Below are 72,089 nucleotides of genomic sequence, written 5' to 3'. Positions count from 1 at the left end.
CCTTGTCTTCCTCTCCCCTTATCCTGTGGCACCTCTTTTTTTTTCTGTGAATGTATGCCTTCTGGTGGCTCCAAGCCCTCACCTATGCATTCCTCCCCCATGCATTCCTCCTCCTTATTCCTAAAACTCTCTAAACCTGCCTATTTAAGCCCTAATCGGTTTGGCTCAGTGGATAGAGTGTGGCCAGCAGACTGAAGGGTCCTGGATTCGATTCTGGTCAAGGGCATGTACCTCGGTTGTGGGCACATCCCCAGTAGGGAATTTGCAGGAGGCAGCTGATCGATGTTTCTCTCTCATTGATGTTTCTAACTCTCTATCCCTCTCCCTTCCTCTCTGTAAAAAATCAATAAAATATATTAAAAAATAAATAAAAATAAATTTTAAAAAAAGATATCTGAACAATTTTTTAAAAATGTTATTAAATTTATTGGGATGGCATTGGTTTATAAAATTACATAAGTTTGAAGCTTACAGTTCTGTAATATATCATCTGTATATTGAATTATGTATGACCACATAAATTCAAATCTCTTTCTGTCACCATATATTTGATCCCCTGTACTCTCCATTATCTACCCCTCCCACCCTCCTTCTCCTCTATTAACCACCATAGTATTGTCTGTAGAGTTTTTGTTTGTCTTATTTGAACAATTTTTAAGTCTTTTTTAATGTCAATGCTACCAAATTTTAAAATGCAGAACTTGAAATTATCATTTTATTTTTACACTTAATTGTATTCTTTATGTATATCTTAAGTATAAGACTTCTATAAATCACAATGCAAATTTGCCTACTCCCTAAAATTTATGTATAAACCTAAATAAATACCTGTGTCACTTTAACAGTTATTTGAAGATATGCAAAGAGGTGGGAAAATTTTTTTTTAAATATATTTTATTGATTTTTTACAGAGAGGAAGGGAGAGGGATAGAAAGTTAGAAACATTGATGAGAGAGAAACATCGATCAGCTGCCTCCTGCACATCCCCCACCGGGGATGTGCCCGCAACCCAGGTACATGCCCTTGATCGGAATCGAACCTGGGACCCTTCAGTCCGCAGGCCGACGCTCTATCCACCGAGCCAAACTGGTTTCGGCAAGGTGGGAAAAATTTTGAGTTGCCTGACAAGCACATCCCCAGCTGAGTTTGAACAAGGTGAGAGTCTAGCTTCTGATTTTTAGCTGTAAACAAGTGTCATTTTTGTATTCTATTCAGCGCCATGTTTTTTAATGTTTTTTTGACAACTCTACTGTTTAAAATGGCCTCAAGGACAGCTCTGAAGTGTAATGGACTAAATATTTTATTTATTTATTTATTTATTTATGAAATGCACTGGAATAAAATAATACTTTTCTAGTGTTCTTAAGTGCAAGAAGGTTGTAATGTACTTTATGGAGAAAATACCTGTGTTATATAGGCTTCTTTCAAGTATGAGTTATAACACTGTAGGTTGTGAGTTCAAAGTCAATGAATGAAAAATATGGTACACCCAGGCAAAGGGAGAGGGAATTGGTCTATCTGTATATGAAGCCATGCTGGAATGTACTAAAGAAAATTCTGTTGTGTGTGGTAAAGGGATGAAAAAGAGGGTAAATTTGTGGGTTCATGAGATAACAACTTATTTTAAAAAAAGGTGAAGTGGACGGTACTGTTACAAGGTCAAAGATATCACCATCATCCAGAATCAGAAAAACGTCACGTTCTTATTGACTGTGCTGGCTAGCTAGCACATTTCAAAAGGCATCAAGGCATGAAAAGCAGTCAACCTACTGCTGAGGCAGCTTCTGCTTATCAGGAGGCCAGAGAAAAAATTTAAAATGTCTGCTAAGTGTACAGGAGAAGGATTCTGTGAAAGAGCAGGTTTTCAACACTGATGAGACTGGCTTGTTGTGTAAGATGTTGTGAATGAAAGTATATAATACAAGTGGATGCCTAAGCTCCTGGCTTTTAACCATTTAAAGACTATGCAATTAATAATTTGTAAGAACTATGTATTAAATGAGGTGTCTTTAAGGAGAAACACACTTAAAACAAGATTGCATATTTATTGATTGACAAAATGTGACAAGAGGCTACAGGAAGCTAATTCTGCATTTCCCTTAGGAGCAATAGTTCTATTTTTTAAATTTAGTGTTCAGAATGACTTTATAGAACACTAATGGAAATAATGAGAATTGACTATGTGTTCCTGTGAATACATATATATGTGTGTACACACATATCCGCACAAACACACTGTCCGGGGGGTGGGCTTGCTCTCTTTCCCCCCATGGGAGAACTCATGGGCTGAGGGAATCTCTCCTGAGCAGAGCAGTGCTAGGTGGGAGGAGGGGTGATGTTGGTAAAGTAAAACTTTACTTCATATTTTTTCAATCTGTCTTTTCTCCTTCTATGCTCCACCGGGGTCATATAACCTCTTTTCTGGATTCTGGAACTCTCACAAAGGTTGTTATCTTGGTGTTTCCATGCGGGGGTGGGAGGGGGGGCGGGGGGAGGTGGAGGGGAGGGGGGATACTACCTCTTATTCTGTCATCATATTACCCTGAATTTCACTTTTCTGCCTTCATTTCCTTAGAAGCCAGAGTTCCTTATTTCTCTCTCTTATTGAGTTAGAGCCAGATTAGACACTCCTCAGAGACCTGTGTCCTTTACAAAATGCCTCTAGGGGATTTTTCCATTGGAAGTTCCTCCCAGGCAAAGAGTAGTGCCCTCATAAAAACTGAGCAGGTTGAGACAAGATAGAGACAGGATTCCTGGTGCTCAGCCGGGTGAGTCTTCCCCATGTTGCAGCTCTCAGAGCATCCTTACTTCACAGTGATGGATGAAGGAAGAATGAAGCCTAGGAGAGGAAGAGAAGAGACACAGGATACGCTTTGGGGAAAGAAGACTAAGGCTGAAACTTAGGAAACGAATAGGATCACATTTTAAAGGGGCCACATAACACTAGACTTCAGCCTGAATCCTTTTGTTGTGCATTTTAGAAAAACCAATTTCTTGATATCTAAAGAATGACAGATAACATATTTTTTGGAATAGGTTCAAAAATATTTTAAATGAATTACTTGTTTAAAACTATGAACACATTTATCTTATCTGTATTTTATAGGTAAAAATGCTTGTTGTTTGCTTTCTTTTCATTACAGAGTGAATAAGTGTTTAAGTTAGTTTCAACGCAATTAGTCTGATGGTGGAGCTCATGCTTTTAAGCATTGCAAAGTTCTGTGCTATAATAAACCCACGGAATGAAGAGGATTTAAACTGGTTCTTTCAGAATACAACAAATGTACTGATTTTAAAGATATTGAAGAAGTAGAATCAGTTGTGTTTTTAAATGCTTGGGAAGGGAGGAAGATGCTTTTCAGATTTTTTTATCTAGTCAGTTCACAGAATAATAATGATGCAAGACAAACAAGTACAAAAGTTCATTTTTCAGTATGTCTTCAAATTATTGCTACACTGTCTTTTTACTTAACCAGCTTATAAGGCTCTATTGCAGAATACAATTATCTGAGTTGAGAGATATATTTTCCTCATTATTTTATTTTTGACCACAGAATATAATACCATCCTTCCCTCTAAAAACAACAACTAAAAAAACCTCATAAAACCCAAAAAGGCAGCTTATTCTCTTCTTTAATGTTGAGCTCTGCCCCTACTAGCTAAAGTAATTCTTATTTCTTGAGAATCTAGTGCACATAGGAATGATGAAAAAAGGAAAACATTGTTTTCTTACTTTTCTGAGACTATTTGCCTACATTTCTGATCTTCTGAGATGTTATTTATGAATACAAGAGCTTTATTTAATACAAGAACTTGCCATTGGAACTTACACTGATAAATCACAGAAAATTTTGCTTTCATAATTGGATCCTACTTTCATTCCGTATGGTGTCCATGTCACACCTTTTTGCTGTTCCATGGCCAGGCCAGAACGTCATAGTAGGAAGACTTTATTCCTTTGGACATTTCACGGAGTGTCTCACTCAAATGACATCTAATGCTCTTAGATCCCTTTCCAATATTTGACATTTACTCCTAGGAGTTTCTTCTTTCCTCACCCATATTGTAGTTTCCTTTTATTATGTATTTATCATGAACCGAAAGGACACTCTTCTTGGCTTTGCTTCCTAGGTATCAGTGTCTTCATAATATCACAATTGTCTTAATGAAACTGTGATCATAATTAGTATTGTTCTTTGGAATCCTCCAGTGATGCCAAATCATGAAAAGGCACTTTTTACTATAAAACAGTTACACATAATGAATGGTCAAATGCTTTGAAAATGCATACTCGCCCTAACCGGTTTGGCTCAGTGGATAGAGCGTCGGCCTGTGGACTGAAAGGTCTCAGGTTCGATTCCGGTCAAGGGTATGTACCTTGGTTGCGGGCACATCCCTAGTGGGGAGTGTGCAGGAGGCAGCTGGTCGATGTTTCTCTCTCATCAATGTTTCTAACTCTCTATCCCTCTCCCTTCCTCTCTGTAAAAAAATCAATAAAATATTTTTAAAAAAAAGAAAATGCATACTCTAAGGTACATGAAATTACATGAGAGCAGTGTAAGTATCATTGAAAATGATTCAGTTTGTTCAGAATATGCTTTCTGTCTAGTTTCTTCTTCAAAATATTTGCCATATATCTTAAACACTTAAAGTACAATTGCTTCAGATTTATAGTGAGGATACTGATATCTCTTTTTTAGATATATGTGAGCTTAAAAGAGACTGTGTTTGAGTAACTGTGTGTGAAAGAGGGGGCTGTGTATATATGACATGAGTGTGAGGCATGGATTATATTTTTCTTATGTCCATTATCTTTCCATTTCAACTGAATTATATTCTCTCCACTTTCTACTTACTTTTTATACACTTTTATTAATTATAAGCATTTTAAGCATTTGGCAAGTCATTTAAGCTATTTCAGGTTCAGATCCATATGTAAAAATTCAAGTTAAGAGTGTTTATAAAGATTTGCCGAAACCGGTTTGGCTCAGTGGATGGAGCGTCGGCCTGCGGACTGAAAGGTCCCAGGTTCGATTCCGGTCAAGGGCATGTACCTGGGTTGCGGACACATCTCCAGTGGGAGATGTGCAGGAGGCAGCTGATCGATGTTTCTCTCTCATCAATGTTTCTAACTCTCTATCCCTCTCCCTTCCTCTCTGTAAGAAATCAATAAAATATATTTAAAAAAAAAAAAAAGAGTGTTTATAAAGATTAGGGATGATATTTGCAAAGGTTCTGACAGCATTGAAAGTGGTAGGCAGTACCTCAATAAATGGTAGTTGATAATGTTGTGTTCACTACATTTACTTCATATTTTGTAATAATAAGAAATAAATATTAACAAATGGGTTTATTTTAATCTTTTAGATTTATTTTTAGTATTTGAGAACACATCTTAATGAATCTGGGTGTTCATCAGCACTTATTGCCCATCTTGTATGTTAACTTGAGTGTTACTATTCAACCAACCAAATGGAATTAATAGAAATAACCATTTATAGAGGCTGATAGAGCCTTTTGAATGTTAAAATTGAAAGTAAATTATGTTGGTGATGATAAGAGAAGGTAATTAATGAAGCAGGTATTAACACAAAATCTTAGCATATTACCAATGAGGTAACCATTGCAAAGGAGACCATTCTTCTAACAGAGAGAAAACGGTGCCAAGAAGGATGAATATATTATGTAGAATTTTTTATTACAATCTACGTGTAACTTCTTTCAAAGCCTTCTTATTGATAATTCACATCTTCACTTTGCTTTTTACATAGTACATTTCTAATTGTGAACTGTCATTTTTCTTTAGGTTTAAAACATTGCAGAGTTTTACCTGGTAACCTACATACAGGTTTGCAGAAGCACATTTGGAAGGAACATGGACTTATGCATTACCTATCATGATGTTCCTTCTCAATGACACTCAGTATCATCCTGCCTCCTTCCTGTTGCTGGGAGTTCCAGGACTGGAAATGCTCCACATTTGGATTGGCTTTCCCTTTTGTGCTGTGTACATGATTGCACTCATAGGGAACCTCACTATTCTGTTTGTGATCCAGGCTGAGAGCAGCCTCCACCAGCCGATGTTCTACTTCCTGGCCATGTTGGCCACCATTGACTTGGGTCTCTCCACAGCTACCATCCCTAAGATGCTTGGGATCTTCTGGTTCAATCTCAGGGAGATCATCTTTGATGCCTGCCTCACCCAGATGTTTTTCATTCACAACTTCACTGGCATGGAATCTGCAGTCCTCTTGGCAATGGCTTATGACCGTTATGTGGCCATATGCAACCCACTCAGATATAGCACCATCCTCACCAATAAGATCGTTTCAATGATTGGTCTTGGTGTGGTGGTGCGTTCATTTATTTCTGTGATTCCATTTGTATTTCTCATTTTGCGATTGCCCTTCTGTGGGAATCATGTCATTCCTCATACCTACTGTGAGCACATGGGTCTTGCTCGTCTCTCTTGTGCCAGCATCAAGATCAATATCATCTATGGCTTGGGTGCTATTTCAATCCTAGTGTTTGACATTGTAGCCATTGCCCTTTCTTACGTTCAGATACTCCGTGCTGTTTTCCGCCTTCCTTCCCGTGAAGCCCGGCTCAAGTCCCTCAGCACATGTGGTTCTCATGTTTGTGTAATTCTTGCCTTCTATACACCCGCCCTCTTTTCCTTCATGACACATCGCTTTGGCCGAAATGTCCCTCGCTATATCCACATACTTCTAGCGAATCTTTACGTTATAGTACCACCAATGCTCAACCCTGTCATATATGGAGTCAGAACCAAGCAGATATATAACCATGTGAAAAAAATATTATTTAAAAATAAGTAATTGAAAAGAAATAGTGCCTAATATATATGAGATGAAATGCCTTGTTATATTAAATTCAGTAAATTTAAATGTGCTTGACATAAATGTTTCTTTATTTTGGCTCTTTTCTTTAAGCATTTTAATGAGTTCAGACAGTCAAAAGTCTAAGCTTTGTTGTCCAATTCATATGGCAGAATATGGCTCATCAGTCTTTATATGTAATTTTTTTAATCAATGGTATCAGTAGATATTAAGTAGGATTTAAAGAATGTGCCATATTTCTATGCAATAGCTACTCTATATCATTCTTATGGATTAAAAAATATATAAACGTATTGATTTCAGAGAGGAAAGGAGAGGAAGAGAAAGGTAGAAACATCGATGATGAGAGAGAATCATTGATCAACTGCCTCTTGCACGCCCCTATTGGTATTAAACCCGCAATCTGGGCATGTGCCCTGACTGGTAATTGAACCCCTGACCTCTTGGTTCATAGGTTGAGGTTCAACCACTGCGCCACACTAGCCAGGTACAGTATTCTAGTTTTATTCCAGCTGTGAATTAAAAAATTTCAATGTATTAATCTGTTAATGTTTTCTTTTAAAATTTTAAAGGCTACCTTATATGCCTTTTTTTTTTTTCAAACAGTCTTTTATATGTCTCTAAGCATTAACTTTTCTTTATATTTTCATGGCCTAAAAGGTAAGTTGAAATCAGTGGCAAAAGCACTGAAACTATCTTTAAGTCCAGTTTCTCCTCAGATATATTTATAATATAATGCCCCCAAATATAGAAATATGTAAATTTCCATAGAAGTAAATTTATAGTTCCAAATACCTAAATGTCTCTATGTTAATTAATGAATTACATCACTAATTAGTTACCTTTTCACCAAAATCAGGTTTTGATGGCTTTACCAGTGAATTCTACCAAATATTAAAGGAAAAGAAAATTGCAGCAATTACCTAAAATCACTTCCAGAAAAAAATCACTTAATTTTATGAAGTTGGAAATACCCCAACACCAAATCCAGCTAAAGATATTATCCAAAAAATAAACAATTTTTAAAACGCTGAATATGCCTCAAAAATATTTCTCATGAACAGATGCAAAAATACTTAATAATATATTAGAAAATTGAAGCTAATAATTTATAAAAATAACTATATAGCATGACCAAGTGGTGTTTATTCCTGACATGCAAAGCTGGTTCAACATTCAAAAAACAATCAACAAAAACAACTTAGAACATCAACTTAAGGGAGAAAAATTCTATTCATTGTATGAATGATTAAAAAAATATATTTTTAAATAGGTTTTTATTGATTTCAAGAGAGGGGTTGAGAGAGGGATAGAGAGATAGAAACAGTGATGAGAGAGAAACATTCATCAGCTATCTCCTACATGCCTACCACTGGGGATCAAACCTGAAACCTGGGCATATGCCCTGACTGGAAATCAAACCAGTGATCTCTTGGTTCATGGGTGTATGTTCAACCACTGACCTATCCTGGCTGGGCAAGAAACATCTTTAAGGAAAACATGGCACATATTTATAACAACACTTGCAAAAACGGAATAGAGAAGTTTCTCAAGTTGATTTAAAAATAATCAAAATCTACAACTAAATATCTAATCTAATAAAAGAGACACATGCAAATTGAAAGCACCTCCGCTACACCCTAAGCCATGCCCACCAGCCAATCAGAGCAACTATATGCAAATTAACCCAACCAAGATGGCAGCCAGGAGCCACGAAGCTGGAGCAAGCAGGAGGCTTGGTTGCCCTGGTGATGGAGGAAGCCAAGCTTTCTGCCTGCCCTGGCTGGCAGTGGCCTCTGCTCAAGGCAACAAAATTTCAATTATAGAAGAAAAATAAATCCCAGATACCTGCTTCTAGTCAGCCTCCACTGGGAGTTTGGGAGGCTAGAGGCTGTGGCCAGCCTGCAAACAGCCGTCAGCCCCTCACCTGGGCTGGCCAGGCACCTCAGCAGGACCCCCTACCCTTCAGTCGCCAGCCGGCCTGAAAACGGCCCTCAGCTCCTCACCCAGGCTGGCCAGTTACCCCAGCAGGGACCCCCACCCTGAACGGGCTGTGGCCAGCCTGCAAGCAGCCATCAGCCACTCACCCAGGCTGGTCAGGCACCCCAGCAGGACCCCCCTCCCTGAAGGGGGTGTGGCCAGCCTGAAAACGACCCTCAGCCCCTCACCCAGGCTGGCTAGGCATCCCACCAGGACCCCCACCATAATCCGAGACATCCTTCAGGGCAAAGCAGCTGGCTCCCACCCATGCACCAGGCCTCTATCCTATATAGTAAAAGGGTAATATGCAAATTGACCCTAACAGCAGAACGACTGGGAACGACTGGTCACTAGACACACACTGACCACCAGGGGGAAGACCCTCAGTGCAGGAGCTGCCCCATGGTGGTCAGTGCACTCCCACAGGGGGAGCTCTGCTCAGCCAGGCTGATGGCTGCCAGCACAGCGGTGGTGGTGTGAGCCTCTCCCGCCTCCTCAACAGTGCTAAGGAAGTCCGACTGCAGCTTAGGCCTGCTCCCTGCTGGCAAGTGGATATCCTTGGAGGGCTGCCGGGCTGCCAGAGGGATGTCTGACTGCCAGCTTAGGCCCAATCCCCTGGGGAGCGGGCCTAATCCAGCAGGTGGTCATCCCCCAAGGGATCCCAGACTTCGAGAGGGCACAGGCTGGGCTGAGTGACTGCCCCCCCGAGTGCACAAATTTTTGTGCACCGGGCCTCTACTCTATAGGGTGTCCCAAAATTCATGCAAGATTTGCAATAGAATTGAGTGGAAAATCTTGCTTGAATTTTGGGACACCCTATATAAAATCCTAAGCAACCGTTTGACCATTCGACCAGTAGCTATGACGTGCACTGACCACCAGGGGGAAGGCGCTCAACTCACAGGCATGAAAGCATGGAACAGACTGATGAATCTCAAAAGGAATGGGGGAGGGGGAGGGCAGGAAGAGATTAACCCAAGATTTTATATGCATACTAGAGGCCTAGTGCATGGATTGGGCTGAAACTGGCTCTCCAACATTCCCTGAGAGGTCCTGGATTGCGAGAGAGAGTAGGCCAGGCCAAGGGACCCCACTGGTGCATGAATCTGTGCACTGAGCTTCTAGGATGCTAATAAAAAATAACCCAATTAAAATCTGAGCAAAATATTTGTCTAAACACCTCATAAATATACATATAGAAAATAAACAGATAAAAAGATACTCAACATATATTTCCATAAGGAATTGCAAATTTTAAAAGTACAGTAGGATTTCACTACCTACCACTAAAAATGGTGAAAATTAAAAAGAAGTAAAGCAATACCAAGAATAAGTGAGTATGCAAAGCAATAGAAACTTTTATCAGTTTTGGTGGGAATGTATAATGGCACAGCAACTCTGGAATAAAGTTTGGAAGTCTCCTACAAAGCGAAAGATAGTCTTGCCATAAAATCCAGCAATCACACTCCAAGGAATTTACCCAACTAGTTTGAAAAGTACATTCACACAAAAACTTGCACATATACATTAATAGTATTTTTTTCATTATTGCCAAGAATTAGATGCAATGAAGATGCCCTTCAACAGATAAATGATAAAAGACTATTCAAATTTTGCTATACCCATTGTATATAACACAATGGTTACTATTCTGCATCAATAATAAATGAAATATGAAGCGATATAAAGATGTAAATAAATTTCAAATGCACATTGCTGAGTGATTTCACTTAGAAAAAGCTAATCTGAAGAAGATTCATATTATATTATTCTAGTCATATTATATTCTGAAAAGAGCAAAATTAAAGAGACAGTAAACATATTCATGTTTACCAGAGGAAAAAGAGTGAGGGTTAATAAATAGGGGGGAACATGGGAATTTTTAAGTTGGTGAAATATTCTGTATGATACTATAAGGGTGGATACATGATACTATACATTTGACAAAACCCATAGAATTATACAACTTAATGTAATTTTAAAAACACCATTTACTAATAGGAAGATCCCAAAATGAAATGCAGATTTTGACAAGTACAGTGCATTATAAATATAGGGAAAAAGAACAACCTTAATAAGTGAATGGGGGAAAATGTGTTAACCTAAGTAACTTTGGGAATGAGTGGAATCTGAGAGACGAAAGGCAAAAAATAACCAAGCATAAGCACTGTACTCCAGTGAATAAGTTTTTCCCATGGGGATTATAGGTTAACACTGCTAATACATATGCATACTGTTATTAAACAGTTATGCAAATGGATGGCATATGGTGGTGGCCGGATTTATTTATTTTTTTTGGGGGGGGGGGAGCAAGATTAAATCTTTATACAATTAAAAAATTCTTAAAGAGATTTATTTTTACAATCTATTGGAGGTTTTCAGATCAGTACCAACCAGAAATTAGGAAAAATCTCCATATATGTCAAAAAAGACCAACTACAAATTTTAAAAAAATATTTTTTTATTGAATTCAGAGAGGAAGGGAGAGAGAGATAGAAACAACAATGATGAGAGAGAATCATGGATTGGCTGCCTTCTGCATGCCCACTACTAAGGACTGAGCCCAAAACCCAGGCATGTGCCCTGACCGGGAATCGAACTGTGGCCTCCAGGTTCATAAGTTAATGCTCAATTACGAGCCATGCTGGCTGGGCCAAGTATAAATTTTAGTAGTTAATTTGAAATGCAATGAAACTGCATTTCATAGATTCTGTGCAAGATGTGGTTAAGCTTAATTTATGCTGAAATGCTTCTCTTCTATAATTATGAAACGTTCTCTAATTTTAACTAAATCTGAAGCCAAAAGGTAGAAATACTTGGTTTCCATCCTGGAATCATTTGTAAGTTAGAAATATTTGAAGCATGCCCTTAGGATGATCATCATTGATTCCGGGTATCTACATTGTTATAAAACAACTCGGAGATTTAGTTCTGTTCCAATCAAGGAAGCCTCCAAAGGTTATTTCAAATTTAGACTCCACAAAGGTAAATGAGCAATTGACCCGGAACTTATGTTCAATTATACCCATTATCATTGTTAGAAATGGCTTTTCTATCTTCATTGAATTGCTACATTGGTCACTTTATGCAATTGAATTTATGACATGAAATGTGCCTAGTTCTTTCTTTTTTTCTATTATGTTCTACTTATCTATCATTGTGCAATTACCACACTATCTTAATTACTATAGTTTTATAAATTTGAAGTCCTTTGTTGTAAGTCCCACAGTTTTGATATACTTTTTCCAATGATTTTAGGATATTTCTATAGTTATTTTAGAATAAGCTTACTTTTTTTGGTATTGATTGAAGCTGTTTTAAATTTATTGATAAATTTAGGAAGAATTGACATCTTAACATATTTGTCAACCAAACCATGAATGTTATATAATTTTTAAAAATTGTCTCCTTAAATTCTTTCATGTTTTATAATTTAAATGTTTATTACTAAGTACTCCATGTTTTCATGCCATTGTAAGTGGTATTTCAAAATTTTACAAAATTATAATTTAAAATTTTAATTTGTAATTGTTTGCTAATAATATTGATGCTTATACCTGAGCAATTAATAACTGAAATGATTGCTTCTAAATTTTTTTATTTTTCTGTAACTGTTCAGGTAATTTCTAAATAGGAACGTTTACTTTTTCATTTCAGTATTACTTTTTTTTTCTTGACATATTTAGCTTGTTAGACCCTCTAGCAAAATTGATGCTAGTTGATGTTTTTGCCTTTTTTAAACCCAAAGGACAAACCTTCCAGTATTTCACCATTCAAAATGATATTAGCTATAGGTTTTTCATGGATTCCTTCCACCAAATGAGTAACTTTTATTTTTTTGCCTAGTTGGTTAAAAGGGTTTTGTTTTTTACTCTCATATATGAATGCTGAATTTAATAACTACTTTTTCTAATTCTATTATGATCATCTTTTTTACATTATTTGTTTATATAATGAATTAAACTTTTTGACTAAAAATTCTAATAATCGCTTCATCAATTACAGCATGGAAGCACCCATTTCATCAAAAGATGGCTATAACCACAGTCTTATTAAAGTGAAAAAGGGGAAAAGTTACACCTACAGAATGGGACTATGCTGCACAGATGAGCTTCATTAGTGGATATCTTCTTGACCATCGTATCCAAAGTTTTTTACATTTCAATTTCTTGCCCTTTATTAAAATAACATTTTGAGGGTTTCTCTTATGTACCTGATCAACTCAGGTACCAAGGTAACTTGAAAATGTTACACAAGTTATGTTACTGGGAGGGTAACCAGATGAGCATTTCACAAAAGAGTGAGCTAAAGATGACCATGAACCACTCTACCAGCAGAAAAAATTCTTTCTAACTTCCACAATTTCCATGGAATATTAAATGAGATAGGCAATAATTTTAATATCTCTGGTAGTTAACTAGCCTCACATTTCTTTCATTATGTTGTTAAGAGTTTTACTGGTATGCTATTATACATAATGATATTCAGCCATCCTTTATGTTTCCCCAGAAATACCAAAGAAGACAGTAGAGCATTTTCCAAGAGTTCTCAGGAAGATGTCCTGTCAATGACACTGCCTCACATCCCTCTGCCTTCCTTCTGCTGGGTATACCAGGTCTAGAAGATTTTCATATTTGGATTGCCTTCCCTTTCTTTGTTGTTTATTTGATGGCACTTGCGGGAAATATTAAGACTGAGCATGATATTCATCAACCCATTTCTACCTCTTGGCTCTTATTTCCTTTGATCTAGGCCATCCTCAGGCAAACTACGGCCCATGGGCCGGATCCAGCCCGTTTGAAATGAATAAAACTAAAAAAAAAAAAAAAAAAAGATCGTACCCTTTTATCTAATGATGTTTACTTTGAATTTATATTAGTTCACACAAGCACTCCATCCATGATTTGTTCCGGCCCTCCGGTCCAGTTTAAGAACCCATTGTGGCCCTCGAGTCAAAAAGTTTGCCCACCCCTGATCTAGGCCTTTCCACTTCAACCATCCCCAAGATGCTGGCCATCTTCTGGTTTAAGGAGATAGGCTTTAAAGGCTACCTCATCCAAATGTTCTTTATCCATACCTGCACTGTTATGGAATCTGTTGTACTCTTGGCGATGGCAATTAACCACTTTGTCACCATCTGTGATCCACTGAGATATACTACTATTCTCACCAACAAAATGATAGTCACCATGGCCTCATTTGTAGTGAGGAGGTCAGTACTGTACTCCTTTTCATGCCCCTCTACCCTCCTCTTAAATGATTATCCTTCTGTAGGCACTACATTATCCCTCATACCTACTGTGAACATGTGGGAATTGCCCGTCTTGCCTGTGTTAATGTAAGAGTCTACATCATCTATGGCTCATTTTCTATTGCTGCCCTCATCTTTGACTTAATCCTTTTTGTCCTCTCCTATGTTCAGATCCTATGAGCTGTTTTCTGTTTTCCTTCCAGAGATGCCTGACACTTAGTAAATGTGGTTCACATGTATGTATCATTTTAGCCTAGTGTACTCTAGCATTTTTCTCCTTTATGACTCATGGTTTGGTAGAAATGTCCCTAGCTACATTCACATATTCCTGGCCAGTCTATATGTGGTGTTCCTCCTTGTTTCAATCCAGTCATTTATGGAGTCAAAACAAAGCAAATTTAGAACAGAGTTGTAAGAATATATGTAAAGAATGTGTGACCCAAATGTATTTGGAAATTGATATTCTTTCCAGGTAATATTTAGCTTATATATCTCTCAGGGTACCCCAAAATGAGACTATGTAAAAGACACTCAGGAATTACATCAGCCTTTATTAGAATCTCTTAAACTCAGACTCAATGATTCCTTTATATAATTTGACTTTCAATCAATTATACTGCTTTTTCTCACTGAGAGTGATTGAGGACAGTAAGGCTAAGTAAAATATGTAATGAAATTCTTGAATGTGTGTGGGTTAATGATGTTCTCCATGTCACTAATATTTGTCTATTCTTTTGCCACTACCATACTCTCTTAATTATTGTGGTTTTTTAGTAAGTCTTGAAGTCCAGTTATGTCAGTTCTCCAACTTTATTCTTTTCCTTCAATATTGTGTTTGCCAAGTTGTTTTTTTTTAATTTTCACATAAATTAAAAATCAGTTTTTCAATATTCAAAAATAATTTGCTAGGATTTTTATTGGGATTATGTTGAATCTACAGACTGATTTAAGAAGAATTGACGTATTGACAATATTGTCTTCCTAACTATGAACATGTGATATTTCTCTATTTGCTTATTTCTTTGATATATTTCCTCAGATTTGTATAACTTTCCACATATTGATACTGTACATATTTTTAAAGATTTATACCTAAATATTTTTTTAGATGCTAATATAAATTGTATTATATTTGTAATTTCAAATTCCACTTCTTTATTGTTGTTGTATAGGTAAAAGTTTATTAAAAGTGTAAAAACTATATTAACTTTGTATCCTGAAACCTTGATAACATTGCTCACTACTTCTAGGTAATTTTACTTATGATAAATTGATAAATGTAGGCCCATGTTCACACCAAGTCTTGTACACAGATATTTATAGTTGATTTACTCATAATATCCCAAAATGGAAACCAACACAAATACATAGCATGATGACTTGATGGACAAATTCAGATACATCCACATAATATAATACTATTCAGCATTATAAAGGAATAAACTAAGAATACACAACATATATGAATGAATCTTAAAATAATTATGCTTAGTCACAGAAGTATATACCAGAAGAAAAGAGACATATTATTTTATTACATCTACATAAAATTGTAAAAAAAAAAACCTAGCAGATATAAGCAGTAGTTGCTAAGAAAAGTAGGATGGGCTTAGGGAATGATAATAGGTATGCATTTCATAGGTACATGAGGAAATTTGAGAGGATAAAAGATATGTTTATTACATTTATTATGGCAATTGTTTCATAGTTGAAAACATATGGCAAAATACATTAAACTATTCAAATTAAATGTGTTCACTTTGTTGTATGTCAGATATTAATAAAGCTATAAAAACATATTTTTTAAAAATCCTCAATGACTGCCATACTTATTCACAATATAAGCCAAAGGTATTAGTGTTTCCTAGCTATTCTGTATGTTGGGTACCTGAAAATTCCTTGAACTTTTTGTCCTCTTATTCTCTTTGTATATTATTCACAAACTATATTGCCTTCGTCATTTCTTTCAGATTTTATGAACAGTGAAAACAGTGTTTTTGCCTTTCTATTTCCTCACCCTAAAATACTCTTATCAGAGATTGCCTTGTTAAAACCCTTCATTGCCTTTAAATACTCTCTCACATATCATCTGCCAAGTGATGCTTTTCCTGACAACTCTAAATATAAAGATATCCTTGTTAGCCTAGGTAGCTAGATATTAATAAAGGAAGAGAGCAAAGAGAATCAGACATTATTAAGTTAATAAACTAGGGAGCTGAATTGGACAGCAAGCCTGCTTCACTAGAAAGTAGCAGTATTCATATAGGGTCCAAACTTATTTCCTGAATGGGGCAGGAAAGATCATTACTGGTCATTAGCCAGGATTATTGAGGGAGAGATAAAACAATAAAGGGGGAATTCTCTGCTGGGCACATGCTAGTAGAAGCCAAGAGGTACTTCTACTATGAGGCATGCATAATAGGAGCCAAGATCAGACCTGTTTAGCCTGGGAAAAGGATCAGAATAGATAAGGGACAGAGAATCCCAGAAGATCTAGAAAATGGATTGGATAGGGGGAGGGCCCAACACCAGCCTTCAAAGGATTAGGAAGTTGATTGGTTAGTTTGAAAGTGCACATGGTCTGCCCAAACCCCAGATAATATAATACAAGCTTAACAAAGGCAATCTCTCTCTCTCTCTCTCTCACTCTCTCTCTCTCTCTCTCTCCCTCTCTCTCTCTCTCTCTCTCATTCTGTCTCCCTGTAACATGTGTTCATTCATGCACTCATGTGCTCCCATATTCTCTTTCTATAACAGCCATACAGGCCTAACAGCCAAGTGCCAGCTCCAAGCAGGAGCCTGGGTACTGAAATGTAGTGTCAGATGGAGTGCAAAGACAAAGCTAGCTGGACAGGGACAGAGGCTGAATTGGACTAAGCTTTGGCATGGCAAAGAATCTCTGAACACTGGCTCTATTTCTGGGCTTGATAAAGACAATGTTGGACTTTTTCCAAAGTGGAACTGACAGAGATGAGACACCAGGAACCCGGGGGCAGCCTTCTATTTCTATTCCAATATATCTTGCAACTCTGTGAAAGGACCCCATTTTCATCGGCCACACCTTCCACCACGTACACAGCACTCCCCTCATTCCCTTTCCTTTGTTTTTTAACCATAGCACTTATTTTTAACTGTTACACTATATTTATGCTTAAAACTTTGTGTATTAAGGTAGTCCAGTGTGGTTAAAATGCAATGAGTCTACTACAACTAATCTCTTCCACAGATTAAGACTAAAATCTGGACAAAATACAAAGAAGTTATCTATAAAATTAGAAAATCAGGCAAGTTGAAACAGGGAGTCAAAATTTGAAGAACTGATTGGTATCATGTATAGTCTAAAAAAAAAAAAATGTTCCCCTATATTCTTTCCTTCCACTGGTTAAAGAACAAGCACCCAGCAGGGAAATAGCAGGTTACACAAGCAACAAAGGGAAGGAAGGGAGGGAGGGAGGAAGAAAGAGAGGAAGAAGGAAAAAAGATTTGGATTTAGAGATTAAGTGTAAAATCCCTATTTTTTCCCTTTTCCTTCCATTTCACTAACTATATCAAGTAGATATAGTCTAAACACATTGATTTATGATGGAGCTAGTGAGATCAGATAAAAGAGCAAAATCCAGCTATATGTTGTGTACAAAACCCCACTTTATATATAAATATGTAGTTAAGTTAATTTGTCAGGCAAACAGTATTTAAAAGAAACCAAAGTGGCTACATTAATATCAAACAGAATTCAGAATAAGACATATTGTAAAAAATAAAGATGGATGTTATATAATGATAAAAGAATCACTTCTTCAGGAAGACGTAACAATACTAAATGCACATGTACCTAACTGCAGAGCTCCAATTACATGAAGGTAAACAGATGGAATTAAAAGGAAATACAACCAAATCCACAGATATATTTGGAGAATTCAAGATTCCTTTTTCAGTATCCAATAGAATAAGTAGAGAGAAAATGAAAAATCAAAAGGTATAGGATGTAACTGAAAAATGAATTAGACTAAAATTTATAGCATTAAATACTGTTTAAAAGGCTATATATATATATGCCCAGCAACCAGAATGGCAGAACGACCAGAACGACCGGTGACTATGACATGCACTGAGGCAGCCAACCAGCCTGATCTGGGGCCCAATCAGCCTCTTTCCTCCCTCCCCTCCAGCCAGCCTGGCCCTTGATTGGCCCCCAACACCCCTATCAGGGGTGGGACTGGGCTGTCAACCACCCATGGACCCTCCCACACACCAACCCGGTCTGATGGGCCCTCATCGGGGCAGACAGGCCAGACCCCAACTTTGCACAAATTCGTGCACTGGGCCTCTAGTATGATAATAAGTATACATTACTTTTACTTATCATCCTTTAAGAAATTTTTTAAAAATCAGTTATAAACTCCACTAGAGGAAGTAATCTTTTATTTATTATCATATCCTTTAAGACTAGGTAAGTGCCTGGTACATAACGATGATTGCCAAAATCAATGCCATCATTTTATTTTACTTATTGCAGGAACAACAGTTCTGCTTCTTCAAATTTCCACAAGTTTAAATGATGCCCAATGTTCACACCAATAGTGTGAATAAGTCATGTTACAATCAGTATTCATTCTCAAGGGGTTCCCTAAAATGCACCCTTCTCATCAGTTGCTAGGTGAAAAGGATATGGCTTACCACACATTCTTCTCTTTTGCTCACTTCTCTTTAGCTTTCCCTTATGGTTATAATGAGAGTACAAATTAACCAAATCTTGATTGTCATCTGAATTATCTATTTTTAATTTTTTTGGTTAATTCCCACCTGATAATATATTTTCCATTGATTTTAGAGGTAGGGAGGGAGGGAGGGGGAAAGAGGAAAAAAAATCATTGATGTGAGATATATCCATTAGTTGCCTCTGCACACACCCCAACTGGGGCTGGGTATTGAACCTGAAACCTAGGTAGATACCCTTGTCTGGGAATCAAACTCTCAACCCTTTAGTGTGCAGGCAGATGCTCTAACCACTGAGCAACATTGGCCAAGGTGAATTATGTACTTGTAGATTCTTCCAATTTACAAAGCAAACAAAAAATACCAGCCACTGTCAGAAGGATGCTTTTATTTGATTAACCTTATAAGATAAACTAATGTGCATGCTTTGAAAAGACATTGAACAAATACATATTCAGGGAAGGAATGATATTGAAATAATCTTACCTTTATTAAGTGTTGAAATATGCTAGAAACAGTGCTAAACACTTTGCAATCATTAACATTACACAGTTATTACTTTTCTCTCTTTTATAGATGTTTAGATAGATTAAATTATATTTGACTGTAACATACAGAGGTAGTAAGTGGAAGAATTAAGATTATAATTCCTGATCTTGCTGATCCTATAATCCAAAAAATTTATATCAAAGAAATTATTGGAGGAGGGAAATAAGTAGAAAAGTAGGGCCCATAAGTCTCAGTTGGTTTTAGTCATGAATAATTGTAGGACGGATTTTCGGATCTGTTTGGTCCTTACTCCATAGATAACAGGGTTCAACATAGGGGGTACCAACAAGTACATGTTGGCCAGCAAGATGTGGGTGTGGCGTGGTACATGCTTGCTAAATCGGTGGGTGAGGAAAGAGAAAAGAGCAGGGATATAGAAAGTAAGGATGACACAAACATGAGACCCACAAGTACTGAGAGTCTTCAACCTGGCATCTTTAGAAGGGAGCTTGAAAACAGTACGGAGGATCTGTATATAAGACAGAGAGATGCATGCCACATCAGTCCCGACAATTAAGATAATGACTGCCAAACTATAAAGACTATTGATGGAAATGTCAGCACAAGCCAACTTCACCACAGCCATATGCTCACAGTATGTATGGGGGACGATATTGGTCCTGCAATATGGCCACCTCTTTACCAGAAAGGGATGTGGTGTCATTAGCACTAACCCACGCAGAAGTGCCACTATGCCAACCTGAACCACCACAGAATTTGTCAGAATGGATGAATGTCTCAGAGGATTACAGATTGCCACATACCGGTCAAGTGCCATGGCCACGAGAAGCCCTGACTCCACCCCAGAGAAAGCATGGATGAAAAACATCTGAGTGAGGCAGGCATGGAAGTTGATTTCATGGTAATTGAACCAGAACACAACCAACATCTTGGGAAGAGTGGAGGTTGACAAGATGAGGTCTGTGATGGCCAACATGGAAAGAAAGTAAAACATGGGTTCGTGAAGAGCAATCTCAGTTTTGATGATAAAAAGGATGAGTATGTTTCCCATGAGGGCAATGACATACATTGAGCAGAAAGGGATAGATATCCACATATGCATGTCTTCTAGACCAGGTATGCCCATCAGGATGAAGACACTGGGATTGGTGAAGGCCGTGGAGTTAAAGTCAGGCATAATGATTCTGACTAAATGAAGACATCTCTTTCCCTCTTTTGTCCCTGGAGTAATCAAAGGCACATGTATTCTGGTAAATACACAATATAGAATTACTCAGTGTAAAAATACAACCAAACAAATTTTAATTGCTCCTTGGTAAGCGTCTCTGAAATTAGAATTATTTCATCCCTCATTCCCAGATATTAAGAACCAGTTGGAGTAGAAACTATCTTCTCTAACTGCTTTGCCTTTGGCGCAGCACCTGATACGAGGTGTTCCCCTTCTGTCTATGAAAGCCAGGCTAAGTGAACACCCTGAAAAATAACACCAGGCAATGGGGAAAAACTTCCATATCACCTTCATTGAAAAGTACTCCTCCAAAATAATTATGGACTTTGAGACTTTTGCATGAGTTATACTCTAAATCAATGATTTTCAACTGGTGTGCCACAAGAATTTTTAAAGCATGCAATACATGACTATGTAGTTAGGGGTACTGACAGCTTTTTCCTTACATTGTCAAATAAAAGAATGATAACAGCCAAAATGATGATAGCTTTCCATGTGAATGAATCAAAATTATATTTATATATATTTTGTCAGACAGGCAATAGATACATTTTTTGATGTTTCACAGATTTTTTATAATTAATTTGTGTGCCATGAGATGAAAGAGGTATAAACTCACTATTCTAAGTAGATATTTATGAAAGCAACATATAAAGGAATAATAAGTTTTCCACATTTACAATATTTTTAATGACAAAATTTTTTGAATTGTTCCTCTCTAATGAATTTTGGCCATAAAACAAACAGCATCTACTCACCTAAATAGCTCTAAAACAAGAGAAAAGCCATTAGCACACCCAAAATGTATGCTGCCTGGATTTTCTGGTATCCCTAGAAAAATGTGACTTGAAAAAATATCCATATTTTATAGTAATTAGATATATAATGTAATATATATATATATATATCTTCTGGAAGAGTGTCTCAGAAGATTGCAATATATCTATATCTATATATATCTATATATCTATATATATATATCCTAAATATATATGTCCTAAATATATATATCCTCAAAAGAGTAATCATTAAATATTTCTTTTTACCAAATTTATATTGAGATACTAACTACAGTACAGGAGCTTCTCATAATACCTAAGAATTTGGAATACACTATACACTTTGGGGAAGAAAGACTGGTGAGCTCTAAATCAATCAAGTAATCAAAAATGGGGTTTTTCCCACACCAACACGTGATTACAGGACACCAGCTGGCTCAGTCATTTGCTACTTTTTGTGTTATAATATGTACCACAAAAATGTTAAGTGTCCAGTTGCTGATTTATATAAAATATTATCAGGTCACCTTTATCATTTTTAATTTATAAAATAAGAAACATACACTTTATATAAGCTAAATTTCTCCTAAGTCACATAATCAGCATGTGCTAGAAGGATATAATACATCCTGATTCATTCTAAAACTTCACCATTGTTCCTCTGCCATATGTAATCAAAATAAAGGGACAACTGATGGTAATGTTTTTCCCAGGTCTTATCCTGAATGATTCTCATAGGCCACTGGGAAGCAATAAGGACATATGTTCTTACTTATTGTTTTATAAATGTGGTGTTATTGATTAAGATGGTTTATAGAAAATCCATAAAATAATCCTAAAACCTTTCTATTCCAACATCTCAGTTGATTTCATTGTGATGGTCATTGTGAAACTAGTGGTAAGCATTTAATTTCTGAATGAATTATTCTTAACCCCAGAGGACACATTTACACCACTTCCTTTTCCAAAGTTGGTACCAGTTGACTGGTGCAATGACACATCCTAGAGGATGGTTAAGGAAAAACTCAAGAGCATCCTGATCTAACCTTACAAGTGGCTTGTTCCAAGTGGCAGGACTACACTGATTTACCTGTCAACACGAGACAGTCCAGAGAAGTCTCTAACTTTTCTTCAGAGGCACCACACCGTCAGCCTCTGCTGTATGTTCTCAGTCTATTTTCAGCACAGCTGAGTCTCAAGAATCCACAGTAACTTTAAATATTTATTCCTCGTCTCTATGAAGCTTTTCCTCATACCAGGATGCTGCAGTCTCCTCATTATTGCCTCTCATTTCTTTGGCTAGTTGCTAATACATGAGTTGTTAATGCCTCCAGATTAATTGTGTTGTGTTGAATCAAAGCCAGGAACTAGTTTTTGAACCATTCCCTGTATGGAAGGCTCATGTAGGTTTTATAGTCCCACTTGGGGGGAAGCCCCAAGGGCTCAAACTCTGAAACATATGCTTCTTCACCTTCTGGGAAGTGTGATACCTGCGGGAGAACATATTTTCTCTATCCCATGACATCAGTTGGTAATGAAATTTGATGTGAGTGAGATTAAAGGAGATTTTTAAAGAAACAGGTTATTTACACAAGTGGCTCTGACCCCACTAGTTCAGTTAAAATTAGTTCAATTAAACCTAGTTCAGTTAAAATGAAGGTTGTAGTCATATAGGGGACTTAGCAAAGAAGGTAACTAAGAAAGAAAGTAGTAAACTAGATTCCTGTGATACTGTCAGACTTAACATGCATGGTTCTCTCTCTCTTTCTGTGTATAAAATAATCATGTATATTCAGATATATGTAGTTCTATACACATATGTAAACACATTCATTCACACATATATGCATATAAATATACACACATACATACTCATGAAAATTATTGCACCTATACAAAGCATGGTGATATAATATATTATACACAAAATAGATATACACACCTATATGTATTTGTGTATGTGTGTGATTATAAAAATTTGATGTTCAGTAAATATTTATTTAATGCCTAATATGTACCTGAGTGTATGTTAAATACTTTGGAAAACAGATCCCAATTTGGTTACTGTTATAATCCATTTTAGTTAAGGGTTTTTGAGAAACTAATGATAAAGGTCCATGAAAGGAGATAATTCTTTCATATCATAACCCTTGATTTCTGTAGTTTCTTGGTTTTACTCTCCTCCTGCGTCTCTTACCCTCTGGTGACCAGAGGTCTTACAGGTGCTTTCTGCTGCCCATGCATAATTGTCCCCTTTGGTGGCTTTGAAGCCAGTGGCCTAAGCTCAGATTTACACAAGTTAATTTTGGTTTAGTATCAAGGCCCAACCCAGAACTTTCTTTTACTTCACAAAAATTCAGTCAAACTGGATCATGCACTTACATGTAAAATTCAAAACTAAAAAACAAAAATACAACATAGGAGAAAAAGTAGATGAACTTGGGATTAGCAATGATTTTTATTTATTTATTTATTTGAGAGAGAGAGAGAGAGAGAGAGAGAGAGAGAGAGAGAGAGAGGAATGGAGATAATGAGAGAGGGAGAGAGAAACAGTAATTTATTGTTCCACTTATTTTATGCACGCATGGGTTGTTTCCTTTATGTGCCCTGACTGGGGATCGAACCTGAAACCTTGGCTTATCCAGAGGATACTCTAACCAACTGAGCCACTCAGTCAGGGTGGCAATGATTTTTTTAATACAACACCAAACACATTACATGAGAAAAAAATAATGATAAGTGGGACTTCATTAACATCTGCTTTGTGCAAGAAACTATTGAAAGGATACGACAATTAGTCACACTCTAGGAGAAAATATTTACAAGGACATATCTGATAAACAACTCATGAAAATATAAAAATCTTTTAAATACAACAAAATAAAGAACCCAATTTAACAAGCAAACAATCTAAACAAGCAACTCACCAAAGAAGACATACAGATGGCAAATAACATGTGAAAATATGCTCAGTACCATATTTTATTAGAGAATTGCAAATTAAAACAACAGTGAGATACCACAACACCTCTATCAGGATTATCCAAGACAATGTCAACACCAAATATGGATGAGGATGTGGAACAACAGGAAATCTCATTCATTGCTTGTGGGAATGCAGAATCATACAGCCACTTTGAAGGACAGTTTGGCAGTTTCTTACAAAACTAAACAAACTCTTACTATACAACCCAGCAATCACACTCCTTGATACCCAAAGGTGTTAAAAACTAGTGCCCACACGAAAATCTGCACATGAATATGTATAGCAGCTTTATTCCTAATTACCAAAACTTGAAAGCAACCAAGGTGTCCTTGGATATACTGCAGTATAGCCAGATAATAAAATATTATTCAGCCCTAAAAATAAATGTGCTATCAAGTAATGAAAAGATATAAAGGAATCTTAAATGCATGTTATTAAATAAAAGAAGTTAATCTGAAAAGACTACATACTGTTTGTTTTCCAACTTAGTGACATTCGGAAAAGCCAAAACTATGGAGACAGAAAAAGAAATCAGTGGTTTCAGGGACTAGGGGGAAGAAATAATGAATAGATGTAGCACAGAAGATTTTTACTGCAATGAACCTCTTCTGTATGACACTACAATATGTTATGATATATTTGTCAAAACCCACAGAATGTACAATACCAAGAATTAACCCTAAGTAAACTATGAACTTTGAGTGATATTGATGTACCAACATAGATTAATTGATTGTAACAAATGTGTCATCTTCCATTTTCATGTGGGATGTTGATAGCAGGGGAGGCTGTGTATGTGGGGTCAGAGAGTATACAGGAACTCTGTATCTTCTTCTCAACTTTACTATGAGCCTAAAACTGTTCAAAAAAATAAAGTTTATGTAAGTAAATGCATACATAGATATACACATACTTACATAGATAATTAAAAATTTTACAGAATGAATGGAATGTTTAGTAAAAGAGAATATGTTGAATAAGTTTTAATATATCTATATCATGTAATAGTTTTTGAAAGTGAATAAAGATTGGATGTTGGAGTTATCCTTAACATTTTCAAAATTATAAAGTAAAATTGAAGTGTAGAATACATAAGTTCATTTAAATATATATTTCAGTTTCTAAAAATTTCAAAACCACTTACATTTGCCTGATCCTAAGATTTTCTTTCAAATACAACTAAAGGAAGGATGAAAGGTATAAAAAGATAGACAACTTGGTCACACTGGTAAACCTGAGAGAGATCTTTGATAGTATATAGGGAATGGAAGAAGCAAATAAAAGTTAGGTAAGTATCTAGTGTCAAAAAGTAAATATGAACTGTCCACATTATGGAAAATTATATAATTCATATGTACTCAAACCATAGTTTCATGAAAAGAAGACTACAAAATTCCCACTGTGATTTTGGTAAGTATATTCAATTTACATTAAAAAATTTTTTCCTTTACCTTTTCAGTGCTGTTCAAATTTTACAAAAATAAAATAAAAATTCAACAGCATAATCAGAGAAAATTTATAGTCACTGTCATTATGAATAAATTGAGATGCTCTATATCATATAAAGCCAAGTTAATAACAGATGCTGCAGGAGGTGGGGAGCGAATTGGAGGAGGCGGTTATAAGATAAATAAGTTCTCGGGATATAGTGTACAACATGAAGACTATAGTTAACATTGCTGCATGGTATATTTGAAAGCTGTCACAAGAGTAGATCATAAAAATAAATTATTTCTCATCACAAAGAGAAATTACTTTTATTTTTTATTATTATCTATAGAGACTAACTAAACCTTTTGTGGTGATCGTTTCACAATTATGTAAATCAAACTATCATGCTGTACACCTTAACTTACACAGTGATGTATGTGGATTATTTCTTAATATAACTGAAAAAAAAATAACATGCTGCATTTATCCGCAAAAGTAATCCTAGTTGTTCTTACAAAGTTTGGGAAAGAAAACTTATAATAGGTTTGTGTTCTGGTGAAGGATGTAGTTCTCCTATTTTACAAAAGAATCTACTCCCCTGGAGGTCTAGGAGAGCTTTGACAATCCCCAAGGGGCAATTTGTCACTCTACTGCTTCTCAGAAGGGAGAATAAAGCTTTTCATATATTGTTCCTATATATTGTTTCATATATTGTTCCTTATGAGCATTCTGAATTGGGAACTTTGTCTTACAGTTATTTCAGTAGTAATTTTAGACTTGGAGAACAAAAACATGTTTGTGGTTTTATGTTTACTTTTATGTAAATATTTGGCATGTGAATTACACAATTTTAATAAAACCACAGCATTCATTATATCTAATTTGAGCTTTCAATTTCATGTTACAGAATGCTTCTTTAAAGATATTTCAATGAAAAGCATTATAAAAATATACAGATTTGTATGTCAATTTATACTTCAGAAAACCATGTATTTGTCATATTTATTTTTAAAAAACTTGTCTGAATGACTAAATGGTATTTAAAATGTCTGGTACTTTGTCCAAAATTTTATCTATGGGAAACTGTCAGCCATCCATGTTAAGAGTTCATAAGAAAGTAATTTAAAATTTTATATTACCATGGTGTCTGTGTGTACCATATTTCTAAATATTCAGTATTAAGTTGATACTTTTTTTAAAAAGTATCTTTAAAAAAAGTGACTTTATTGCAGAATATTCTTGTTGGATGGGAAAGTTTATGCAGATTTCCATCTGACCACTATAACTTTCCATTTCTTTTTCTTTTGTTTTGTTTTATATTTTTTTCTAAACTAAGATTTATTAAGGTATATGCTATTATTAAGACAAAACATCTCCTAAAGTCTAGATGTGGCACATACTAAGTCAGTGATGGCGAACCTTTTGAGCTCGGCGTGTCAGACTTTTGAAAAACCCTAACTTAACTCTGGTGCCGTGTCACACATAGAAATTTTTTGATATTTGCAACCATAGTAAAGCAAAGATTTATATTTTTGATATTTATTTTATATATTTAAATGTCATTTAACAAAGAAAAATCAACCAAAAAAATGAGTTCACGTGTCACCTCTGACACGCGTGTCATAGGTTCGCCATCACTGTACTAAGTTATATAAAACCTCTACATTACTTAGAAAACTCAAAGACTTTGTTACAAGCTAAAGTATTTTTAAATACCAAAGAATATTTGATAATCTAAGTCTCAATCATAGTCCCAATTTCTTTAAAATGAAAAGAGATTTAAAATTTTCAGATACATACTTTGTCCATGATTATTATTCTACTTTTAGTTCCTAGATCATTAACTGTTACAAGCAAGAAAAAAATGCTGTCTCTCTATAAATTTGTACTGACACCTATATACCAGTTATTCAAGGTCAATGTACATATCTTAGCTAATAAATAATAGAATGAGCAAGCACTTGCCATTAATATATACTCTAGGTTTGATTCTAGGTTTCTAGGTACTGGGCAGACATGAATTAAGAAATGACCCTATACTGAATATAGACATGTCTCTCACAAAATAGCACACAATTGCCAGGACTACTTTATTTCATATGTTAACCATAGTCTTTAAAATAAATATGACACAATTTTTACCTGGAAAGTTTCTGTCTTCTCAGATAATATAGATCTACTTGAATATAAACAAGACCATAGTTCCATGGTAACACCTGTCTTGCTGATTAATTTTTTTAAAACCTTACAAACTCAAACACATATTTGTGAGTACTTTAAGAATACTTTCCCGGATAATTTTGGTTTTAACACCATAGATGATAGGGTTCATCATAGGAGGAATCAGAAGATAAATGTTGGCTATAAGGATGTGGATGTGTGGAGCTATGTTATGACCAAATCTGTGGGTGATAAAGGAGAAAAAGGCAGGTATATAAAACACTAAGATGACCCAAACATGTGAGCCACATGTGCTCAAGGTCTTGAGTCTGGCCTCCTTTGATGGGAGACGAAACACAGCATGAAAAATGAGAATGTAAGAGCAGATTATCATTATGAAGTCCAGCCCACCAGTAAGGAAGGCAAGAATTAAGCCATATAATCTGTGGACCCTGGTATTAGCACAGGCCAGTTTGATCAGGGCCATAAATTCACAGTAGGTGTGGGCAATGGTGTTGGTTTTGCAATAGGGAAGCCTCATCAGTAAGAAAGGATGTGGAGTCAGCAGGATAACGCCACGTAGGACAATGGCCAGACTCAAAGCCATGATCACTCCATGTGTCAGGATGGTGGAATGCCTCAGAGGGTTGCAGATGGCCACATATCGGTCAAAGGCCATAGCCAACAGGAATCCCGACTCCATGGTGGACAAAGAGTGGATGAAAAATATCTGGATGAGGCAGGCTTTAAAGTTGATTTCTCTGTCATCGAACCAGAAGATACTGAGAATCTTGGGAACCACAGTGGTGCAAAGCATCAGGTCATTCACAGAGAGCATGCAGAGGAAGAGATACATGGGTTCATGAAGACTGGGCTGTGTCTTGATGATGAATACAAGGACACAATTTCCCATCACAGCCAGGAGATAGACCAGGCAAAAAGGGATGGAGATCCAGACATGAGCAGCCTCCAGCCCTGGGATTCCAAGGAGGAGGAAAGTAGCTGGGTGGACATTGGTTCTATTTGGAAATAACATTTCAGAGTCGCTAAACCTGCTCTAGCCTTAGTGTTGTGAAATTATTTTCAGTAGATTGAGCAAAACATATATTCTCGGTTTATACCTAAAATATGTGATACCTATTCTGACAATCAGTGGTAGGAAATTTTGCACCTGTTTCAAGTATGTGGTGAAGAGATGTGGAATTAGCCAGTAATATTTGCTTTAAACTCAAAATCCAAAAGATAAAAGAAAGAGTAGACTCTGTCTTAGGGAAAAGAAAGAACAGGTCATATATCTCATTTCTGCCCCACTATATAAATACCACCTAATAAGTGCTGCAAATATAACATGTGCTTACTTAAATGGCTTATAATTTTATTAAACATATAAATTAATAAGAACAAATGAGGCTGATTTTCAAATGAGAATTAGAAAGTTATTGCTCTGATTATGTCTCCAAAGCATATTTTCACCTATGAGGCCCATTTATTTAACTTCATTAGAAAATTATTTATATATAAGCCCATCATAATATAAAGCACATTGCTATTTTAGGTTAAAAACACTTATTAAACCTAGTATAAGTCAATTTATGTGAATATGATCAGATTGATAAGCAAAGACAAATTTGAATATATGGACCATTTAAAGAGAGCATGATTTTTAGTTTTACTTGATCTCTATGTTACTATCACGTCATAAAGTGTAAACTAAACATCCAGCCATATTTCCCAGACACATCTCCATAGTGGTGTCCTAATGTGCACTATCTCAGTATGACTAATTTCATTCATCATTATTCTATGTCTTAAATATCTTTACATCTCCAAAATATTTTGTTCAGCTGTTTCTACTAGTAAGTCCATAAAAAGTTACTGAATGGCTGCCTTTCTTTTACCCACCCTGTGTTGGATACCCTGTAAATGGCCTTACAATGTAGCCACTAAAATATTCAAGGCTGGCACTGCAAGAGAAGTGTCTGAGCCTGCTTCAGCCCTATGGCTGGAGTCCATTTGTTACTCATTACCTATGCTGCATAGAGTGTTAAATATTTTTAATTCCTCTCCTGTTTTTCTTTCCACTAGCAATGCTGCTGTCTCATGTAGTCCTGCTACCTCTTCATCTGGCTGGTCTTTTTGCCTGGGTTGCACTCTTCTCTCAGAAGGCTATAAGGCAAATCAGTTGCCTCCCACTGCTTCCTCCGGTGCCTACAGGTCTTTCAGAGGGTTATACAAAATGAATGCCTCATGTGAATGCCTGTCAATGGTCATACATGAGAGTAGCTTTCTTTGTTGAGGATTCTCGCTGATTGGGCAGATGACATCCTTTGAGGGTTTTGCAGCCACCAGAGGACTAGCCTCAGGAACTAATAATTAAAAAGTCCCTGGGAAGGCATTAGAGTCATAATGGTGATTATTTACTTGTATTTTGGTGAGAGTAAACAAATACTGATTATATAGGCAAAAAGTTCTCTTTGCAGCATGAAACTGATTTAGCTTTCCATAGTCCCACATTTTTCAACAGTAGAATTATGAGTCAGTATGGTTTAGAGCAGTGATTTTTTAACATTTTTCATCTCATGACACACATAAACAAATGACAAAAACATATTTTTTGCTAACCTGACAAAAATGGGTATGATTGCGATTGATTTGCAAAAAATAAAGATAAAAATAATTACCTACCCTTTTTGATCCAAAGTGATTTTAAAAAAAAATCAGGTGTCTCTACTTATACATTGGGATATCAGGTACCAAATATCAACAAATCAGACACAACCTTCTTCTGCGATGTGACCAATAAGAGACATCTCTATTTTATGACCTATGTTTTTATGGTTCAAGACAGGGTATTCACACCAGAAGGCTATTGTTGTGTTGGCTCTTGTCATTTTTTATTTGACATTCTTAAGGAAAAGAGGTCAGTTCCCTGACTAAATAGTCAGGTATTGCATATTTTAAAAATTCTTGCAGCACACTGGTTGAAAATTACTGGTTTAGAGCAATGCTAATAAAATATTATCCATGCAATACCTGCCTCAAAATCACCTGATGGATCGTATTTCCCTCCAGATATTTTCTAAAATTTCATATTTCTAGATATTGTCTATTATATCAATTATCTGATATTATTTTCTTTAAAAGGCGGATAATAATATCTACTTTTCAGGAGTAGATTATTGTGTAACTGCCTACTTGTACTTCTTAATCCCTTTGAAATAAGTGGGAAATTATCTACACAGACAGAGCTCACTGTGCCGAGTGTCCTGACAGAGTTAGTCTGACCACACAAAAGGAGCAGAGACTCAATCACTGTTGCAGGTCTTAAGCCTGCTACCTGCTACCTACTTTTCTTCCTCCCCGAGGAACAAATTGAGACTTGCATTTGATACTTCAAAGTATATAATGGGAAATTTTGGAATTTTATTTGCGAGTTAAATTTCTTTTTCTTTATCTTTTCTAAAAAATGAAAACTGTGCCCTGTCTGTGTGGCTCAGTAGTTGAGCACTGACCCATGAACCAAGAGGTCACTGGTTCCATTCCTGCTCAGGGCACATGCCCAGGTTGTGGGTTTGATCCTCAGTAGGGGGTGTGCAGGAGGCAGCCAATTGATGTTGCTTCTCTCTCACAGAGGTTTCTATCTCCCTATCCATCTCCCTTACTCTCTCTCTAAAAATCAATAAAAACATTCTAAAAAACTGAAACCTGCCCTTTTAACATCTACTTAAAGATATAATGAACAACATAAACTGATGAACAAAAGATGAATCTAGAGACATAGGATCATAGAACAGACTTGTGAAACCTCAGAGGGAAGGCAGGGGAGGGTGGGTGGGGGGTAGGGGGTCATTGAGGGGGTAAGACATCAACTTGTATGCATATAAGCATAACCAATGGACACAGACAATAGGGTGGGGGGTGGGATGAAGGCTGGGGCTGGGAGGCAGAGGCAGGCTGGGAGAGAACAGTGGAGGAAAGGGGGACATATGTAATACTTTCAACAATCTATATATATAAAGAGCCAGGCTCTGTAACACCCAAAACGACCAAAGGCTCAACTGAACACTGGAAGTTAGTTCTGCAATAAGTGCTGTGGGCGCCCCAGTGACCCAGCACTGACTGCCGAGGGGGCTGTGGATCAGGCCCGGAGAAAGGCCCAGAGAGAGAAGCAGTGTCTGATCTGCAGCCCCCATGGCAGTCAGTGATGGGTCGCTCCGGTGGAAGTCAGCACTGATTGCTGCTGCTGTGGGCGCGGCTACCCAGCACTGACTGCTGAGGGGGCTGTGGGTCAGGCCCGGAAAGAGGCCTGGAGAGAGAAGCAGGGTCTAATCTGCAGCCTCCATGGCAGCTGTTGATCAGCTCTTGCTTCTCTTTCTCTCTGGGCCACACCAGCAGCCTTGCTGATAAGCCCTGCCTCTCTGATCAGCCCGGAAATAGGCCCAGAGACTCTGACTGGCATAGAAATTGACCAATCAGAACCTAATCTGGGTGAACTGCAAAGGCAGAACCTAAGGTGGGGGCTGAGGAGGGGTTTTAAGGGCAACAGCTGTTTGGTGTAAGGTATAAGAAAGCGGTTCAATATTTAATGACTGGTTTGGCAGTATAGTGCATATGGCTGGCTATTAGTCCAGATATAGGATATGTGTTTTTGTCTGCCAAGAGCATGTCCTCCTGCTGAAAAGGCTTTCCCCCCCTTTTAAGCAATTCTATCCTATATAATCTATCTATACTAATAAAAGGGTAATATGCTAATTAGACCAGGTCGACTGGCCATCTTCTGGACATCCAACTTCCTTCTAGACAAAGCCATGGTGGTGAGGACCGAGGCAGAGGCAGTTAGGGGCGATCAGGCTGGCAGGGGAGGGTGGTTGGGGGCAAGATTAAGCCGGTAGGGGAGGGCATTTGGGGGCGAGATCAGGCCTGCAGGGGAGGGCAGTTAGGTGCGATCAGGCAGGTAGAGGCAATTAGGGCCGATCAGGTCAGAAGGGGAGAGCAGTTAGGGGCGAGATCAGGCAGAGGGGTTAGGGGCAATCAGGCAGGCAAGCAGAGGCACTTAGGTGCGATCAGGCAGGCAGGCAGGTGAGCAGTTAGGAGCCAGTGGTCCCAGATTGAGAGAGGAATGTTGGGCTACTGGTTTAGGACATCCCACAAGGGGTCCCCAATTGGAGAGGGTGCAGGCTGGCCTGAGGGACACCCCCCTTCCCCCTCATGAATTTCTTGCACTCTAGTAAAGAATAATAATTTTTTAAATAAAGATACGCTGATTCCTTTTGGAGCCATACAGAAAAAAGTATATCTACTTCTTATCATGGTCCTTTAAATATGTGAAGACATCTATAAATGTCCTTAGGCTATGCTGTGTTTTTATTTTAAAGAGATGATGTGTATATCCCTAATCATCTCCTTTTCCTTGATATTTTCCAATTTTTTCATGTTCTTAAAAGAAGGGTGCTTTAGCAGAATGTGCTGGATCACAGACAGGGAAGCAATTTACATTCCTGTGATCCTGACTTGAGATATGTTGCTTCACAAAAATTGTAGAGACTTTCTCCAACATTTATTATCATATCGGAAGTCTTTGTGATATACCTATGGCAAATATTTCCAACTGTCTTATCCTAGAACATAGTTGCTGAATGATTTCACCTTAATTATGAGAGGTAGGTATAAAACTGGTAAATATTAAACTGCTTTATGAGGGTGATTCTAAAAAGCCCTAATGCTTTTAATAGGAAATACAGGTTATAATAATAGAGGAAAACATTGTCATTTACACCTAAGAGCTAATTTTTAATTGCATCTTGAATTTCATGGCCTATATACAGAGAAAATAAAATCAAAACAAGAATTTATCAGTAAACTGCAACTCAAAATAGGCATTGTTGTGTGCCTAGAAGATTCGTGGTGTAATTATTTGTAATCCATGTTAGACTTAGACTAAAAGAGACCTTACAGTTAACGCATACATGCAATTGCAGTTAAATTTCTTAACAGTATCATTCCTCAATCTAATCAGAAATCAGGTATTAAGGTCAGAACTAATTCTAGAATTATTTTTCTTAATCCCAGAAGCTATCCAATGTAGTCTTAATCCAAATACACATAGAAAAGTCAAATGTCTAGTCACCCAGAGAACATGGCATTTCAACTACTTCAGCTAACTCCATGGGTTTTTTGTTTGTTTTTTTGGTTTGTTATTGAATGATTCAGACTCAGATTTGTAATTTAATGTTTTCATTGTATTATCATAAATTCCCACATGAACACACTTTTTTTAAAAAAAAGCTTAATTTCACAACATATTTGGCATTCTCTTACTAACTTTACTCTCTATTTTTCAATCATAATAAAACAATAAGAGTAGACAATATTTATGATATGTTTACTATGAATCAGATACTATGATTAGTGCTGAAATTGTATCAGTGGTTCCTAACAGAGTTGATGAACTTAAGGAGCATTTTAGAAATTTCTTGGTGTGGTTTTGTCATTGACACAATTTGAGAAGCACTATTAAATTTAATAAATGTAAACCAGAGAGAATCCTCATGCAATACATAATTCCTCCATACTTACAACCCTCCACAAATGTTCTGTATCTGAGAGAAATTTCAGATATGCAACTGAACATCGTGTAGTTAAAAAATACTTTGTATTATGTTAAGGGAAATAAGCCAGTCAGGGAAAGACAAAAACCATGTGATTTCACTCATATGTGGAATCTAATGAACAAACTGAACTAACAAGCAAAATAGAGACAGATTCATAGATAGAGAGTGGGCTGACAGCTCTGAGAGATGGGCAGGCAGAGAGAATGGGGGGATTGAGCAACAAAAGGGGGAAAAAAAGAATAAAACCAGAGTGTAGAGATTGTGGTGGGGAGGGGAGTGGGTGAGGTGGAAGAGGGACTAAGGGACTAAAAGGTGGTAGGAAGAATAAAATAAATACTATAATGTTCTGAATGTATAATTTTACCGTGCTTTGTATTTATTGTTCTGAATGTAGTTTTTTAAAAAACTTTGCTATACTAGTTATCATAAATTATCTTTTCATGGTTTTAAAATGAAAACATGAACTTGATATTCTAGAACAGTGGTCGGCAAACTGGCTCGGCAAACCGCGGCTCGTGAGCCACATGCGGCTCTTTGGCCTCTTGAGTGTGGCTCTTCCACAGAATACAGGCTCTTCCACAAAATACTGACCTCTGTGCATGGGCCACGAAGTTTCAATCGCACTGTACGTGCATGCCCGCACGTGGTATTTTGTGGAAGAGCCACACTCAAGGGGGCAAAGAGCCGCATGTGGCTCACAAGCTGCAGTTTGCCAACCACGATTCTAGAAAATTAACTATCATGTATATAAAGTGAATATTGTATATTGTTGTGTTAAGACTATGAATAACAAGTTTTTCAACATTTTTAAATAGAAAAAAATTCATTTTTTTAAAAAAAAGATATCACCAAATGCAATATTTCTCATGGTATTTGAGTAATCGATAAAATATGCCAGGATTTACCAGAATTTATAACTTTTGCATTCACATTTTTCTATGCATAAGTACAAGGACCTGACTACTTTATTATCTCATCTAGTGAGGTTATATATACTTTTACTTTTATATTATTACTAGAGGCCCAGTGCATGAGATTTATGCACTTGGGGGTCCCTCAGACTGGCCTGCACCCTCTAGCAGTCCAGGAGCCCTTGGGGGATATCCAACTGATGGCTTAGGCCCGTTTCCTGTGGGGAGCTGGCCTGCTGTCAGTTGGACATCCTTAAAGCTGCTGCGGAGGCGGGAGAGGCTCCCTCCACTGCCGCAGGGCTTGCCAGGCCACCATGAGCCCAGTTCGGGGCTTCTGGCTAAGCTGCGTTTCCCCTGTGGGAACACACTGACCACCAGGAGGCAGGTCCTACGTTGAGTGTCTGCCCCTTGGTGGTCAGTGCGTGTCATAGTGACTGGTTGTTCCGCTGTTCGGTTGATTTGCATATTAGCTTTTTATTATACAGGATTTGGGTACTTACCTTTTTAAAAAACTTACTATTTTTTATTTAGGAGGGTAAAATATACATTAGAAAACTTTGTTGCATAAAGGGGTAATTATATTTTATTATGTTCAGAATTATTAATGTACATTATTTTATTAAGACTCAAGTTCACAACCATGGATTATGAATTATTATCTTTGTATTATATATGAACCTTAATCTAAATCTCACATCTCAAACTACATGAAGTTTTCAAAGAATTTTTTAACAGAAAAATTTCATAACCCCAAGTTAGGCAATGTCTTAGATATGACACATAAAGCATGATCCATAAAAGAAAATTAGATAAATTAAACTTCATTAAAATTAAAATTATTTCAATATAAAGTTATTCATGGCTTAATAAGTCCCAAAGACTATACTAAATACAAGGTTAGGGAAGATAAATAATACTAATAATTAAAAGTTTTGCTCTAATTTTTTCTACTTCTTCTGTATCTGCTACAATTGCTAATGATCACTGAACTCAATATACCTACCAATCTTTACTATCCAATATTAATCCAAAATTTAGATGAAAACTTTTCTACTTCAAGGCAATGCTGATTCATTTTCAACATTTCTTGTTTAATAAAACTCTCATCTTTGTTGGTGATTTGAGGATTCAAAAACCTTGCAAAGTCAAACACTTTTGACTGCTAACAATTTAAAGAATCCCTCCCTGATTCGTTTGGTTTTAACACCATAAATAATAGGATTCATCATAGGTGGAATGAGAAGATATATATTGGCTATAAAAATATGGATATGTGGAGCAATGTGTTGACCAAATCTATGAGTGAGAAAAGAGAAAAAGGCTGGTGTGTAAAACACCAAGATGACCCATACATGGGAGACACAGGTACTTAAGGTCTTCAGGCGGGCAGCTTTGGATGGAAGATTAAAGACAGTGAAGAGAATAAGGACATAGGAACAGATGATCAATATGAAATCCAATCCCCCTGTCAGGAATGCCACAATTAGGCTGTAGGCTCTCCGAATCTTGGTCTCAGTGCAAACCAGCTTTATCAGGGCCATGAACTCACAATAAGTATGGGAGATGACATTAGTTTTGCAGTAGGAAAGCCACCTCAGCAGGAAGGGGTGTGGACTGAGGAGGACAGCGCCTCTGAAGACAATGAACATACCCAAGCCTACAATCACTGTAGGTGTTAAGATAGTGGAATGGTTTAGTGGGTGGCAGATGGCTACATATCGGTCAAAGGCCATGGCCAAGATAAATCCAGATTCCATAGTAGACAGAGAATGGATAAGATACATTTGTGTGAGGCAGGCTTCAAAGTAGATCTCTCTGTCATTGAACCAGAAGAGACTGAGTATCTTGGGAAGTGTAGAAGAAGTAAGCATCAGATCAGCCACTGAGAGCATGCATAGAAAGAAGTACATAGGTTCATGCAGTTTGTGGTCTGTCTTGACAATTAATAAAAGGGCAACATTTCCCGTCAGTGACAGTAGGTAGACCAGGCAGAAAGGAATGGAAATCCATTTGTGGGCAGCCTCCAATCCTGGAATTCCAAGCAGTAGGAAGATGGTTGGTTGAAGACTGGTCCTGTTATAACCTGCCATTATCCAAACAATGGATATTCCATGATCCTGTCCAAATTAAACATCACAAAGATTTTAAATATATAAAGACCATCATTTTACTGTTATGGCTGGGATAAGATCTTAACATGCAACTGGCTATAGAATAATTTCTTCAGTATTAAATTGTCTCAATGCATCAATACATAAGGCTCTGATTTTTGGGTAAGAAAAGTAGTAGAAAGGAATTCTCTATACCTTTTTTCTCCTCCTTCTCTCTCTCTCCTCTGCTTTTTCTTTTTTTTTTCAGAAAGTATTATCCAGTTGGCTAAATAAATTTTAGCAATATTATGTAGTTTTTAGAGGAAGTGTCGATATATTTCTGAATACCAAAATAGAATTTCCTACCATTTTAAACAGTCAAAAAAATAAAAGCCCAATCACCATGAATGAAATCAACAATTTTATTATTAACTCCTGCTACTACCTCCCAAAGATTGCGCTAATTGTTATAAGGAGAAAGCATATGTTGGGAATACTAAAGAAAAATTGGTTCAATAAAGAAGTGAGGAGAAAACTGATCTTATATTGAAAGACGAGTAATTGAGTTAATAAAGGAAGGAGCCTTATCTTCATAAAATCAGCCAAACAGAATGGTATTGAAGATAATCCAATATAGAAAATGGCTAAGTCTAGAAAGTGCTGGTGTTCAAGTTACTAGATATTTGTCCTCTTTTTAAAATGATCAATTAAATTCTTCCAGAAGGTACATAATATATTCTTCAGTCATACAATGCACGCGGTGCTGATTTTTGCTTCCCAAGTCAATTTAAATGCAACTCATGGCTCAAGATAGCAGGTTATCAGAAGTGTGTATTGGGATATACTGTTTTGGAAAGGTCTCCTAACAATCCTAAATTTTAAATTGATAAATCGTTACTTTGGTTCAATTATTTGTATATAATAAGCTTATATAATATTTGGCATCCTTTGAGTCTGAATAGAACAAAATTTAATAAAAACAAATAAGGTTTTGAGCAAATGTAGTTCACGACTAAATTCTAAGGCTAGTTTAACAAAAATTATGAACAACACATACATCTCAGCTTAAATATTAAATTAATCTTCTTCCACCTTATTATTTTGTCAATTCAAGAAGTTGTGCCATCTTTCAGACGACCACCAAGGCAAAATCTTCACTGCTGTGACTGGACCTAGGAACTCCAGCCTAGGCTCCACCATTCCCTTATCAGTGAATTGTCCCTTCTTACCTTATTCACAGCTCCTCTGCCTATAATCTGATTATCTTACTTCCACAAATAGATGGTCTCACTACTCAGCCTGAGGCTCAACATAATATTGGATATAATTACAACAGGGCCCATTACACTTCTTATCCTGGGGGAACAGAGGCCTGCAAGGAATATCCTATGTATAGACTCTTATGAGAATGCTATTTGATTGTAGGCAGTTTCACTAATCTCAATCTCAAAAGGCACAATTTGGTCTCTTGGACTCAGTCTTATGGTGTCCATGCCACTTGAATTCTGAGCTTAGACATCAATAGGAGGTAGTATCTGGATTCCAGGTCTTGTGAGATCATTGGTTTATTGTACCCATGGGTTTAAGCACTAAATGGTTTCTTACAACACATGTAGTGAGAGCTAGGAGTGAGGATATTTTGGAGCAATGAATTTATGAATAAACACGGTGATTATATTAATCTTACATGCTTCTAGATATTCTTAAATAATTCACCTGAATCAGTTTTAGTTCTGAAAATCAACTAAAGCTCCAGGATATTTTATAGTATGTTTCTATTCTTGAATTCCCCGGAAATTTGTTTGATTGAATACAGTGTATGCATTATCCCCATGTATAAAAGCATTATTATTTGTGTTTTAGTTGGCATGCTTATACAATGATTGTATATATTTTGCTACACACATGTTCCTTCTCATTCTATTCTGCTCTGTATTTCAGGAAAAGTGAACGTTACAGGCTATGTTTCTCAGGATCATAGATCATTTTTCTTTAGACAGGGTTTGTTCAATGTGCTATGACAATTCTCTCTATTTCTCTATTTCTTCTACTGCATCTATTCCATGGCTCCAGATTTTGCCAGAGGGTACTTCCAGGGTTTCAGCTTCTAGTGAGAGACTCGTATTTCTGAGATGTGATTTAACTAGTGGTGCCTCTGTGTGTTGCTGGCTAGAGTTGTTGTGGATTTTTGTGGTTTCTAATTTCTGGAAGTCCTCACTGTCAAATGTTAGGTTTATCTGAAGTTCTATAATTTGTGTAGATAATGAACTGTATTAAAGATGCTCTGTAATAAATAATATTTCCTGGTTTGATTCTGACTAACACAGATGCCACTCATAATAATATAGGGCTAGTTACCTCAGAAACTCATTGAGTTGAAGAAATGATAGAGTGTTGTCCTCCTAGTTATCTCTTTAAAAATAGTAGAAAGGGAATGAATAATCAAAAGATACCAACAACCTCAACAGAAAAAAAATGTCATACATGAAAAACTCACAACTACTTTGTGATAAACGATGAAATACTGAAAGCTTTTCCTCTACGGTCAGGAGCATTAAAAGAATGCCCACTTTTACTATTTGTATTCAACATAACACTGAAAATCATAGCCAGAGAAATTAGACAAGAAAAAGAAATAAAAGGCATCCATATTGGAAAAGTAAAATTATCTGTTTATAACTAAAATCACCTTATAAATATAAAACTATAAAGATCTCTTTCTCCCTTTCTCTCTCAGACACACACACACACACACACACACACACACACACACACACACTGTAGACCTAATAAAGAATTAAATTACAGAATACAAAATTATCATGTACAAAAACAGTTGTATTTCTCTACACTATAAATGAGCCATCTGAAAAAGAAATTATAAAATTTCATGGACAATAATATTAAAAAATAAATGAGGCATAAACTGAAGTTAAGATTAAAATTTGTACACTGAAAACTGCAAAAAATGCTGAAAGAAAGTAAACACAAATAAATGGAAATACATCTTGTGTTCATGGATTAGAACACTTAATATTGTTAATATGCCAATACTACCTAGACTGATCTTCAGATTCAGTGCAATTTCTATCAATGTTGCAATGGCATTTTTTGTATAAATATAAAAATCAATATGAATTCTCAAGTGGTCCTGAATACAAAAAAACCCAAAAAACAAATCTTGAAAAAAATGGAACTTACTAGAAAGCTATAGTAATCAAACTGGGATAAAAACAAATATATAGACTATGAATAGAATAAAAGGCCCAAAATTAAGCTCTTACAAAGATGTTTAAGTAATTTCTGCAAAGGTGCCAAGACCATTCAATGAAGGAAAGGTAGTTTTTCAACAAATGGGTTGAAACACCCAGTCTACATACAAAAGAATGAAGTTGGACTTTTATCTAATCTAATAAAAGAGAAACATGCAAATTGAGCATAACTTTGCTACTCCCTTAGCCACACCCACCAGCCAATCAGAGCGACTATATACAAATTAACCCAACCAAGATGGTGGCCAGCAGCCACGGAACTGGAGCAAACAGGAGGTTTGGTTGTCCCAGCGATGGAGGAAGCCAAGCTTCCTGTGTGCCCTGGCCCACTGTGGCCACTGCTAAAGGCAACAAAGTTTCAATTATAGAAGATAAATAAATCCCAGATACTTGCTTCTAGCCAGCCTCCATTGGGAGCTTGGGTGGCTGGAGGCCGTGGCCAGCCTGCAAACAGCCATCAGCCCCTCACCCAGGCTTGCCAGACACCCCATGGGACCCCCACCCTGAATGGGCTGTGGCCAGTCTGCAAACAACCATCAGCCCCTCACCCAGGCTGGCCAGGCACCCCAGCGGGGACTCCCACCTTGAAGGGGTTGTGGACAGCCTGCAAACAGCCATCAGCCTCTTACCCAGACTGGCCACACCCACATGGGCTGAAGTTCCCTGCTGGGGGTCTTGGCTAGCCTGCAAACAGCCACTAGCCCCTCACCCAGGCTGGCCAGGCACCCAAGCAGGACCCCCCTACCTGAAGGGGGTGTGGCCAGTCTAAAAATGTCCCTCAGCCCCTCATCCAGGCTGGCCAGGCACTCCAGCGAGACCCCCACCCTGATCCGAGGCACCCTTCAGGGCAAACCAGCCAGCCCCCACCCATGCACCAGGCATATAATAAAAGGGTAATATGCAAATTGACCCTAACAGCAGAACGACTGGGAATGACTGGTCACTATGACACACACTAACCACGAGGGTGCAGAAGCTTAATGCAGGAGCTGCCCCCTGGTGGTGAGTGCGCTCCCACAAGGAGAGCTCAGCCACAAGCCAGGCTGATGGCTGCCAGCACAGCAGTGGTGGCGGGAGCCACTCCCGCCTCCTCAGCAGCGCTAAGGATATCTGACTGCAGCTTAGGCCTGGTGCCCGCTGGCAAGTGGACATCCCCTGAGGGCTCCTGGGCTGCCAGAGGGATGTCTGATTGCCAGCTTTGGCCAGATCCCCCGGGGAGCGGGCCTAAGCCAGCAGGTGGACATCCCCCGAGGTGTACCAGGTTGTGAGAGGGCACAGGCCGAGCTGATGGACCCCTCCGAGGGCACAAATTTTTGTGCACTGGGCCTCTAGTTTATATATATAAAGAGCCAGGGTCTGTAACATCCAAAAGGACCAAAGGCTCGACCGAACACCTGAAGTTAGTTCTGCAGTCAGTGCTGTGGGCACCACAGTGACCCAGTACTGACTGCCGAGGGGGATGTGGGTCAGGCCCGGAGAGAGGCCCAGAGAGAGAAGCAGTGTCTGATCCGCAGCCCCCATGGCAGTCAGTGCTGGGTCAGTGTCATGGAAGTCAGTCCTGTAGTCAGTGCTGGGTTGCTGCAGTGACCAGCACTGACTGCTGAGGGGGCAGTGGATCAGACCGGGAGAGAGGACCGAAGAAAGAAGCAGGGTCTGATCTGCAGCCTCCATGGCAGCTGTTGATCAGCCCTTGCCTCATTTTCTCTCTGGGCCTCACTAGCAGCCTTGCTGATCAGCCCCGCCTCTCTGATCAGGTCCAGAGATAGGCCCAGAGACGCTGACTGGCATAGAAACTGACCAATCAGAACCTAATCTGGGTGAACTGCAAAGGCAGAACCTAAGGTGGGGGCTGAGGAGGGGTTTTAAGGGCAACAGCTGTTTGGTGTAAGGTGTAAGAAAGCGGTTCAATATTTAATGACTGGTTTGGCAGTATAGTGCATATGGCTGGCTATTAGTCCAGATATAGGATATGTGTTTTTGTCTGCCAAGAGCATCTCCTCCTGCTTAAAGGCTTTTCCTTTCCTTTTAAGCAATCCTATCCTATATAATCTATCTATACTAATAAAAGGGTAATATGCTAATTAGACCGGGTCAACCGGCCCTCTTCCGGACATCCGACTTCCTTCTGGACAAAGCCATGGTGGTGGGGGCCAAGGCAGAGGCAGTTTGGGGCAATCAGGCTGGCAGGAGAGGGCACTTGGGGGCGAGATCAGGCCTGCAGGGGAGGGCAGTTAGGTGCAATCAGGCAGGTAGAGGCAATTAGGGCCGATCAGGTCAACAGGGGAGAGCAGTTAGGGGCGATCAGGCAGAGGGGTTAGGAGCAATCAGGCAGGCAGGCAGGTGAGCAGTTAGGAGCCAGTGGTCCCAGATTGAGAGAGGGGTGTTCGGCTACTGGTTTAGGACATCCCACAGGGGGTCCCCGATTGGAGAGGGTGCAGGCTGGCCTGAGGGACACCCCCACCGCCCCCGCACGAATTTCATGCACTGGGCCTCTACTAAAGAATAATAATTAAAAAAAAAAAAAAAAGATATGCTGCTTCCTTTTGGAGCCATACAGAAAAAGGTATATCTACTTCTTATCATGGTCCTTTAAATATGTGAAGACATCTATAAATGTCCTTAGGCTATGCTGTGTTTTTATTTTAAAGAGATGATGTGTATATCCCTAATCATCTCCTTTTCCTTGATATTTTCCAATTTTTTCATGTTCTTAAAAGAAGGGTGCTTTAGCAGAATGTGCTGGATCACGGACAGGGAAGCTATTTACATTCCTGTGATCCTGACTTGAGATATGTTGCTTCACAAAAATTGTAGAGACTTTCTCCAACATTTATTATCATATCGGAAGTCTTTGTGATATACCTATGGTAAATATTTCCAACTGTCTTATCCTACAACATAGTTGCTGAATGATTTCACCCTAATTATGAGAGGTAGGTATAAAACTGGTAAATATTAAACTGCTTTATGAGGGTGATTCTAAAAAGCCCTAATGCTTTCAATAGGAAATACAGGTTATAATAGTAGAGAAAAACATTGTCATTTACACCTGAGAGCTAATTTTTTATTGCATCTTGAATTTTATGGCTTATATACAGAGAAAATAAAATCAAAACAAGAATTTGTCAGTAAACTGCAACTCAAAATAGGCATTGTTGTGTGCCTAGAAGATTCGTGGTGTAATTATTTGTAACCCATGTTAGACTTAGACTAAAAGGGACATTACACTTAACACATACATGCAATTTCAGTTAAATTTCTTAACAGTATCATTCCTGAGTCTAATCAGAAATCAGGTACTAAGGTCAGAACTATTTCTAGAATTATTTTTCTTAATCCCAGAAGCTATCCAATGTAGTCTTAATCCAAATACACATAGAAAAGTCAAATGTCTAGTTGCCCAGAGAACATGGCATTTCAACGACTTCAGCTAACTCTATGCGTGTTTTTTTGGGTTTTGTTTTTTTGGGTTTTTTGCTATTGAATTATTCAGACTCAGATTTGTAATTTAATGTTTTCATTGTATTATCATAAATTCTCACATGAACACACTTTTTAAAAAAAAGCTTAATTTCACAACATATTTGGCATTCTCTTATTAACTTTACTCTCTCTATTCTCAATAATAATAAAAATAATAAGAGTAGACAATATTTATGATATGTTTACTATGAATCAGTTATTATGATTAGTGCTGTAATTTTATCAGTGATTCCTAACAGAGTTGATGAACTTAAGGAGCATTTTAGAAATTTCTTGGTGTGGTTTTGTCATTGTCACAATTTGGGAAGCACTATTAAATTTAGTAAATATAAACTAGAGAGAATCCTCCTGCAATACATAAGATAATTCCTTCATACTTCCAACTCTCCACAAATGTTCCGTATCTGAGAGTAATGTCAGATATGCAACTGAACATTTGTAGTTGAAAAATACTTTATATATTATGCTAAGGGAAATAAGCCAGTCAGAGAAAGACAAGAAACATATGATTTCATTCATATGTGGAATCTAATGAACAAACTGAACTAACAAGCAAAATAGAGATAGATTCATAGGTAGAGTGTGGGCTGACAGCTCTGAGGGATGGGCAATCAGAGGGATTGGAAGGACTGAGCAACAAAAGGGAAAAAGAGAGAGAGAACTAGTGAATACAAACCATAGTGTGGAGATTGTGGTGGCGAGGGGAGGGGGTGTAGGAGGGAGAGGGTATAGGGGGGATAAATAGTGGTAGAAAAAATAAAATAAATACTATAATGTTCTGAATGTATAATTTTACCTTGCTTTGTATTTATTGTTCTGAATTAGCTTTTGCTTTAGGAGTTATTATAAATTATCTTTTCATGGTTTTAAAATGGAAACATGAACTTGATATTCTAGAAAATTAACTATCATGTATGTAAAGTGAATATTGTGTTAAGACTATAAATAACAAGTTTTTAAACATTTTTAAATGGAAAAAGAAAATTCATTTTTTAAAAAAATGACATCACCAAATGCAATATTTCTCATGGCATTTGAGCAATAGATAAAATATACCAGGATTAACTGGCATTTATAACTTTCACATTCACATTTATTCTATGCAAAAGTACAAGGACCTGACTGCTTTATTATGTCATCTAGTGTTGTCATGCACAAGTATATATATATATATATATATATATATATATAGAAACTTTTACTTTTATATTATTATTTGGGTACTTATATATTTTCTTAAACTTACTGTTTTTTATTTAGGAGAGTAAAATAGACATTAGAAAACTGTTGTATAAAGGGGGAATTATATTTTATTACGTTTGGAATTATTAATATGTATTATGTTATTTAAGACTCAACTTCACAACCATGGATTATGGATTATTACCTTTGTATTATATATGAACCTTAATCTAAATCTCACATCTCAAACTACATGAAGTTTTCAAAGAATTTTTTAACAGGAAAATTTCATAACCTCAAGTTAGGCAATTAATTTCTTAGATATGACACAAAAAGGATGATCCATAAAAAAAAATTAGATAAATTAGACTTCATTAAAATTAAAATGATTTCAATATAAAGTTATTTATGGCTTAATAAGTCCCAAAGACTATACTAAATACAAGGTTAAGGAAGATAAATAATACTAATAATTAAAAGTTTTGCTCTAATTTTTTCTACTTCTTCTGTATCTGCTATAATTGCTACTGCTCACTGAAGTCAATATACTTACCAATCTTAACTATCCAATATTAATCCAAAATTTAGATGAAAACTTTTCTACTTCAAGGCAATGCTGATTCATTTTCAACATTTCTTGTTTTATAAAACTCTCATCTTTGATGGTGATTTGAGGATTCACAAACCTTGCAAAGTCAAACACTTTTGACTGCTAACAATTTAAAGAATCCCTCCCTGATTCGTTTGGTTTTAACACCATAAATAATAGGATTCATCATAGGTGGAACGAGAAGGTATATATTGGCTATAAAAATGTGGATATGTGGAGTAATGTGTTGACCAAATCTATGAGTGAGAAAAGAGAAAAAGGCTGGTGTGTAAGACACCAAGATGACCCATACATGGGAGACACAGGTACTTAAGGTCTTCAGGCGGGCAGCTTTGGATGGAAGATTAAAGACAGTGAAGAGAATAAGGACATAGGAACAGATGATCAATATGAAATCCAATCCCCCTGTCAGGAATGCCACAATTAGGCTGTAGGCTCTCCGAATCTTGGTCTCAGTGCAAACCAGCTTTATCAGGGCCATGAACTCACAATAAGTATGGGAGATGACATTAGTTTTGCAGTAGGAAAGCCACCTCAGCAGGAAGGGGTGTGGACTGAGGAGGACAGCGCCTCTGAAGACAATGAACATACCCAAGCCTACAATCACTGTAGGTGTTAAGATAGTGGAATGGTTTAGTGGGTGGCAGATGGCTACATATCGGTCAAAGGCCATGGCCAAGATAAATCCAGATTCCATAGTAGACAGAGAATGGATAAGATACATTTGTGTGAGGCAGGCTTCAAAGTAGATCTCTCTGTCATTGAACCAGAAGAGACTGAGTATCTTGGGAAGTGTAGAAGAAGTAAGCATCAGATCAGCCACTGAGAGCATGCATAGAAAGAAGTACATAGGTTCATGCAGTTTGTGGTCTGTCTTGACAATTAATAAAAGGGCAACATTTCCCGTCAGTGACAGTAGGTAGACCAGGCAGAAAGGAATGGAAATCCATTTGTGGGCAGCCTCCAATCCTGGAATTCCAAGCAGTAGGAAGATGGTTGGTTGAAGACTGGTCCTGTTATAACCTGCCATTATCCAAATAATGGATATTCCATGATCCTGTCCAAATTAAACATCACAAAGATTTTAAATATATAAAGACCAACATTTTACTGTTATGGCTGGGGAGAGATGTTAACATCCAATAACATGCAACTAGCTATAGAATAATTTCTTCACTATTAAATTGTCTCAATGCATCAATACATAAGGCTCTGATTTTTGGGTAAGAAAAGTAGTAGAAAGAAATTCTCTACCCATCTTTTCTCTTTCTTCTCTCTTTCTCTCTCCTCTACTTTTTCTTTTTTCCCCAGAAAGTATTATCCAGTTGGCTAAATACATTTTAGCAATATTATGTAGTTTTTAGATGTAGTGTCGATATATTTCTGAATACCAAAATATAATTTCCTACCATCTTAAACAGTCAAAAAAATAAAAGCCCAATCATCATGAATGAGATCAACAATTTGTATATTTAACTCCTGCTACCACTTCCCAAAGATTCACTTACAGATATAAGGAGAAAGGATATGTTGGGAATACTAAAGAAAAATTGGTTCAATAAAGAAGTGAGGAGAAAACTGATCTTATATTGGAAGATGAGTAATTGAGTTAATAAAGGAAGGAGCCTTATCTTCATAAAAGCAGCCAAACAGAATGGTAAGAAATCACTTTGCGAAGATAATCCAATATAGAAAATGACTAAGTCTGGAAAGAGTTGGTGTTCAGGTTACTAGATATTTGTCCTCTTTTTAAAATGATCAATTAAATTCTTCCAGAAGGTACATTAAAAATTCTTCAGTCATACAATTCACTTGGTGCTGATTTTTGCTTCCCAAGTAAACTTAAACACAACTCTTGGCTCAAGATAGCAGGTTATCAGAAGTGTGTATTGGGATATATTGTTTTGGAAAGGTCTCTTAACAATCCTAAATTCTAAATTGATAAATCATTACTTTGGTTTAAATATTTGTATGTAATAAGCTTATATAATATTAGGCATCCTTTGAGTCTGAATAGAACAAAATTTAATAAAAACAAATAAGGTTTTGAGTAAATATAGTTCAAGACTAAATTCTAAGGCTAGTTTAACAAAAATTATGAACAACACATACATCTCAGCTTAAATATTAAATTAATCTTCTTCTACCTTATTTTTTGTCAAGTCAAGAAATTGTGCCATCTTTCAGACAACCACAAAGGTTAAATTTTCACTGCTGTGACCGGACCTAGGAACTCCAGCCTAGGCTCCACCATTCCCTTATCAGTGAATTGTCCCTTCTCATCTTATCCACAGCTCCTCTGTCTATAATCTGGTTAACTAGATGGTCTCACTACTCAGCTTGAGGCTCTACATAATATTGGATATAATTACAACAGGGCCCATTACACTTCTTATCCTGGGGGAACAGAGGCCTGCAAGGAATATCCTATGTATAGACTCTTATGAGAATGCTATTGTAGGCAGTTTCACTAATCTCAGTCTCAAAAGGCACAATTTGGTCTCTTGGACTCAGTCTTATGGTGTCCATGCCACTTGAATTCTGAGCTTAGACATCAATAGGAGGTAGTATCTGGATTCCAGGTCTTGTGAGATCATTGGTTTATTGTACCCATGGGTTTAAGCACTAAATGGTTTCTTACAACACATGTAGTGAGAGCTAGGAGTGAGGATATTTTGGAGCAATGAATTTATGAATAAACACGGTGATTATATTAATCTTACATGCCTCTAGATATTCTTAAATAATTCACCTGAATCAGTTTTAGTTCTGAAAATCAACTGAAGCTCCAGGATATTTTATAGTATGTTTTTACTCTTGAATTCCCCTGAAATTTATTTGTTTGAATGAATACAGTGTATGCATTATCCCCATGTATAAAAGCATTATTATTTGTGTTTTGGTTGGCATGCTTATACAATGATTGTGTATATATTTTGCTACACACATGTTCCTTCTCATTCTATTCTGCTCTGTATTTCAGGAAAAGTGAACATTACAGGCTATGTTTCTCAGGATCATAGATCATTTTTCTTTAGACAGGGTTTGTTCAATGTGCTATGACAATTCTCTCTATTTCTCTATTTCTTCTACTGCATCTATTCCATGGCTCCAGATTTTGCCAGAGGGTACTTCCAGGGTTTCAGCTTCTAGTGAGAGACTCGTATTTCTGAGATGTGATTTAACTAGTGGTGCCTCTGTGCGTTGCTGGCTAGAGTTGTTGTGGATTTTTGTGGTTTCTAATTTCTGGAAGTCCTCACTGTCAAATGTTAGGTTTATCTGAAGTTCTATAATTTGTGTAGATAATGAACTGTATTAAAGATGCTCTGTAATAAATAATATTTCCTGGTTTGATTCTGACTAACACAGATGCCACTCATAATAATATAGGGCTAGTTACCTCAGAAACTCATTGAGTTGAAGAAATGATAGAGTGTTGTCCTCCTAGTTATCTCTTTAAAAATAGTAGAAAGGGAATAATCCAAAGATACCAACAACCTCAACAGAAAAAAATGTCATACATGAAAAACTCACAACTACTTTGTGATAAGCGATGAAATACTGAAAGTTTTTCCTCTATGGTCAGGAGCAAGAAAAGAATGCCCACTTTTACTATTTGTATTCAACATAACACTGAAAATCATAGCCAGAGAAATTAGACAAGAAAAAGAAATAAAAGGCATCCATATTGGAAAAGATAAATTATTTGTTTGCCACTAAAATAACCTTACAAATAGAAAACCTTAAAGATCTCTCCCTCTCTCAGACACACACACACACACACACACACACACACACTCACACACACACTCTAGACCTAATAAATTATCAAATTACAAGTTACAAAATTATCATGTACAAAAACAGTTGCATATCTCTACACTTTAAATGAGCCACCTGAAAAAGAAATTATACAATTTAATTGACAATAATATTTAAAAATAAGAGGCATAATCTGAAGTTAAGATTAAAATTTGTACACCGAAAACTACAAAAAATGCTGAAAGAAATTAAACACAAATAAATGGAAATACATCTTGTGTTCATGGATTAGAACACTTAATATTGTTAATATGCCAATACTACCTAGACTGATCTTCAGATTCATTGCAATTTCTTTTAATGTTGCAATGACATTTTTTGTAGAAATATAAAAATCCATATGAATTTTCAAGTGATCCTAAATATCCAAAAAAAATCTTGAAATACATAGAACTTACTAGAAAGCTATAGTAATCTAACTGGGATAAAAACAGATATGTAGACTATTGAATAGAATAAAAGGCCCAAAAATAAACCCTTACAAAGATGTTTGAATAATTTCTGCAAAGGTGCCAAGACCATTCAATAAGGGAAAAGTAGTTTTTCAACAAATGGGTTGAAACACTCAGATGTCTACATACAAAAGAATGAAGTTGGACTTTTATCTTACATAAAAAACAACACACAAAACAAAGAAAGAAACAAAACTACCTCAAAATGGATCAATATCTAAACAGAAGAATTAAAACTCTTAGAAAAAAAAGAAAACTTTTGTGATATTAAATTTCATAAAGGTTTTTTTGGATATGACAAAGGCAACAAAAGTAAAAATTAATATACTGGATTTCACCAAAATTAAAAAGTTTTTGCATCAAAGAACACTATCAACACAGTGAAAAGGTAAGCCAGAGAATCAGAGAAAATATTATATTTGATAAGCAATTAATATCCAGAATATATATTTTAAAAATCTTAAAACTCAACAATTTAAAAAATCACTGGATTAAAAAATGGGCAAATAATTTGAATAGGTGTTTATTCAGAAAATATGTTCAAATGACCAATAAACACACAAAAGTATGCTTAACATCACTAATTACTAAGGAAGTGCAAATTAGAACCACAATGAGATACCATTTCAGAATGGTATTATTAAAAGAATAGCTATTATTAAAAATAAGAAAGAAAAATTATTGGTACAGATGTGAAAAAAATTGGAAAGAACATTTGTGCATTTCTAGGAGGAATGTAAAGTGATATAGTTGCTATAGAAAAAAGCATGACAGTTACTAAAAAAAATAAACATAGAAATATGTGATCCATCAATTCCACTTTTGTGTATATACCCCAGAGAAGTAAAAACAAGGATTCAGACAGATTGTTGTATGTTCATAGCAGCATTATTCACAATAGTAAAAGGTGGAAACATCACAAGTCCCATCCACAGATGGATGAGTGAATAAAAAAAAAATTCACATAACATTAAAAAGGAAGGAATTTCTAACACATGTTAAAACATGGGTGAACCTTGAAGATATAATGCTAGGTGAGCTTGCCAGTCACAGGAGGACAAATCTTTTGTGATTCTATTTATGTGAGGTACCTAGAATAACTAAATTCATGGAGATAGTAGTCGAATGGCAGTTGTCACAGTATGTAAAGAAGTGGGAATGGGAAATTACTGTTTTATGAATATGAAGTTTCAATTGGGGAAGATAAAAAAAAGCTCTGAAAGTGATTGGTGGGGCTGGTTGCACAACAGTATACATGTACTAATTCCACTGAACTATATACAATTAAAAACAGTTAAAGTGATACATTTTATATTATGTATATTTCACCACAATAAAAAACCACACCAGTGAAGTGCTCTTTAGTTACATTCTATACTAATGCTAATAACATGAGTGAAGATATTAGTTAGATAGGTGAATAGAACTTTATGGACTTTTCTTTGTTATTAACATAAAAATACGTATTAGCAATGATAAATATCAGTAGAGGCTTTTTTTTTAGTTATACACTAACCTGCTCTATAAATAGGAATGTGAAGGGTATTACAGTGACATTTGGCAGTAAAAGATATTTGAGGAAGAAAGAATAGCATATATGAGCATGTGCAAATGCCATCAAACACAATATAGCCTGTTTTCTTAACAATTTAGTCTAGAGCAGTGGTTGGCAAACTCATTAGTCAACAGAGCCAAATATCAACAGTACTTCTTCAAAATAGACTCTCCCAGGCTGAAAACCGACTTCTGCGCATGGGCCACGAAGTTTCAATCGCACTGTACGTGCGAGCCCGCACGTGGTATTTTGTGGAAGAGCCACACTCAAGGGGCCAAAGAGCCGCATGTGGCTTGAGAGCCGTAGTTTGCCAACCACGGGTCTAGAGCACCCTAATGTGACTCCATCTCCTTAGTTCATATGATAAAAGAGTAGAAATGTGTCCCTGAACAAGCAGAGAAAGCTGCAGAAAACTTGCCCTAACAGAAGATGAGTCAGTTTATGTTTGCCAGATACACCTGCTATCAAAGGATTCTAAGTAGCTTAATTACAGTCTCTTCATACTTATTTTGTCTCAGGGGAAAAGAAGAAACATGATTGAATTAATAGTAATGGAGGGATACATTTCAGCGTTACAAAAATTAGTCCAAATAAATCTAAACTTATTTAAAATACATTTTTGAACACATTATAAACAAATGAATGGTGAGTGAGGACAGAGAAATGACAACGTGAGAGATCCCCTTGATCTCTCCCCTTTAAGTTTCAACACCTTGAACAGCTATAACTCAACAAAAGATTCCCTGCTCAATGCAGAAATATGCCCAAAAGGTCCGCATATTGAAACATCTGAAGGTGGACAAGTGGGAATGGAAGGGGGAGGGGAGAGGGGAGAAGGGCTAAGATGAGCCATAGAAGCAGCCCTGCTGCCTGGAGCTCACAGCAGAGCTCAGCCGGGAGAGGGAACAAATGCAGTTATGGCTAATGTTCCCTTCAGCTGGAGGGAGCAGAGAGATTCCCTGGGCATTCCCGCAGAGATGAGTAGTGCGAGCTGCAGCTGACCCCAGAGACCTGGGCAAGGCCAGAACATGGGGGTGCCGCTGTGGCTGTTGGGCTCTCAGCAATCAGGCAGAGAAACGAAGTCACAGAACTCTGCCGACCCATAGCCCAGAACTCACTTAGGTCACCCTTGGTGTCAGGTTGAGGAGCACATTGGGCACCTGACTACTGGTGCTACAGAATCGCTTTTTTCTCCCCGAGCAAAGGGTACACTCTGTGAACAGTCCCAGGGTCAGCACCCAGGGATGTCCTGGCAGACACACAGATCAATGGAACAGAATTGAGAGCCCAAAAATAAAACCACATGTATTTGGGCAACTAATTTTTGACAAAGGAGTCAAAAATACACAATGGAGAAAAGAAAGTCTCCTTGATAAATGGTGCTGGGAAAATTGGAAAGCCACATGCAAAAGAATGAAACTAGACCACAGTTTGTGCTCATGTACAAAAATTAATTCAAAATGGATTAAAGACCTAAGATATAAGATCTGAAACAATAAATTACATAGAAGAAAACATAGGTACTAAACGTGTGGAGCTTGGTCTTAGAATTTGATCCCCAAAGCAAGGGAAGTAAAGGCAAAAATAAATGAATGGGACTATATCAAACTAAAAAGCTTCTGTACAACAAAAGACAAAACAAAAGGCACCTAACCAAATGGGAGGTGATATTTGGAAACAACAGTTTAGTTTGAAAACAAGGCATTAATAACTAAAAGTATAAAGAACTCATACAACTCAATATCAAACAAACAAATAATCCAATTTAAAAATGGGCAAAGGATCTGAACAGACACCTCTCCCAGGAAGACTTAAAAATGACCAACAGACATATGAAAAGATGTTCAACTTCATGAGCTATTAAGGAAGTACAAAACTGCAATGAGATACCAACCACCTCACACCTGTTAGAATGGCTATTATCAACAATATAGATAATAACAAGTGTTGGAGAGGTTGTGGAGGAAAAGAAACCCTCCTTCACACTGGTGGGAATGGAAAACAGTATGTGGTTCTTCAAAAAATTAAAAATGGAGTTACCATATGACCTAGCAATCTCTCTTCTGGGTATCTCCCTGAAAAACTCAGAAAACATTTATGCATAAAGATGTATGCTTCCCTTTGTTCATTGTATAATTAATCATGGTTGCCAAGACATGGAGACAACCAAAGTATTATTGATAGACAATTGGATGAAGAAGATGTGGCACATAAATACAATGGAATAATACTCAGCCATAAGAAAAGATGAAATACTGCTATTTGTGACAACATGAATGGACCTTGAGAATATTATGCTAAGTGGAATAAGTCAGTTAGAAAAAAACTAAGAACCATATGATTTCACTCATATGTGGGACATGAAACTGAAACTCATAGATCATATGGTTACCAGAAAGAAGGGAGTGGGGGGGGCAGTGAAATGTAAAGGGAGCCAAATCGATGGTGATGGAAGATGATTTGAGTTTTGATGGTGGGCACACAAAGCAATATGCAGGTCATGTATCATAGAAATGCACACTTGAAATACATATGATCCTATTAACCAATGTCACCAATAAACTTAGTAAAATAAATAATTGAATGAATGATTAAATGATTTTATCAACAAAAGACATTAAAGGTAATTACTATATTCTTAACACTATTCTATTGCACTGCATTAAAACTATCCTATTCTCCAGAAGAGCTTAAAGTTATCAATATATGGCATACTATGAAAAAACACAATATACTGCAAAGGAACTAAAACACAAGTTGTGGTGTTGTTTTGGGGTTTTGTTTTTTGTTTTGTTTTTGAGGTGTTGGTAGATTTACCAAATAAGTTGCTAAAAGGGAATGAAATCAAATATATTCATTATATAAATAACAAAAATACAAATAATACACAGTTGCAAAGATGGTAATATTAAGTAAGATATGGTATTTCTTAAAGCAGTTTAAAAAAAGGGTACAGAACATAGAAAATTATAATCATAGTGGAAGAATTAAAAAAATATGGTTTATTATGTTTCCTCTATGCCATAGCACCGATCTTCTTTATATGTTTCATTTAATTGCTATACAACTATATGAGGTAGATGCTTATTTTATCTCTGTTTTTAAATATTATAAAGTTGAGGGGAAGGGGAATCAAATAGCAATAAAGCTAGCCAAGCAATGAATACTGGACTTGACCTGAAGCAGTCTAACTATAAAGCCTGGATACTTAAATATTAAGTGAATAGACTACCTGGAAAAAATGTCATGAAGTCTAAATTCTACCACAGTAAGAATGTTAGTTTGCACATCTATTAGGAAGTCAAAGAAAGATTACCAAATATTTCTGGTACTCCAAAATAGAAAGCTTCACACTCTCCCCATATTTGAATTATGAAGCGAGAATGGTGAATTCAGAGATGTTAGTCTGCATGTTTAACAATGGGTGTGAACTTCTAATGATAATAAGCAAGGGAGATAAAAAGTTTCAAAGCATAAATATCAAAACACAATTTTTACATATCCAAATTATAAAACAGGTCCACAGATTTTAGGTTACATTTTAAAAAAAAAATAATAAGAAATAGATAACTGGGTTGGGAATCTAGTGTCAATGAACTTGTAAATCCCTGGTACTGGGACAATAAACTATTTCAACATTGTTGCTAATAAGAAATTTCAGATATTGTTTCTTGATACTGGGTTCCAAGTCATCTAATTAATAAATGAGGCGCAGAATCAATGCACATGGTAGCCTGGTAATTTGGTAATATTGACTAGTATTTATCAAAATGGGAATTCATGACCTCAATTTTAACAGACAGCAGACTTCATAATACTAACTTATTTTAAGAAATACACTCTTCCTCTATCAAAATTTCTCCAGAAAATGGGTCAGCCTTAATACTAAAATTAGAGCCTTCTCAACAATTCAAGTTCGTTTGTTGAGACATTTGCTCAATATTGTTTAATATTTAAATATTATTTCTACTCCTTTATCTAAATGAACAATATAATTTGATTGCGTTATAGAGGAGATACAACATTGATCAACTATTCTATGAACTCACAGCTACCCACATAATCAAATGGCTTCAAATTGCCTGGTATATGCTGGACATCATTAGGTTCTCTAGAAATTTTTTCTATATTATTTACTTTTCTTTCTTTTTTTTTTTTTTTTTAATATATTTTATTGATTTTTTACAGAGAGGAAGGGAGAGAGATAGAGAGTTAGAAACATCGATGAGAAAGAAACATCGATCAGTTGCCTCCTGCACATCTCCCACTGGGGATGTGCCCGCAACCCAGGTACATGCCCTTGACCGGAATCGAACCTGGGACCTTTCAGTCCACAGGCCAACGCTCTATCCACTGAGCCAAACCGGTTTCGGCTATTTACTTTTCTTTTTCCTCTTCCTTTACTGTTTACTCTGTATTTGTAATTAGTCTCTAAAAAACACATACCTAGGAGGAAATTAATTTGTTCTCGAACATTTAATAAATAAAAAAAGCTGAAATAACTTCTCAAATTAGAATTTTTGGGATTTATAGACATCTAATAAATAAAATACCTTTCTGGTGGTAAATGCAATTCAGTTTGTGAGAGTGACAGCAGTTAATTATTGTCCTTACATTATCTCCATTTATTCTTGAACCAATTCTTTTATCGATTGATCCAACTAAAATTAAGCAACTTTGACCATTAGTATCCTAAGAACATGTTCACGTATTTTCTTGGTCCTTACTCCATACACAATGGGGTTGAGAAAAGGGGGCACCAAAAGGTACATATTTGCAATAAAAATATGGACATGTGCAGGCACATGTTTCCCAAAACGGTGAGTAAAAATGGAAAAACCTGCTGTGGAGTAGAAGACAAGAATAACACAGACGTGGGATCCACACGTGCCCAAAGCCTTAAAGCTGGCGTCTCGCGATGGCAGGCGGAATACAGAGCGCAGAATAAAGGCGTAGGACACAGCAATGAGAACCGCATCACACGAGCCGATGATTGTAGCCAGGCTATAACGTTTGGTGGCTCCTGTGTCCATACACGCCAGCTTCACCACAGCCATGAACTCACAGTAGGTGTGGGCAATTCTTTGAGTCCTGCAGTAGGGCAGCTGTTTGAGCAGGATGGGATGTGGAGAAAAGAAGGCTACGCCCCGAATCACCACAATGATACCCATTATAGTGATGTGAACGTGGGTGAGAATGGTGCTATGGCGCAGTGGATGACAAATGGCCACATAACGGTCAATGGCCATGGCCAAAAAGAAGCCTGATTCCATGGCAGTAAAGCTGTGGATGAAGAACATTTGGGCCAGGCAGGCATCAAAGGCAATGTCATGGGCTCCAAGCCAGAAGAGACAGAGCATGCGGGGCAGCGTAGACGTGGAGAGGACCAGGTCAGTGACCGACAGCATGCACAGGAAGAGGAACATGGGCTCATGGAGGCTTCGCTCTGCCCTCACCACAGCCAGGATGGTCACATTTCCCACCACAGCCACTATGTACATGGAGCAGAAGGGAATCCCAATCCAGACATGCAGGTGCTCTAGTCCTGGGATGCCCATCAGCAAGAAGGTGACAGGGGAGGGAAGAGAAGTATTGAGAGGAAGCATGATGATTTTTTCTTTTGCTTTTATCAGTGCTTCTGAAGATAAAGTTGCGATGTCAAGATGATCACAACCAGATGCTTAAAACATATGGAGATTTTGTTCAGAGAGGCCATTAATGATGTGTTGTTAAAAACAATTCAAATTCATAATCTGGAGTAGTTAAAGTCACTAGAATAAGATTAATAAAATTAGCAATAATATACCAAATAATTGTTTTTAGAAATATAGAAAGATAATGCTTATATCATTTCAGAACCTATTAGTCACTTTGTCCTTTCATTTCCAGTAAAATATTCCATTTGCAGTCATACTTGTCCTTAATTCAACAAATATTTATTGAGAAGTTATTATGCTTCTCCTTTAAGCTCTCATACAGTAATTCTCTCATAGGAGTGAATTTTCCATAACTGGCAGTGATCAAATCAGAGGCTTTGTGAAAATTGTAGAGCATTCTTTAAAAGACCCTTAAGTGGGAATAGAAATAAGTGGTCTCTATCCCTCTCTGTCTGAACATGATATTGAAGTATTTGGCATAGCTTTTGAAATAGGATTAACTCAGAATGCATCTTCAGCCTTTCATTTTCTGCTCTGCATCTGTGATTAATCTGACAAATAAAATATTCTGGTTTATTTTTTTCTATTATTTTCTTTTATCATGTTCCCTTGAAGTAGGCATATATTAAGTTCTTTTTATATCACTTTATCTTGTTAAGGATAATTTATTTCTTAACATTAACCCCACTCACTACCTTCTCATCTTCATTGTCTTAGACAAAGACAATTTCACTGTGCAGATAAATTCTACCTATGCCTTTTCAGTTGTTGATCCAGAAACCCACATTCTAAACCATGCACAGAAGTCTACTCATTGGATTGGTAAGTTGACCCAATGATGTCAAATCTCCATGGCAGAGATTCCCTGGAATAAAGTAGTTGAGCATGAAGCAGAAAGTGGAAGAGTTAAAAAAAAAGGGGGAGGGGGGGACTCTTCAGTTGCCACAAATGCTTAGTTGTAGAGAAAATCTTGGTTACTAATTTCCTGTTTTTCCCATCTACGCTCAAGGCAGTACTTGGTACTTGAATATACTGCCATTAACACTTAAGGAAAATCTACTTTCTCTATCTCAAACCAATTGTTATACAGTAAATATAATAGGCATCAATAAGAACTTGCATAGACATACCTATGCTTTCCAGAATCATGCCAACACACTTACCTTCTCCAAATACCATTAACTGGAAGAATATTATCTAGGTTTTTATATTTACATTTCTGGGCTTTATTAAGTGAAAAACACTTGGACAATGCAAAGATGGCTTTTTGAAACAAACTATTTAGATTTAAATAAATAATTACACTTTAACTTTCAGCAAGTAATTTATAAGGCAAAAACTTACCTCAAATGGGAAGATAGAATGAATTATGTAGAAGTGAAATTAAGAAATCAAATTTAATTTAGTCAAGGAAAGCATTCTTCAATAGACAGCACTTGTGTTGGAATGTAAAGAATATATGACTTCACCCCATGGGATTTTATATAGATGAATAGCTATTGATATATCTATTTTTCTATCTATCATCAATCTATCCACATACGCACACATAAAGAAAGGAATATAAATAGAGTTCTATCAGGAAGGACAATCATGTTGTAATGAATTAAAATCTAATGTAATTGGGATGCTAAGATCACAAGAAGATAGATTCAAGTGAGATGAGAAGGGCCCCACATATTCATGTAGAATCACATAAACAATAGAAAATTTTATAATCCAATCTCTAGATTAAAGGCTGTCATGCAGGTATTCAATAAGCATATGTCAGAGCAAATATAATACGGAGCACTACAAGAACATATTTGTAAAGTGATCACACATACATATACTAGTTCCAAAAACACTTTTTTTTTGTACAAACATACATGATATAATCTATGTGATAACTTCTTCCTAAAAATACCAACCTGTAGTTAAGTCCAAACATTATAAGGTATTCATATTTTTGTTCCTTAATAGATTCATACAAAATGAAATATGGTCAAAATGAGAGATCATTTTTACTCCTATTATATCTTTAAATAAACTTTTGCTTCCTAGAATCTAATTTTGTATTCATTTCATCCATAGAGAATGAGAAATGATCATTTCCTCTGTTTCAAAGGATTATATCTCTTCCTTTGAATCTAAGTCAGTTGTAAAATTAAAAAGATGCTATTTGAGGGAGTCCCACATACTCTAAAAAATTATTTAGGTCACTCAGACTATCTCTTTCTCTACATCCCTCTCCAGTTTCTTAACAGCCTTAGTTAGCTCAGAGAGAAACTGATTCTGAGCAAAGAAGCAACCTAAAAATGGAGCTTCTATATGTAGAAACATCAACGTAGTAATCTCAGAGGAAAAGCAGGAATAACACCTGACACAAACAAGTCCTCATGGAGTCACTGGAAGAAGGGGAGTGTTTGTATTATCGGTAATTCATAATATTCTTAATTTTAGGAATAGTAATGTACCTGTGCATTCCCTTAGGTTTATAGCTATCCCTCAGTATTTTGAGTAATTATCAACCAGTTAAGAGTACCAATTCTAAAGGGAACTGAAAAGACACAGAAGACATTCTTTTTTCTTAAATATGTCAACTGCATTCAAATATCAACTTGAGACATAAATCTTGCAGGTAAGAAGAGAGTTGAAAGATATATTTGAAGTGTTTGGAAGGGGGGATAAAAAATTCTGTATCTGGCAAAACTATCCTTCAAAAATGAGGAAAAGATTAAGGTATTCTCGGAAAACAAAAGCTAAAGTTGTTTATTACCACGAGACCTACTCTATAAGAAATACTAAAGGGAGACCTTTATGTTGAAATTAAAGGACACTAGAGAGTAACTCAAACATATACAAAAATATAAAGTTCTTCAGTAAAGATAAATACATATACAAATAGAAAAACCAGCATTATCATAATTTTGGTTCAAAGCTCCACATCTTATACTTCTACAGAATTCAAAAGACAAAAGCACAAGCAGAATTATAAATCTATGTGAATGGGTACACAGTACATAAAGATGTAATTTGTCACATTAATAACCAAATGTGGGAGTAGAACTCCAAAGGAGTAGAGCTTTTTATATGTGATTGAAGCTAAGTTGCTATCAATTTTAAATATATTGTTATTAAAGTAGGATGTTATGTGTAATTCCTGTGCTAACCACAAAGAAAATATAAAATATGCACAAAAGGGAATGACAAGAACTCAGAAGGTGTCATTACAAAAATCGACTAAACACAAAGGAATGCAGTATGGGAGGAAATGAAGGGCAAAAATGTTATAAGACATACAGAAAACAAAAATGGCAATAGTAAGTCCTTCCTTATGAGTAATTACTTTAAGTGTAAATGCTTTAAACTCTCTGGTCAAAACACATAGAATGTCAGAATGAATTAAAACACAAGGATGTAGACTTCAGTTTACCAGTTCGGCAAGTGAGAAGTCGGAACTTGACACTTTGCCTTAACAGTAAAAATTTGAACTAATTGAAAAATCAACAACTCTTCTTTTATCTGTAAGACAGGGTGATCTGCTGCCCCCAAAATTAAAGAAATCAACAAGCGAAGATAGAAAATCACAATTTAACAGAGCAGAAATCTCCGTAAGAAACAGTGCCAAGGCAGGAAAGTGAACTGTTATTAACTAATTGCTGGAGGCTTAGTGTAGGCAAGCCTGAGAGATAAACTCTAGGGCAGTGGTTCTCAACCTTCCTAATGCCGCGACCTTTAATGCAGTTCCTCATGTTGTGGTGACCCCCAGTTTCATTATTACAAATTGAACGTAATTAAAGCATAGTGATTAATCACAAAAGCAATATGTAATTATATATCTTTTTTCCTATGGTCTTAGGCGACCCCTGTGAAAGGGTCATTCGATCCCCAAAGGGGTTGTGACCCCACAGGTTGAGAACCGCTGCTCTAGGGGGACCCAGTCATTACTGAGTCCTACAATTTTGAGTTTTGTCTCCAGGAGCTCACTATATCCTCTGAATGATACCACAGAAAAATCTGCTCATGCTTTTGGCAGGGTGAGGGGAAAAGGAACCATTTTGAAAAACACCAGACCATTCTATTCTTCTTCACAAAGTCTACCTGCTAGATTTTTTTAAAAGGAAGAGGAGAGAGAGAGAGAGAGAGAGAGAGAGAGAGAGAGAGAGAGAGAAAGGGAGAGAGAATAGAGAAACATCAATTGATTGCTTTCCACTCACACAGACCAGGGATGAAACCCACAACCTGGGTATATGCCCTGACCAGGAATCAAACCCACCACCTTTTGATGTATAGGATGACACTGCAACCAACTGAGCCACACCAGCCAGGGAACCTCCTAGGTAATGATTTACTATACTAAGTAAACTTGATAAAATACACTAAATCTCACACATGAACTTCTATATTCATTATTTTACTATAGTCTTGACATAAAAAGAGCTGATTAATGTAAAATATATAAAACTGAAAATAGATCATATATGAACAGTTATCTGAATATGATCAATATGCTATAAGATGCAGTAGAGAATAACACCTTTTTTTCTATTCACTATATGATGCTGAGTAAATGAAATATTCATATGGGAAAAAATTAACCTTGATTCCAACCTCACACCATGGAGGAGGAGCAGAGTTTTCCAACCCAAAATATACCTCTGTGAGATATTGGTTATTTTAAGCTAGTTATTTTCAGGAAAAACCACTGACCTTACTCTTAACTGCCTGAAAGTATTTAGAGACCTGCTCCAGCAAGGAAGCTGTCATCATAGATAATGATAGTTTAATATGAACTAGTGTGTGATAGATATAGTGAGGAACCTAGAAGGCCCATTTGATCAATGTCTTTTCTGTGTCTCATTGTTAGAGATGGTCCAACAAAAACATTTGTCAACATTAGAATGTCAAAATCTGTAGAGAATTTTAATTAATATTTATTCATTTCAAAGAGAGAATATGCCTGGAAGCAAGATCTCAACAGACTGAGAAATATGCTTTGGAGAATAATACCTTGCAGTTTCTTTTATGCATTTGAGGTTCAGGAGGGAACATAACGAAGAGTGCATGAAGGTGGATGAAAGCAAAGTGGAGATTGGATTACAAACCAGTTAAGAATATGAGTCTCAGGGTCATGCTTTAGTAAGAGGGGTTTGAAAGGAGACATTTCAAAGGAGTGTCAAACTAGATTCACAGAAACAATGAACAAGGCTTGCTTAAGGCAAATATGTCTTTTATTGAAGACGTTATATATTCCATGGTGACTACCCATGGTGATAGGGTGATGGGGATGGGGTTTGAGACACAAGGAGGAGATGGGGGTGGGGGAGTTACGGTGCTTAAGCCAAGCCTTTCCTAGGGTGTCCACAGCAAAGGCAAGGTAGAGAAGGGTGAACACTTTAGGATTAGCTCGTCTGAATAATTTGGATGGACTTTGAGTATAGGAGTGGCTTCTACTTGCCTGGTACCTAGAATGATTAAGGCAGAGGACTATTGCCTCCTGGAGTGCATGGACAGATAAAGGGGGTATGGATTGGTTTGTTTGTGCAGCACAGCTATGCTCCTGGCTGGGACCTTTGCTATCTCTAAGAATATTCTAGCCCAGATAGGGAGGGGCAGTCTCTCCCCAGGGAGAAAGGTGTTAAAAACCACAATATACAAAAAATTACATATATATATATCTGAAAGTGACCCATAATTTGAGATTTCCTGGTTCTTATTTCTTGGAATCAACTCAGAGGTACTAAGTATTTCCTGGCTACCTGCCCTCAAGCAAGGGTTTTCTTTTTCCCATAAAAGGGAGCTGGGTTTCAGCAGTGTAATGACCTCTCTAGGGCAAGGTCTGAAAATTGCACTGGGATCAGATAAGATTCTAAAGCCAAGAAAAGCAACAGCTAATGACAGTTCATGAGATTCTAAAGCCAAGAAAAGCAACAGCTAGTGACAGTCCATGAAAGACACTTAGTAGCTAATACCTTTCAGAATCCAAAGCCTGGCAGAAAAGGGCTCTTCCATCCACTGATTCTACATTCTAGCCAGATATCTGTTTTTCTGGGTAAGTTTCTTCTCCATGAATTGGGACCTGTGTATTGCTCAGAGTTTCTAAATGCAGCAAATTTTTAAAAATATTTTTTTATTGATTTCAGAGAGGAAGGGAGAGGGAAAGAGAGATAGAACGATCAATGATGAGACCAAATCATTGATTGGCTGCCTCCTGCAGGCCCCACACTGGAGATTGAGCCCACAACACGGCATGTGCCCTGATCAGGCATTGAACCGTGACCTCCTGGTTCATAGGTTGACACTCAACCACTGACCCACACTGGCCAGGCTAATTGCAGCAAATTTTGACAGAAGTGGAAAGTGCAGTGAATTAAATAAACTTGATCCTGCATCTCTCAGTCACAAACTTTCCTTTGGCATGTCACCTTTCCTTCTTATTCAAGTTTATCATTAATAAGAAGATAGATTATACTCATGTCATTTAGCGATAGAAGAGATGTAAAGATGATCTATTACTATCTTCTTAATTATATTTGAAGAAAACTCAGAACTGGCACATTCCAGTTAATTAGTGGCAGAGCAAGATAAAAATAAGGTTTCAGCTTCCTTTTCTAATGTTTTCCTACAAAGTAGCTCTAATATTGCTTAGTTTATTAAAAATAAGAGGAGATGATCTTGTGTTTTGGAAAGTGTGTGTGTGTTTGCAGTTTGAGCAGGAGAACTTTAAAAAATAAAAGTCAAACCTAGAAGCATCCTGTTACTTAAAGAGCTTTGGTGTCTGGTCTTGTTGCTACTGTAACTACAACTCAGATCTTGTCCCCTGAAATACAGTCTATTCTTTATCTAGGGCATTAAAACCTCATTTGTTTGTTTTTCTGTCTGTGTTTTTTTCTTTTTCTTTTGTCTCTTGTTTCTTACTTTACCCTGTCTCCATCTCCACTTAAGATTTCTTTTTATCCCTTTTTCTTTCTCTTTCAAGGAGTCCAGCAATGAACACTTTCTGATCTGATTACCATAGAAAGACAAGTTGCATAAAATGCATGCTTTGGATGTCTTAGAAGCTATTTTTAAAAATCTAAACACTTTCAGAAAACTGCTTTCCCTATTCACATGTTTTCCATCTACCAAGTAAGACTTTTACAGGGAATATGATTATTTTTCAGGTGAAGTGGCTAAATCAATTTAAATAAGTGAAATACTAGTATGTTGACTCTACCAAGGTCTCCACATCACCAGAGGTCATTTCATCTGCTACATGAATGTCCAATCTTATAGATCAAATTGAGGACAGTTATTCTGTTCCAGAATTTTCATCATCTCATGGATTTTTGATCTTTTCTTCAGAAGGTTTCCTCATTTCTGAATTTTGTTTTAGATGTCCTTAAGAAGGTAGTAATGTGTCTGTCTTCACAAAAGTTCTCTAAAAGTTCTGACAAACACTAGCTACAAAAAATTAAGTAAATACTTTCTTCCATACTTTGTGCTGAATTTTTCATGTATAAACTTATTTAGCCCTTCCAATAATTCAGTGAATTAAGTGATGTTATTATTCCCATGTATAGTTATGTAGGCTTAAGTTATGTGGACAAGATTCCATGTGAAATAAATATGTAGATCCAGCATTAAATTATGTTATATTTCTAAATTCCTATCCCATGATTTTAAATACTGGCTTTTTGTTTGCTGGTTACTTGGTTTGGTTTTTATGAGATATCAGTCAGATGTAACCACAAGAAAAGACAGAAGAAAGGCTCAGGAAAATTAGGTCATTAAACCAACAGGTCCTAAAGACAGGAGGCACAGCAGGCCTTGCAGGGTCAAATAAAAACCACCAAGGTGATAGGGTGATGGGGATGGGGTTTGAGACACCAGGAGGAGATGGGGGTGGGGAGTTAAGATGCTTAAGCCACAGCAAAGGCAAGGTAGAGAAGGGTGAACACTAGAATTAGCTAGTTTGAATAATTTGGATGGACTTTGAGTATAGGCGTGGCCTCTACTTGCCTGGTACCTAGAATGATTAAGGCAGAGGAATATTGCCTCCTGGAATGCATGGACAGATAAAGGGGGTATGGATTGGTTTGTTTGTGCAGCACAGCTATGCTCCTGGCTGGGACCTTTGCTATCTCTAAGAATATTCTAGCCCAGATAGGGAGAGGCAGTCTCTCCCCAGGGAGAAAGGTGTTTTAAGATGTCAAAAATCACAATATACAAAAAATTACATACATGTATATGATATGTACATATATAGATATATACATATATAATATATAAGGTGATATATTATATATTTATATAAATAATTTTATATATCTTATATTATATACTTATATAAAATAGTATGTTATATACTTTATATTATACAAACATATACATATATTATATAATACACAAACTATACTATATAGAAGAAAAGTAATTTGAGGAATTCATTATCATCTGTAATTGTGTTCTTGGAGCTAAATTGTACTTTTATTCTTACATTGTCAGACAATTTATAAATAATCATGTAGGATATATCATCTTTTATATATCAAAGCTATGGCCTTTGTCTGTTTATGTCACAATAACAAGATATATCCATATTTATTACTGTCACTTCTAGAGAAACCACCTTTCCTAAGCTCATTTTATATGGTCAGCAAAGGGAATTTCTTTGCACAAACTTTTTAATTGTTTTAGTCTATATCTCTTTATTGCCTTAGATATAGTCTACTGATGAATGTAGCTACTAAAGCTCATATAACAAAATCTCCTTCTCTTCATCAACTTTTAAAGTATTTTATTACATTGGGGACATTAAAGTTATACCCAAGTGTATATATTCTTACTGACTGTGAACCTGTCCATTTTTTTCTATAATTTGACAGCAGTAATCCCTCTAGTTTCTCTTTAAAGAAAAATATACAAAGTCCCATTTATAGTGATACTCCCTATTCAGTGTATTTGACTATGACAAAATCATAGGGAAGATAAAACTTTTGAATGATGTTAGCTTGTAGAATGCTTAATGAAAAAGAAAAAAGGTTTCTAAGCTTTACTAAATAGATTTCTAAGGAGAAAGAGTTAAAATGTTATAAAAATATCAGAAGTTTGAAGTATGAAAAAATATAATAAGAAATTTCATTTCAATTAATTTTTATTGCCAACTCAGCATTAAAATGAAAAAAAGCACCTAGGTTAGGATGAACTTCATTATAAATAGTAGTGTGGCCCACAGCCAACCCTACCTTTTTGTATCTGAAACACATTAATATCATCAAAATATTTAAGCTACAGGGTTTAGCTAATAGGTCAGTTTATATATGTTATTATTCTATCTTAATTGATTGTGCCTTTAATTCAACTGACTTTTTTCCTATCTTCTCAACTTTTTGTCTCCTATAAGATCTGTGAGTACTTACATTGAAGCATGGTAGCAGCCATGTTTGGGTAAATGTTTAATATTTTAACTCTACTGACTTGGCTTCTGTCATTATTTGCTTGATAAAATAATAGAAAAGTATTTTGATTTTCTGAATTATATAAATCATCCCATTCGATTGAATACCTTATTGATTGTAATGTGAATACCCCATTGGCTGTGGTCATACTGGTTTTAGAAAGCACATTCTTCTGTACCTGGGAACCAGGACAGCACAATTATCCTAAATTGCCTCAATGGCTCCAGATAATGTGTTTCCGTTGACTCAGTGGTCCCAAGACCTGAGGGCTCTAGATAATGTGTTTCTGTCAACTCAGTGGTCTGAAGACCCAAAACTATAATTAATCTTTGTAGATAACTAATCAGCTCAATTTCGCTTCTGTAACTGCTTTGTGCAAACCAGGTTCCTCATTCCAAACCCAAAGATGTAATTGATACCTTTGTGATTTTTGCCTATATAAATTTGGTGTTGAGGCCATATTATTACTGCTAGATTTGGAGTGCAGGGCCCCCTCATAGTAAGGGATTTGCAATAAATGTGAATCCTTAATTCGACTTCTTGAGGCGTCCTTGTGTGATTCGTGGGGTACATTACAACAACATCATCTTCTACCTCCTTCTGTTACACAACCACTTTTAAGTCTAGCAGACCATAATTATCTTACTAAGTCAAATATGCTCCTCTACTACAGATAAAAGCAACTCCACATCACTTCCAAGAACCCGGATAATGAGCCTGCACATATGCATATCAACCTATATTTGCTGAAAGAACAAACTTCTTCACTCCCTCATCTGAGAGTCAATTTGTTAAATTTGTGGGGAGGTATTTTGATTCCTATGCCAGGGAGAATGGAAAGATTTGTAAAGGCTGCCACTATCTAGGGATCTGAGCTTTGAACAAAATGAACAAGGCTATGAAATTATAGACCTAGTCTACAATTTTAAGTGTCATGGAGAAATTTTGCCTAATCTCAAGTGTGTCTGAAGTTAGGAGGTGGATATAGACAAAAACAAAACAAACAAACAAACAAAAAAAAGCATGGTAGTCATCTGTGATACCACCTGAGAACACTTCATTGACCAGCAAGATCGATGCTGGTAGAATCATAATTTCCATTTCTACAATTTTTAGGTGATAAACACTGGATTTACCTTCCTCACCTACAAACACCCACATTGACTTTGGAAAAAGATAACCAAGAATTCTATTCTGATACTGACTTAAATGGATTCCCAACAATTCAAAGTTATGTGGCCACATTTTCATCATGTTTTTCATGCTCTAGGAGAAATGGTGAGGAAAATTCCCTTCTTTCTTCCTATCCATTTTTTTCTCTGAATAGGTAATGCAGTCAGTGAGGGAAAGATTTACCAACCTGATGGAATCGACCAACATGTCATATCGGAACCCAAAGACAGTGACCCTGATTGGAATCCCTGGACTAGAGCATGTGCAGTTTTGGATTGGATTTCCTTTTTTTGGTTTATTCCTAGTGTCTCTGCTAGGCAACATTTTCTTGTTAATCATCATTCCTACGGAACGCAGTCTTCACCAGCCCATGTACATCTTCCTGGCAGTGCTGGCAGCCACGGACCTAGGTCTCTGTGTAGCCATTGCTCCAAAGATGTTGGCCATCTTCTGGTTTGGCTCTTGTTCCATGGCATTTGATGCTTGCCTTACCCAGCTTTTCTTCATTCATGCCTTGCAGGGTATGGAATCTGGCATCCTGTTGGCCATGGCCTTTGACCGCTATGTTGCCATCTGTAATCCTTTGAGGGACACATCCATCCTCACACCTTTCTTTCTAGTTCAGTTGGTACTGATGGTGGCAATCCGGGCAACGGTGCTTGTTGGGATTTTACCCATTCTACTTAAACGACTGCAACTTTTCCAGTCTGTGGTTATTGTCCATTCCTACTGTGAGCACATGGCTGTGGTCAAGCTGGCTGCAGAAGATGTCCATATTAACAAATCATATGGGCTCTTTGTAGCTTTTGCAATTCTGGGATGTGACATGATCTTTGTCTTCATCTCCTACATTCTAATTTTTCAGGCTGTTTTTCATCTTCCCCAGAAAGAGGCACGACTTAAAGCATTCAACACTTGTACCGCACATATTTTTGTCTTCCTGGAGTTTTATATCCTTGCCTTTTTTTCCTTCTTCAGCCACCGTTTTGGACATGTGTCACCCTATGTCCATATCCTATTGTCTACCATCTATCTTCTTGTGCCCCCTGCCCTTAACCCCATTGTCTATGGTGTGAAGACCAAAGAGATTCGCAGGCGGGTTGAACAGATTTGTACTCTGAAGCCTTACACCCAAGAGTGATCCAAAAATAATACGAAATAGGAAATATATGCATTTATTTGTTTAAGATGAAAACTCCTTGCACTATGTATACGTGTGCACTATGTACAAGAATCAGTGGTGGAGGAGGACTGAGTGCCTGACATCTGAGAGGAAAAGAAGCCTTTTATCCAAACCTGGATTCTTCTTCAAACACTGTTAGCAACTGCTTGAAGGACTCCCAGGGAGAACTTCACAGCTGGGGCCAAGCAATCAACAGAACTTTGAGAAAAATAAAATAAAAAAGCATAAGCTGTTGTTTAAAGCCACAAGTGTTGGGTTGTTGTATTACACAACAACACTTAAATGTAAGAAAAAAATGGTGACGCGTTGGATTTTGCAGCAACAAAAGCCTAAAGCATGCAGCATTTGCTTTGAGAGTAGATGGACAGAAGCTTAAAGGGTACCAATGTTAATGAAGGCTTTAAATCAGCGGTTCTCAACCTGTGGGTCGCGACCCCTTTGGGGGTCGAATGACCCTTTCACAGGGGTCGCCTAAGACCATCGGAAAACACATATAATTACATATTGTTTTTGTGATTAATCACTATGCTTTAATTATGTTTAATTTGTAACAATGGAATTGGGGGTCACCACAACATGAGGAACTGTATTAAAAGGTTGCGGCATTAGGAAGGTTGAGAACCACTGTTTTAAATAGCGTGACAACATTGTTACTATGTACCAGAGAATACAAGGATCTGTACTTTGTGGTGGTGGAACAATTGACAAAACTATTACTTTTTTTAATGCAGAAAATAAAAAAAAAATATATATATATATCTAATGAACATTGCAAGAAAATGTGGAGAGTACCACATCTAATAAAATGTACAGAAAAAGATGAGTTAAAGAAGTGTTTAACTTTCAAGTAGAACTCAGAAAAACCATACAAGTTTATGATATTTCTGAGTTTGAACAAAAAATGGTTTCTCATTTACTTTTTTCTAGACATTATCTCCTCTTCTTTTTTAGGACACAAAGTTTTCTTTATTTACTTTTTGTGGGGGAAGGAACACCACATTTCAACTCAATTAAGAAAAACATTTTTATTAGTACAGAGGTTTTGTTTTTGTTTTTTTACACTCATCATGCCATGAATTTATGGGGAGTGGGTTCCAGTAGCTCAGGCTCATTTCCATGGATTCTCACAAAGTGTGCTTCTCTGGGTGGAGCAGGCTGACACTTCAGTTAAACCTGATACACTCTTAAAGTAAGAGTTGGCCTCTGGAAAACCAGTATGCATGTTTTAAGATTCCTCATTGTTCAAAAGTACTGCCAGGTTAGACCGAAAAGAACAGTGACAGCTCAAAATAAAAAAGAATCATTAGATACAGACCATTTCTAGCCTCGGAGCTTCTGCTTTTATCTTTTGAAGCCCCAACACACCAGGTAAGAAACCCAGGCTAATTTTAAGGGAGAGAGCCCAGGGAAGGAGTATTGAAGCACCAGGCTTGTCAGTGAAGAAGCCTTATTGACTGATGTCCATGCTTACGAGCCTTCTGAGAATCCAGATGCAGCCCCTTTGTGTCATGCAACCATGTGAGGACATAAAGTGAGAATATAAAATGAGCCCAGTCAACACCACACATGGTTTGTTTGTTACATAACAAAAGACAATCATAATGATTGGGAAGGGGAATTGTACTTGAGGGAACACACTGGCCCATTGAAGTTGAAAGAACATGTCCTACATAATATTCAGAAGTGGAGTTGAAGAGATTCCACTAAGAAAGTATCCCTCAATAGAGAAGAATTTGGCCGAACAAAATGCTTCTTTCCTTCCTCCTTCCTCCCCTTTTTTCTTCCCTTTCTCTCTCCCTCTCTCTGTCTGTCCTTTCTCTTCCTCCTTTCTTTTTGTTCTCTCATCTTTCCTTCCTTTCTTTTATTTTTAGCACATTTATTTAGCCAAATGTATAAGTTCACGCATTCTTTTATTTTTGTGTTGCTTCATCAAAGAAGTTATTTGACCTATTCAACACATCTTCATTAAACTTATATTATATGCCATGGAAATTCTAGGTACTATGAAAACAAGTATAAACAAAATACTCATTTTAATGTAGAAAAAGATTGTGCAAATAGGAAATTGTCATATTGTGTGATATGTGTTATGATTGACAAAGGAGAGGGGACATTGGAGACCATTGAAATGAATGCAACACAGAATACAGAATAAAAAGAGGCAGGAGGTTAGGGAAGGAGGAAGTGTTGCCTAAGATGAGCCCTAAAAGCTGATAAAGAGCATGTGGTTGTTGAAAGGATTAATCAAGAAACAGGGCTCTAACTCAGCAGGGGCTAACAAAAGAAAGCTCCTTCTGCAAGCCTAGGCCTTGCACAAGCATGCTCCCCTTGAGTGGTTATTTTAAAGAAATTCCTGAAAACCATAACTCCTGAACAGCCCCCAGGAGCAAGGACGGCAGGCACCAGCAGAAGGACAAAGGGCAAGGCCATAATACTACAACGGGGGGCCAGGTCCCAGATAGGACTGTCAGCTGAAGCCCCGTCTGCAGCTCTCCCTGAGCAATAAAAAGCCTGCTCCCTCCCCATTCACCACTGACTCCTTTCTCAGACACAGTCCACCTGCACCCAGGTGCCTTGAATAATTACACTGAGCCTTGAGTGGGTTCTGTGCGACCAGGGCCCAACTCTGAACCTTTCAGTTGTAGCATTCTGAAAGGAGTTATTAATGTATTTGAGTAAATTTATGTATCTGGAAATTGGTCCAGCCAAACTGTGAAAAGGTTAATAGTGTTTTTGTATATTTATTGATATAATTGATATGTGCA

At 36.8% G+C, this 72,089-nt stretch overlaps 7 protein-coding genes and 1 pseudogene across 7 annotated transcripts; 3 read left to right on the top strand and 5 right to left on the bottom strand.

Annotated features, from left to right (window-relative positions):
• The first annotated feature begins 5,897 nt into the window (after positions 1-5,897).
• LOC139018142 (olfactory receptor 52E2-like) lies at positions 5,898-6,839 on the top strand. The gene has a single exon (XM_070426784.1). It carries the CDS (start codon positions 5,898-5,900, stop codon positions 6,837-6,839), a length of 942 nt encoding a protein of 313 aa, XP_070282885.1.
• A 4,874-nt stretch (positions 6,840-11,713) lies between these two features.
• LOC139018420 (olfactory receptor 52E8-like) lies at positions 11,714-14,493 on the top strand (annotated as a pseudogene).
• A 5,053-nt stretch (positions 14,494-19,546) lies between these two features.
• LOC139018141 (olfactory receptor 52E4-like) lies at positions 19,547-20,494 on the bottom strand. The gene has a single exon (XM_070426783.1). It carries the CDS (start codon positions 20,492-20,494, stop codon positions 19,547-19,549), a length of 948 nt encoding a protein of 315 aa, XP_070282884.1.
• A 7,492-nt stretch (positions 20,495-27,986) lies between these two features.
• Positions 27,987-28,937, bottom strand: LOC139018419 (olfactory receptor 52J3-like). Its single transcript, XM_070427032.1, has one exon. It carries the CDS (start codon positions 28,935-28,937, stop codon positions 27,987-27,989), a length of 951 nt encoding a protein of 316 aa, XP_070283133.1.
• Positions 28,938-36,568: 7,631 nt separating this feature from the next.
• Positions 36,569-37,519, bottom strand: LOC139018418 (olfactory receptor 52K2-like). The gene has a single exon (XM_070427031.1). The coding sequence runs from the start codon at positions 37,511-37,513 to the stop codon at positions 36,569-36,571; it is 945 nt and encodes a 314-aa protein (XP_070283132.1). The 5' UTR covers positions 37,514-37,519.
• An 8,626-nt stretch (positions 37,520-46,145) lies between these two features.
• On the bottom strand, positions 46,146-47,096 carry LOC139018417 (olfactory receptor 52K2-like). The gene has a single exon (XM_070427030.1). It carries the CDS (start codon positions 47,088-47,090, stop codon positions 46,146-46,148), a length of 945 nt encoding a protein of 314 aa, XP_070283131.1. The 5' UTR covers positions 47,091-47,096.
• Positions 47,097-56,556: 9,460 nt separating this feature from the next.
• LOC139018140 (olfactory receptor 52D1-like) lies at positions 56,557-57,495 on the bottom strand. The gene has a single exon (XM_070426782.1). It carries the CDS (start codon positions 57,493-57,495, stop codon positions 56,557-56,559), a length of 939 nt encoding a protein of 312 aa, XP_070282883.1.
• Positions 57,496-68,331: 10,836 nt separating this feature from the next.
• LOC139018416 (olfactory receptor 52A1-like) lies at positions 68,332-69,282 on the top strand. The gene has a single exon (XM_070427028.1). The coding sequence runs from the start codon at positions 68,332-68,334 to the stop codon at positions 69,280-69,282; it is 951 nt and encodes a 316-aa protein (XP_070283129.1).
• The last annotated feature ends 2,807 nt before the right edge of the window (positions 69,283-72,089 follow it).

This window comes from Myotis yumanensis, unplaced genomic scaffold, assembly GCF_028538775.1.
Source record: "Myotis yumanensis isolate MYYU_CA2020_CCGP unplaced genomic scaffold, mMyoYum1.0.hap1 SCAF_10, whole genome shotgun sequence".
Lineage (NCBI taxonomy): Eukaryota > Metazoa > Chordata > Mammalia > Chiroptera > Vespertilionidae > Myotis > Myotis yumanensis.
This window is presented reverse-complemented; position numbering and strand designations above follow the sequence as displayed.

Excerpts from the sequence above, each read along its gene's own strand:
- LOC139018417 (XM_070427030.1), bottom strand. The coding sequence starts at position 47,090 with ATGGCAGGTTATAACAGGACCAGTCTTCAACCAACCATCTTCCTACTG.
- LOC139018141 (XM_070426783.1), bottom strand. The coding sequence starts at position 20,494 with ATGCCTGACTTTAACTCCACGGCCTTCACCAATCCCAGTGTCTTCATC.
- LOC139018418 (XM_070427031.1), bottom strand. The coding sequence starts at position 37,513 with ATGGCAGGTTATAACAGGACCAGTCTTCAACCAACCATCTTCCTACTG.
- LOC139018416 (XM_070427028.1), top strand. The coding sequence starts at position 68,332 with ATGGAATCGACCAACATGTCATATCGGAACCCAAAGACAGTGACCCTG.
- LOC139018419 (XM_070427032.1), bottom strand. The coding sequence starts at position 28,937 with ATGTTATTTCCAAATAGAACCAATGTCCACCCAGCTACTTTCCTCCTC.
- LOC139018140 (XM_070426782.1), bottom strand. The coding sequence starts at position 57,495 with ATGCTTCCTCTCAATACTTCTCTTCCCTCCCCTGTCACCTTCTTGCTG.
- LOC139018142 (XM_070426784.1), top strand. The coding sequence starts at position 5,898 with ATGATGTTCCTTCTCAATGACACTCAGTATCATCCTGCCTCCTTCCTG.